Below are 72,089 nucleotides of genomic sequence, written 5' to 3' on the forward strand. Positions count from 1 at the left end.
ATCTTTTACCGATCAGGTGTATTAGGAAATAGTTGACTTCTACAATAACAAACACGTTACATGTCACACGTCACTACAGCAGAAGATTGGCCAACATCAGTCCATGCCACCCTGGTAAAAAAATAATATTTTATTTGCTCAACTATGTACAGTTCAAAGATCTGGAGCACAGAATTCACGCTCTATAAATGTATCGTATTCTGACAAACCCATCTGGAACACAAATATTTTGAGCCAGAGCACAAAATCTTCCTGACACTGTTAAGTGCTGTGGGTTCCCGGTATTGGAGATAAGCTCAAGGACTCCTGTTGCTGTGACTCAATCACCACAGGTTACAAAAGTTGACCCAATGACCCATTTGACAAATATTTGATAAGACTTTCCCCCCTTGTATTCCCACACTGGATAGACCAGACAGGATCAAATCCGTCTAATTCTGTCCCTCAGAAAGAAAACATTAATGAAATGTAACATTAATCTTCAAAAAGCAATGTTATTTAGCTGATAGTCTAAAAAGAGCAAACACGTGGATCATTTTGACCAGAAAAAGTTGTATTTATATAACACTATCTCTCAAAATTGTTGATCAGTTAATCAAATGTAGTCCTGTACAGTTAACTTTGTACCTAACCCGTGCTGTACCTGCCCTGGATTTGTTTCATAGGATGGTTGTAGAGGGAATGTTACTATGTACCTAGCCCGTCCACACCTATGCTGGGAGTATTTAATCGGGCTGGTAGAGGGAGCTTTACCCTGCAGCAACCTATATTTTTTAATCCTGTATATGTTAACCCTGGATATCGCCACTTTAAATTGTGATGCCTTTTCACAGTGATGACTTATCTACATTATAATAAAATGGGCTGAATTCTCCACTTTCTGCCTCCGTCAGCTAGAATTGTGATCGGGCAGAGAATAATGCGCAAATGAAAAATCACAGGCAGAATTCTCGGATCCTCGTGCTAAGTGTCGACGCCGTCGTAAACGGCGGAGGGTTTTATGACGGCGTCATCTGGCCCCTAGGATCAGCGATCCTGCATCGCAGAAGGGGCCAGCACGGCACTGAGCACTTCACGCAGCTCCAGCTGCCGATATGGCCGTCAGCGCGGGCGGCATGGGTCCACGCATGCGCACCATGGCCGGTGCGAGTTCACGCATGCACATGGGTTGCCTTCTCCGCGACGGCCCCCGGGCAACATGGCGGAGCCCTCCAGGGTTCAGGCACGGAGGAACATAGGCCCCCCTCCTGGATAAGCCTGCCCGCCGATCTGTAGGCCCCGATCGTGGGCCAGGCCACCGTGGAGCCCCTCCCCCCGGAGTTGGATCCCCCCTGCCCCACACCAGGACGCCACCTCGCAGCATGAATGACAAGGTGCCACTGAGTAGGACCACACGCGAACAGCGGCAGTGGGACTTAGCCTAACTTGGCGGACACTCGGCCCGTCGAGCATTCGGAAACGGCAGAGGGGAAGCTGCATTGAGCGATTGAGCGGCCACCGATCGGTGCCAGGCAGACTGCGCTGGTGCCATTGGCACCAATTCTCCAGTGGCCTGAGAATCGGCGGACCGGCGTTGGAGCGGCATCACATGTATCGCGCCCCCCCCCCCCCCCCCCCCCCAGTGATTCTCTGACTCGGCGAGAGGTTGAAGAATCCCGTCCCAAGATTTGTGTCCAGCACCGATTCTGATGCCATGCTCCAGCCCCCTGCTGGTGGTGTTAGCAAGGTTTGCACCCCCCACCAACGGGCCCATGCAATCGCGCCATTTCTATGGATTTGAATCTCATTAATGGGTCTGACATTTCATGCTCCACTCGTCCGTGATGCTCCACCCCTCTCAGGCGAAGGTCACGGGGGTGCAAATTGGTGCAAGTATTTACAAGCAGGGACTAGGCGGCACGACAGTTAATGGGGAGCCAGAGTCTGAAAGATCTCTCCAAAATTGTCTGGCTTGCTGGGGGGTGGCTGCCTGGGCCGAGGGGAGTAGCGGGGAACAACTTGGTGCCAAATCCCTGAACACAGGGTGTCCCCCTTGGGATAGAGATAGCCTGGCTCAGACCATCATTGCTGCTGTATGTTATTTTAACGCAACCCTTTGGTGCTACTTATAGGCTCCTAGCTGTTCACACTGCTGACTGCTCACTGTATTCCGCACAATCACGGGCCCACCTGGTGTTGGCACGCCTCAGTGCACGCATCAGAAGCACAGCCCCACTGCAGAGGAAGCAGGGGGTGAGCAGAGTTGACCCCTTCCAAAGGACACCTACACTGTGACCTTTGGAACTCTTCTTGGCATACTGCCCCTCCCAGGGCAGAGCCCTCACCATTGACAACCACCCGTCAGGATCACAGGCTGTCTCCTCCTGGTGAGGCTGGCAGCAGTGATTGCCTCTGTCACTTCCTCCCAGACTCTGTTCAGGAGGACGGTCTTGAGTCTGCAGCCCACCCTGGGGAAGAGGGTGTCCCACCTCTCCTCATTGGCATTGAGCAGTGGGTCCACTTCAGACTACCAAAATTGGGGGGAAAGGTCTTATCTTGTGGTGTTCTTTGTGGTTCTGATCCGAGGATGCTTGGTGTTGTGTTCATAAAGACCACAACTAGCTTTTATATTCAACAAAGTTAAAGATTTATTTAGACTCCTTAACTGGATTCAACACTTACTCTTATATAATAAACAGTTGATAATAAACAAACAATCTACCCTCATCTACTACTAATCTCTACATTAATACAATAACTATGATCTGCTCTCACTCACACTATCTTTCTTACAATCTGTCTTCTAGTCTTCTCAACACTCTCCCAGAAGGCTTAGAGTTGATGCTTTATATAGTTCTGAATCTAGCTCCCTCTAGTGGTTCATTTGGACATAACATTAATCCTTGTCAGACTCTTTAGCACTAATTCTGCAGAGGGTGGTTACACTGCCTGCTGGGAATTGCTTCTAATTCATGCTGGCCCATTTGCATGCCCTGAATCGCTTCCAAATCGCATCCGCAATGGGAACGCGAATCGCACACCATTCATAGAATCAGAGAATAGAATGATAGAATCTCTACAGTGCAGAAGGAGGCCATTTGGCCCATTGAATCTGCACTGACATTGGAAAGAATACCTTGCCTAGGCCCATGTCTCAACCCTATCCCTGTAACCCAGAAACCCCAACACTAAGGGGCAATTTAGCGCGGTCAATCCCTCAAAGCTGCACATCTTTGGACTGTGGGAGGAAACCGGAGCACCCGGAGGTTACAATTCCAACAGGAACACTCATGGCCTCGTCATGTCTGATTGGATGTCGGGACTACGCCATTGAATCTTGCAAGACTTCTGACGTTCGAAACATCTTGCCAGATCCAACAAATCTCGAGAGACATCGCAATCTGGATCGCACCCTCACTGGGCATGACCCAGATCAGCGTATTTAAATCAGCCATCGGCTCATTTAAACATACATTCACCGGATTCTCCTGGCACCCAGTATTATCGGCCATGACCCTGAGACCTCGCTAGGGCGCCATTTAATACTGATCCATACAGACATGGACCAGGCAAAATGGCACTTGAGGGTGGGGAGGTCACCCAGGTAATAGAGACCCCCACGTGGTCAGGGACAGGACAAGGTGGCACCCTGGCACTCCCCTGGCACCCAGATGCCTTAGCACTGCCACTGCTTGCACCCTAGCAGTGCTACCCAGACATCCTGGCAGTGCCACCCTGCCACTATCAGGGTGCCCGGGTGGAACTGTCAGGTTGGCAGGGGCACTGCCAGGATGTCAAGGTGGCACTTTCATGGCACTGCCAGGGTGTCAGGCCGGCAGTGTCAGGGTGCCTAGATGCCAGGTTGGTAAGGGATCGGGCTGGTGGGCCTTACCGGGTAGAGGGGAGTGAGGGGGTTCCTGGGGGCCACCTCAAGGTTGGGGGGGGGTTCAGAAAGAGGGCGGGGGGTACCTGAAAGGGGGGGAATGATCGGGGCTGCCAGACAAAATGGCGCCCTGACCTGCGATGAGTCAATCCCCTTGAATACAGCCTCTGTGCCGAGAAACTCCTCAAGGCCAGAACAAAAACGGCTAAGCGTCATTGAGGAGCGACATATTTCTCAGCACGTACAACGGAGAATTATCTTTGTGGGGCTTTTCAATGTGAGAACATTATGTAGAAATGCATTGATATGTAAGATGTATTGACCGGTGCTGGTGTTTGCTCAAAGTTTGATGTCTGCAAAGGCTTCACTATCTCCCCCTTCACTGAGCCAGGAAGGTCTAATCAGCAATCCCTCTATCACCTTTAATCTCCCATGTCTTTCCACCTCGAGCTACTTTATCTACTGTGTTGCTCTAAATGCCCCATCCGTCACACTTTTCCTCCACCCTGCATACTTAGTGTTGAAATTAAGACACATCACACTGTCTCCAATTCTAACTCATTGTACCCCATGTCATGAGAATGTTGCTTTAAGAAATGTTTGGTTGCTCATATTTACTGCAGTGATGTCAAAGTGTGGGTGGAGCTGGGCTGTCTGTCAGCTTTTTACTTTTGTTTTAGGCTGTTTGCTGCAGGGTGTGTTTTAGTTTTGTTTTCAGTGTTGGAGCTGAAGCCAGACAAAGCAGGTGTATTGTTGATCTCTCTGCCATCAAAAGACTATCTCTTGATCATTTGGTGATTCAGAATTATAAATGTTTTCAGTAGTGAATGTAAACCTGATGTGCTTCTGTTGAAGGTTTTGTTTTTAAATCGTATGGATGTTAAAAGGAAAGCTTCAAGGCGTACTTAGTGCTGTAGTCTTTGGGTGTTGTATTTGAATTGATGGTTGCTAAGATGTTCGCTGCATGTTTAAAAGATTAACTTGAGTTCATAGAATAAACATTGTTTTGCTTTAAAAAAATACTTTTCCATTTCTGCTGTACCACACCTGTAGAGTGGACCGTGTGCTCCCCATACCACAATCTATTAAAAGTTGTGGGTCAGGTGAACTCCATGATACACTTTGGGGTTCTCTAAACCCTGGCCCATAATACCCAGAAGATCAGACCTGGGAATTCCAACCACCCCCACCCCACCCCCCCCCACCCCCCCACCCCAAAAGCTAATCACCATTTCCTGACCTAACAGCACTCACTGCACCAAAAATTATCGAAGGTGCAACGAATTTCATTACACTCATGGCAGCTCTGTCTCACCTTCGTGGAATAGAATTTTGCAATCGTTACCAGCTTAGGTCTGATATGTGCCCTTTAGTAAATAGATGCAGCCTTGGAGGATAATACTCTGTGCTTGGTTCTTGTGGTTTGTGATGTTGTCTCAACCTGTTAGTTACATTATAGCCCAGAGACTCCTTCCTGTTTCCATGGTAATTAAGATAAGTGTCTCACCCAGCCCGTGCCACACTGAATAATAAAACCTGGAGCAGAGATTGCCAAATTCAATGGTAACATGTCAATAATCTCATCTGGACAGGGTGGTGCGGGATGGCTGTTGACACGGAGACAAACATCAAATCAGATTAGTGATCCAAAAGATAAAGCACGACACAAAAATACCAAATGGCTGAAGGCCTCAGACAGTTCTGTAGCCACACCCAATGGGTGCCATTCATCTCCAAAGAGGAACACTCTCGCTTTGTTTCAGAGCAAGGAGCAGAGAGGCCAAAAACAAATCCACTGAAATGTATTTCTACTGAAAATAATTATTTGAAATTATGTAAAAAAAATGTAAGGGGAACCAATATAGAGTGGACGAGGAGTGAATAAGCATTGAACAATGTTTGGGCAGCACGGTAGCACATGTGGATCGCACAGTGGCTTCACAGCGCCAGGGTCCCAGGTTCAATTCCCCGCTGGGTCGCTGTCTGTGCGGAGTCTGCATGTTCTCACCGTGTCTGCGTGGGTTTCCTCCGGGTGCGCCGGTTTCCTCCCACAGTCCAAAGACATGCAGGTTAGGTGGATTGGACATGCTAAATTGCCCTTAATGACCAAAAAGATAAGGAAGGGTTATTGGGTTACGGGGATAGGGTGGAAGTGAGGGTTTAAGTGGGTCGGCGCAGACTCGATGGGCCGAATGGCGTCCTTCTGCGCTGTATGTTCTATGTTCTAACAAGTGAAGCAGGAGCGAACAAAGACTAATCAAGGAATAGCTGCTCCAGCTCATAGAAATTTGCTATTTACCTCCCCAGCTCATTTTGTTTCTCTCTCACTGGCCAGGATTTCTCACTTGGCGGAGGTGTCATGGCGATGGAAGCTCACGGCATGTTCATTCATGCCCAATCCTGTATTCCCACTGTGATTAAGCGCCAGCAAGTCAATTAACACACAATTTGCACAAGTGTCAGCAATAAATTTAAGAAAGTGGCAACAGGGGGCGTCACTCACCAGGGAGTAGATTTAAAGGGCTCCTAGTAGTGAGCACCAGGGCGATGGAGGGGCTGCATTAGAAGGTCAGCATGCTGTGGAGGGGCTATCAGTATAAATCTATGGCAAACAAAGAGGCTGTTTGCCAATGTCAATCTTTCTGAGCTACTCACCATGACTTCCGACTATTTATCCAGCCACCCCACCCTTCCACTCCCTCTCACTAGTATTGATGGAGAAACAGCAATACCACCGCCTTATAGAACAATGGCAGAGACTGTGGTGAATTATAAATCTAGTGATTCACACTGTGTTCTATTATATGTATTGTGTCCTTGTGGGCTCTGTATACGAGCTGTTGCGCGGCTCTGCCCATAGGGGGAGATGAGGAGTTTGTACTGGGCTCCACCCTTGGCTCCGCCCATGGCTCCTCCCACTAACCAGAAGTATAAAGCTCTGCAGTCGTGAGCCTGCTGCCAGTTCATCTCGCCGCAGGCAGGCTCTGTTGTGAGATTATTAAAACCACTGTTCACTTCCAATCACGTGTCTTGTGAATTGATGGTCACATCAGAGACAAAATCTAAGGTGGCCCCATGATTTGTCACAGCTGTAGAGGGCCCACAATGTCGGTGAGACGTTAAGAACTGGTGGGAGAATGGCAAACTTGGCAGAGCTGGCAATAATGTAGGAAGACATTTTGGAGTCCATTCTGGCGTCTTTCAGCAAGGAACTGGTGACCCTCATGGAGAGCTTGAATGAGAAAAATATTCAGCAGGTATTGAGTAAACGTGCAGACATGCAAGGCACTTAATTGTAAAGTAGGCAGTTGTGAGATGGAAGGTACATGGACTCCCCATCAGGTCCTCTCCGCTCTCAGGAAAGCAGGGAGGTATAATTGGAGCTCAGATTGGCAGATGAGTATCAGCTGTTTGCACCTGGGGGATTCTCTCTGGGTGCTCCTGAAGGTGACAACATCATCTCCCCTGCATTGCCATTGGCACCAGGACTTCAGGATGCTGTGGCAGCAAAGGAGACTCCTGCCATTGGGCAGGAGGTCCTCACAGATCCTGAGTGCAGTTACGGAAAGAGGATTGGCTGACTAGCAGAAGGCAGAGAGTTGGAATAAAGGGGTCTGTTTCAGGATGGCAGCCAGTGACTAGTGGTGCCTCAGGGGTCTGTACTGGGACCACAACTTTTTACAATGTACATTAATGATTTGGAAGAAGGTACTGAAGACACTGTTGCTAAATTTGGAGACGATATAAAGATCTGGGGCGAGATTCTCCCGCAACTGGCCGGATCGGCCGATGCCAGCGCCAAGAGCGGTGTGAACCACTCCGGCATCGGACCGCCCGGAAGTTGCGGAATGCTTAAGCCGGCGCCGGAGGGGTTAGCGCCGCTCCAACCGGCGGCGAAGGGTCGGCGCGAGTTGACGCATGCGCAGACCGGCCGGCGTGCTCCTGCGCATGCGCAGGGGAGTTCATCCCTGCGCCGGCCATGGCAGCGCCCTACAGAGGCCAGCGCAAGGAAACAAGTGCCCCCACGGCACAGGCCCGCCCACAGATCGGTGGGCCCCGATCGCGGGCCAGGCCACGGTGGGGGCCTCCCGGAGCCGGATCCCCCCGTGCCCCCCGAGGACCTGCTTGACGGCCGACAAGCCAGGTCCCGCCGTGATGGGCCATGTCCATTTCACACCGGTAGAACTGGCCGAAATCAGGTGGGTGCTCGGCCCATCGGGGCCCGGAGAATTGCCGAGGGGCCGCTGCCAACGGCCCCCGACTGCATAAACCCTGCCTGCAAACCGGCGCTGGAGAATACAGCAGCCGGTGTCGGTGCCGCGGGGCGGGATTCGCGCTGCCCCCCGGGGATTCTCCCACCCAACGGGGGGTCGGAGAATCTCGCCCTTGTAGAGGGACAGGTAGTAATGAGGAGGCAAGGGGGCTGCAGAAGGACATGGACAAGCTAGGAGAGTGGGCAATGAGGTGGCAAATGAAATAGAATGTGGAAAAGTGTGAGGTTATGCACCTTGGAAGGAGGAATTTAGGCATAGACTATTATCTAAATGGGGAAATGCTTCGGAAAGCAGAGGCACAAAGGGACTTGAAAGTCCTTAGAACATTAAACATCGAACAGTACAGCACAGTACAGGCCTTTCAGCCCATGATGTTGTGCCGACCATTTATCCTAATCTAAGATCAACCTAACCTACACCCCTTCAATTAACTGCTGTCCATGTGCCTGTCTAAGAATAGCTTAAATGTCCTTAATGACTCTGACTCCACCACCTCAGCTGGCAGTGCATTCCCATCACTCTCTGTGTAAAGAACCTACATCTTCCCTATACCTCCTTCCAATCACCTGAAAATTATGTCCCCTCGTGACAGCCATTTCCACCCTGGGGAAAAGTCTCTGGCTATCCACTCTATTCATGCCTCTCATCACCTTGTACACCTCTATCAAATCACCTCTCTTCCTTCTTCGCTCCAGTGAGAAAAGCCCTAGCTCCCTCAACCTTTCTTCATAAGACATGCCCTCCAGTCCAGGCAGCATCCTGGTAAATCTCCTCTGCACCCTCTCCAAAGCATCCACATCCTTCCTATAATGAGGCGACCAGAACTGGACACAATATTCCAAGTGTGGTCTAACTAGAGTTTTATAAAGCTGCAGCAAAACCTCACGGCTCTTAAACTCAATCCCGTACCAGCCTCCCCGGACAGGCGCCGGAATGTGGAGACTAGGGGCTTTTCACAGTAACTTCATTGAAGCCTACTCGTGACAATAAGTGATTTTCATTTCATTTTTCATTTCATTCATGAAAGCCAATACACCATATGCCTTCTTAACAACCCTATCAACCTGGATGGCAACTTTGAGGGATCTATGTACGTGGACCCCAAGATCCCTCTGTTCCTCCACACTTCCAAGAACCATCTTTAACCCTGTATTCAGCATTCAAATTCGACCTTCCACGATGAATCACTTCACATTTATCAAGGTTGAACTCCATCTGCCACTTCTCAGTGCAGCTCTGCACCCTGTCAATATCCTGCTGTAACCTGCAACAACCCTCAACACTATCTACAACTCCACCAACCTTTGTGTCGTCGGCAAACTTACTAACCCACCCTTCCACTTCCTCATCCAAGTCATTTATAAAAACCACAAAGAGCAGAGGTCCCAGAACAGATCCTTGCAGGACACCACTGGTCACCGACCTCCAGGCAGAATACTTTCCATCCACTACCACTCGCTGTCTTCTTTCGGCCAGCCAATTCTGTTTTCAGACAGCCAAATTTCCCTGTATCCCATGCTCTCTAACTTTCTGAATGAGCCTACCATGGGGAACTTTATCAAATGCCTTACTGGAATCCATATACACCACATTCACTATCCGACCTTCATCAATGTGTCTCGTCACATCCTCAAAGAATTCAATGAGGCTTGTGAGGCATGACCTGCCCCTTACAAAGCCATGCTGACTATCTTTAATCAAACTATGTTTTTCTAAATAATCATAAGTCCTATCTCTCAGAATCCTTTCCAATATTTTGCTCACCACAGACGTAAGACTGATGGGTCTGTAATTCCCAGAGATTTCCCTATTCCCTTTCTTGAACACGGGAACAACATTCGCCTCCCTCCAATCATCCGATACTACTCCAGTGGAGAGTGAGGACACAAAGATCATCGGCAACGGCGCAGCAATCTCCTCCCTCGCTTCCCGTAGTAACCTTGGGTATATCCCGTCAGGCCCCGGGTACTTATTTATCCTGATGCTTTTCAAAATTTCCAGCACATCCTTCTTCTTAATATCAACCTGTTCGAATCTATTAACCTGGTTCATACTGTTCTTATGGGCAACAAGGTCCCTCTCTCTCGTGAATACTGAAGCAAAGTATTCATTTAGTGCCTCCCCCATCTCTTCAGACTCTAGGCACAAGTTCCCTCCACTATCCCTGATCGGCCCTACTCTCACTCTGATCACCCTCTAATTTCTCACATTAGTGTAGACTGCCTTGGGGTTTTTCCTAATCCTTCCCACCAGGGCTTTTTCATGCCCCCTTCTAGCTCTCCTGAGTCCATTTTTGAGTTCCTTCCTGGCTACCTGAAACTCTCTAGAGCAGAGTCAGATCCTTTTTCCTCAACCTTGCGTAAGCTTCCTTCTTCCTCGTGACTAGAAGCTCCACTTCTCTTGGCATCCAAGGCTCCTTCACCTTACCATTCCTTCCTCGTCTCAGTGGGACAAAACTATTCAGCAATCGCAGCAAGTGCTCCTTAAACAATCCCCACGTTACTGTTGTGCATTTCTGCAAGAACAATTGTTCCCACTTTATGCTCCTCAGCTCCTGTCTAATAACAGTATAATTTCCCCTCCCCCAATTAAATACCTTCCTATACTGTGTGTTCCTATCCCTCTCCATGACTATGGTAAAGGTCAAGGAGTTGTGGTCACTGTCACCAAAATGCTCTCCCACCGAGACATCTGATACCTGGCCTGGTTTGTTGCCGAGCACCAAGTCCAATATGGCCACCCCCCTAGGTATTTCTGAGGCTATATAAGGTTCTGGTCAGACCCCATTTGGAGTATTGTGAGCAGTTTTGTGCTCCGTATCTAAGGAAGGATGTGTTGGCCTTGGAAAGGGCAGAGGAGGTTCACAAGAATGATCCCTGGAATGAAGAACTTGTCGTATGAGGAACGTTTGAGGACTCTGGGTCTGTACTCATTAGAGTTTAGAAGGATGAGGGGGGATCTTATTGAAACTTAGAAGATACTGCGTGGCCTGGATAGAGTGGACGTGGAGAGGATGTTTCCACTTGTAGGAAAATCTAGAGCCAGAGGACCAGACTAAAGGGACGATCCTTTAAAACAGAGATGAGGAGGAATTTCTTCAGCCAGAGGGTGGTGAATCTGTGGAACTCGTTGCCGCAGAAGGCTGTGGAGGCCAAATCACTGAGTGTCTTTAAGACAGAGATAGATAGGTTCTTGATTAATAAGCGGATCGGGGTTATGGGGAGAAGGCAGGATATTGGGGATGAGAAAATATCAGCCATGATTGAATGGCGGAGCAGACTTGATGGGCCGAGTGGCCTAATTCTGCTCCTATGTCTTATGGTCTTACAGTCTTATGGTCTTATTCTGCGCTTCTTTATGAAACGATTGCCATCCATTACGGTTGAGTCATCTCTGTGAGGGATCTCACGGCTATTTGGCAGTGATAAGGGCAGTGAGGGATTGGTTGATTTCAGTGGGCACCAGAGACTCCTCACCAAGAAACTTTGTAATACGAACCTTTGGAATGTTGGCTGTCTTTTGTCATTCGAGATTGTTCTTCATAGGATCATTGGTCCTTATTGCTGGTGGAGATAGTCCTCCATTTTGTTATGTGAAAGACCTCTTTATCAGGCACTCACAAGTATTCCGGAAACCCTCTCTCTGCTGTCCCTCATGTGGTGTGGCATGCTGGTCTTAATACTGATGTTTCTCTTTGAGTCATCATCGGATGATTGCTGGTTTACAAGATCCTCATATCCCTCACTACCCCTGCAGTGCCCAGCTGTGGAGAGTGCTGCAGACTACCACAATGAGGGAAACGTGAGCCAGTGCAGATCAGACCAGGCGCCAGAATCTCGGGCGGGATTCTCCAATAATGGGGCTATGTCCCCAATGCCTGCGAGAAAACGGGCGCGAATCACTCCGGACTTTTTTCTAGAAAGTCCGGGGTGATTCTCCATTTTTAAGGGGGCTTGCAGGGCCCCAGAATGCTCCACTCAGCTCTGGCTGCCGATAAGGGGGCCCTGCCCTTCCAGCCGCGGGTCCGCGCATGCGCACGGCGGCCGCCTGCGGCGCCGGTCCCGGGCGGCATGGCGGACCCACACAATGGGCCGGTGCTGAAGAAGTAGGCCCCCCCCCTCCGGCTGTCGGGGAGCCTCTTTCAACGGCCCTCGACCGGCGCCGCGTTGACCAATGCCGATTCTCTGGCTGCCGGAGAATCGCGGGAAGGTGTCACGGGTCCGACGCCCCATTCTCCGCCCCCGCGCCGGGCGCATTTGCGGCGCTGAGGCTCGGAGAATCCCCGCCCTCATTTTCAGCAGACAAAAAGTCCACACAGTAGTGTCCCTGGTAGCTGTATTTAGTTATTTATTATAGGGATGTGGGTGACGCTGGCTGGGTGCATTTATTGTCCTTGAAAAAATGGCCGTCAGCCACCTTCTTGCACCATTGGCTCTGTGGTGTGGGCATGTCCACAGTGCTATTAGCAGGGGAGACAATAGCAGTTTGATACAACTGAGTGGCTTGCTCGGCCCTTTCAGAGGTCTGTTCAGAGTCAACCACGTTGCTGTGGGTCTTGAGTCACATATAGGCCAGACCAGGTTGGATAGCAGATTCCCTTCCCTACAGGACATGAGTGAACCAGATGAGGTTTTACAACAATTGTTTCAGAGTAGCTATAAATTTCACGTTCATTAATTGAATTTAAATACCATTAGCTGCCACTCGCCAACATTAAGGGCATTTAAATGGTCATTGGATAAACATATGGATGATAAGGGAATAGTGTAGATGGGCTTTAGAGTGGTTTCACAGGTCGGTGCAACATCGAGGGCTGAAGGGCCTGTAGTGCGCTGTAATGTTCTATGTTCTATGGTGGGATTTGGGCCCATGTCGCGAAGAAATCAGCCTGGGCCTCTGGATTACTAGTCCAGTAACATTAACACAACCTCCCCACTCGTGATTTATCTGTTTTCAGCCTCTGAACGCAGATTTATTACTAGCTTCATGAGCCATCGATTTCGCAGATAACACTTATCTCCAAAAATCCAATCATCCAGCTGCACTGGTGACGCAAAGAGCTTTGGCACGTGGAGTGCCTGAGGGTATAATCTCTGTGGCTAATCTAAGGGTACAACACACACAACTGCGGGATCCGCTGGCGGTGATAACAAATAATTTACACATTCATGGAATTAAACCCTATGGGTTTGCAAATGCCTCAAACTGGCCCTTGGGTGCCTGATGGACACCTATCACATGTATACAGTCAATTGCCCCTTGCACTTTGAGGAATTCAGTGATGGCCCCAAAGCCACTGGCTAACTTGGCATGGCTGTCCCATCACCACTGAATCCGATGCATTTCTCCATTCTGGTGGAGGGAGTGAATGTTTAAGGTGGAGGTTGCGGTATTCGTCAAGCAGGCTGCTTTGACCCGGATGGTGTCAAGCTTATCGAGTGTGGTTTGAACTCCAGCTATTCAGGCAAGTACAGAGCAATGTTCTCTTTAAGCTGCATGGATGCACAAACACACAAATATCAAGGGACTGCACAATCCAACAAAAATGTCACGCATAGCAAAGAGACAAAAATAGAGTTGTTGGAGATTGAGATTTGCTTGACAAATTGTGTAATGCAAATGTCGCCACTTATCAACCCAAGCCTAAATGTCTGGGTCAGAAACGGGAATTTAGAATCGGGAACAAAGAAATGGCTGGCCAACTAAATCATAATTTGGTTCTGCGTTCATAAAAGAGAACACAGATAACCAACCTGAAATGTTGGGAAACACAAGGTTTAGTGAGAGGGAGGAACTGAAGGAGATAAGAATTAGTAGGGAAATGCTGTTGGAGAAATTGATGGGATTGAAGGTCAATAAATCCCCAGGGCCTGATAATCTACATCCCAGAGTACTTAAGGAAGTGGTCCTAGAAATTGTACATGCGGACAGCACGGTGGCACAGTGGCTAGCACTGCAGACTCACGATGCCGAGGACCCGGGTTCGATCCCAACCCCAAGTCACTGTACATGTGGAGTTTACATATTCTCCCCGTGTTTGTGCGGGTCTCACCCCCACAACCCAAAAAGATGTGCAGCGTAGGTGGATTGGCCACGCTAAATTTCCCCTTAATTGGAAAAAAGATTTGGATACTCTAAATTTATAATAATAATCTTTATTAGTGTCACAAGTAGGCTTACATTAACACTGCAATGAAGTTACTGTGCAAATTCCCTAGTCGCCACAGTCTGGCGCCTGTTCGGGTACACAGAGGGAGAATTCAGAATGTCCATTTCATCTAACAGCACGTCTTTCGGGACTTGTGGGAGGAAACCAGAGGCAGGATTCTCCAACCGCTGACGCCAAAATTGCGTTTGCCGATCGGCCGGAGAATCCCTTTTGAAGCCGGAATCGGGGACGGCGATGTTTTTCCGATGCTTCATCCCCTCAAAAACGGCGTACTCGAGGAGTACGGCATCAGGCGCGTGTCCTCTCAACTTTCGGAGACCAAGGGCAGCACGGTGGCCTAGTGGTTAGCACAACCGCCTCACGGCGCTGAGGTCCCAGGTTCGATCCCGGCTCTGGGTCACTGTCCGTGTGGAGTTTGCACATTCTCCCCGTATCTGCGTGGGTTTCGCCCCCACAACCCAAAAATGTGCAGAGAAGGTGGATTGGCCACGCTAAATTGCCCCTTAATTGGAAAAAATAATTGGGTAATCTAAATTTTAAAAAAAACTTTCGGAGACCTCGCGTGGCGGCTGCAGACATTGTCCAGCGCAGCCACAGTCGGGGGGGTGGGGGGACCGTTCCACTGGTAGGGGGGCTTCAGTGGAGGTTGGGGGACTGGTGGGGGTTGGTCCGGGACTGGCGAGGGGGGGGTTACAGTGGGGCAGTTTTTGGCAGGCCAGGTCCGTACGGGGCCGGCGCCATGTTGTACAGCGTTGCCGCTGCAGGCTGCCGTCATGCGCAAGCGCAGCCACGGACCCGGCCATTCTGCATCCGTACCAGCCGGTTATGTGGTGCGGCTGCTAGCCCCCCACTGGTGGAGCATCGGTGCAGAGGCGCCGCCGACTTTTTGAAATGAAATGAAATGAAAATCACTTATTGTCACGAGTAGGCTTCAATGAAGTTACTGTGAAAAGCCCCTAGTCGCCACATTCCGGCGCCTGTTCGGGGAGGCTGGTACGGGAATTGAACCGTGCTGCTGGCCTGCCTTGGTCTGCTTTAAAAGCCAGCGATTTAGCCCAGTGTGCTTAACCAGCCCCTGACAGATCCTGCGGACATAGCCTCAGAATCGGAGAATCCAGCCCTGAAGCACCCAGAGGAAACCCACGCAGACTCCGCACAGACAGTGACACAAGCCGGCAATCGAACCCGGGACCCTGGCGCTGTGAAGCAACACTGTGAAACCACTGTGCTACCTTGTCGCCCATTTATAACAAATGTTTTGAAAAGTAAAAGAAAAAATAAATAGTGGATGCATTGGTGATCATCTTCAAGATTCTATAGACTTTGGAACAGTTCCTCCGTGGGGCAGCACGGTAGCATTGTGGATAGCACAATCGCTTCACAGCTCCAGGGTCCCAGGTTCGATTCCGGCTTGGGTCACTGTCTGTGCGGAGTCTGCACATCCTCCCCATGTGTGCGTGGGTTTCCCCCGGGTGCTCCGGTTTCCTCCCACAGTCACAAAGATGTGCAGGTTAGGTGGATTGGCCATGATAAATTGCCCTTAGTGTCCAAAATTGCCCTTAATGTTGGGTGGGGTTACTGGGTTATGGGGATAGGGTGGAGGTGTTGACCTTGGGTAGGGTGCTCTTTCCAAGAGTCGGTGCAGACTCGATGGGCCGAATGGCCTCCTTCTGCACTGTAAATTCTATGATCTATTGGAGGGTAGCTAATTTAACCCCACCATCTCAAAAGGGAGGTAGAGAGAAAACTGGGAATTATAGACCAGCCAGCCTTACGTCAGTAGTGAGGAAAATACAAGAGTCTATTGTAAATGATTTAATAGCAGAGCACTTGGAAAACAATGGCAGGATCAGCCAGAGTCAGCATGGATTTACGAAAGGGAAATCATGCTTGACAAATCAACTGGAATTCTTCGATGATGATATTAATATGGTTGATGGGGCAGTGAGTGGATGTGGTATATTTGGACTCTCAGCACACTATAATGATGTTGGACACTTTTCGTACCCCTCTCTTTCCTTCAGCAACCACGACCCCATTTCCCGATTTTTGAAACCACAAGTGATTGTAGATAATTCCTCCCCACGGAGGCGCAGCATCGCGGAAGCCCCGGAGAATACCGGGTCAGGTTCGCTAATGATATGTGGAAGGCATTGAGGCACAAGAGCTTGGAATTCTGCCGGACACCTGCCATCCGCCACCATTCTGGCCTCATGACTGATTCTCCACCCAATCACCTTTCCCGATGTTGGCACAGAGAATCCCATCCTGTATCAGTTGTTCCCAGGCCTACGTACACAGAAATCCTGAAATTGTGTAGCTCCTTCGCCGCTGAGTGTTAGAGTGACATAGCAGATCTTCCATTCCGAATTGAGTCCCCATTTCCCTCACCATAGTTTCCAGACCAAACTGACAGACCCGCCCCTCAGCACCATTCCCTATCCCAGACTGACTGCTCCTCTCCCTCAGCCCCATTCCCCATCCCAGACTGACTGCTCCTCTCCCTCAGCCCCATTCCCTATCCCATGCTGACTGCCCTGTCACTCAGCCCCATTCCCTAACCCAGACTGACTGCTCCGCTCCCTCATCCCCATTCCCCATCCCAGGCTGACTGCTCCGCTCCCTCAGCCCCATTCCCCATCCCAGACTGACTGCTCCCCTCCCTCAGCCCCATTCCAGACTGACTGCTCCGCTCCCTCATCGCCATTCCCTATCCCAGAATGACTGCTCCTCTCCCTCAGCCCCATTCCAGAATGACTGCTCCTCTCCCTCAGCCCCATTCCCCATCCCAGACTGACTGCCCGTCCCTCAGCACCATTCCCCATCCCAGGCTGAATGCTCCTCTCCCTCAGCCCCATTCCCTATCCCAGACTGTCTGCTCTGCTCCCTCAGCCCCATTCCCTATTCCAGACTGACTGCTCCGCTCCCTCAGCCCCATTCCCTATCCCAGACTGACTGCTCCCTTCCCTCAGCCTCATTCCCCATCCCAGACTGACTACCCTCTCCCTCAGCCCCATTCCCTATCCCAGACTGACTGCTCCCCTCCCTCAGCCCCATTCCCCATCCCAGACTGACTGCCCTCCTCCCTCAGCCCCATTCCCTATCCCAGACTGACTGCTCCGCTCCCTCAGCCCCATTCCCCATCCCAGACTGACTGCCCGTCCCTCAGCCCCATTCCATATCCCAGACTGACTGCCCTCCTCCCTCAGCACCATTCCCCATCCCAGACTGACTGCTCCGCTCATTCAGCCCCATTCCCTAACCCAGACTGACTGCTCCACTCCCTCAGCCCCATTCCCCATCCCAGACTGACTGCCCTCCTCCCTCAGCCCCATTCCCTATCCCAGACTGACTGCCCTGCCCCTCAGCACCATTGCCTATCCCAGACTGACTGCTCCCCTCCCTCAGCCCCATTCCCCATCCCAGACTGACTGCTCCCCTCCCTCAGCCCCATTCCCCATCCCAGACTGACTGCCCTCCTCCCTCAGCCCCATTCCCTATCCCAGACTGACTGCCTTGCCCTTCAGCCCCATTCCCTATTCCAGACTGACTGTTCCGCTCCCTCAGCCCCATTCCCTATCCCAGACTGACTGCTCCACTCCCTCAGCATCATTCCCATTCCCAGACTGACTGCTCCACTCCCTCAGCCCCATTCCCCATCCCAGACTGACTGCCCTGCCCCTCAGCAACATTCCCTATCCCAGACTGACAGCTCCGCTCCCTCAGCCCCATTCCCTATCCCAGACTGACTGCTCCGCTCCCTCAGCCCCATTCCCTATCCCAGACTGACTGCTCCGCTCCCTCAGCCCCATTCCCTATCCCAGACTGACTGCTCCGCTCCCTCAGCCCCATTCCCCATCCCAGACTGACTGCCCGTCCCTCAGCCCCAATCCCTATTCCAGACTGACTGCTCCGCTCCCTCAGCCCCATTCCCTATCCCAGACTGACTGCTCCGCTCCCTCAGCCTCATTCCCCATCCCAGACTGACTGCCCTCCTCCCTCAGCCCCATTCCCTATCCCAGACTGACTGCTCCGCTCGCTCAGCCCCATTCCCTATCCCAGACTGACTACCCTCTCCCTCAGCCCCATTCCCCATCCCAGACTGACTGTTCCGCTCCCTCAGCCCCATTCCCCATCCCAGACTGACTGCTCCCCTCCCTCACCCCCATTCCCCATCCCAGACTGACTGCCCGTCCCTCAGCCCCATTCCATATCCCAGACTGACTGCCCTGCCCCTCAGCACCATTCCCTATCCCAGACTGACAGCTCCGCTCCCTCAGCCCCATTCCCTATCCCAGACTGACTGCTCCGCTCCCTCAGTCCCATTCCCGAGCCCAGACTGACTGCTCCGCTCCCTCAGCCCCATTCCCCATCCCAGACTGACTGCTCCGCTCCCACAGCCCCATTCCCTATCCCAAACTGACTGCCCTGCCCCTCAGCCCCATTCCCGATCCCACACTGACTGCCCTCCTCCCTCAGCCCCATTCCCTATCCCAGACTGACTGCCCTCCTCCCTCAGCCCCATTCCCTATCCCAGACTGACTGCTCCCCTCCCTCAGCCCCATTCCCCATCCCAGACTGACTGCCCTGTCCCTCAACCCCACTTCCCATCCTAGACTGACTGCTCCCCTCCCTCAGCCCCATTCCCTATCCCAGACTGACTGCCCTCCTCCCTCAGCCCCATTCCCTATCCCTGACTGACTGCTCCGCTCCCTCAGACCCATTCCCTATCCCAGACTGACTGCCCTCCTCCCTCAGCCCCATTCCCTATCCCAGACTGACTGCTCCGCTCCCTCAGCCCCATTCCCTATCCCAGACTGACTGCTCCGCTCCCTCAGCCCCATTCCCCATCCCAGACTGACTGCCCTGCCCCTCAGCCCCATTCCCTATCCCAGACTGCCTGCTCCTCTCCCTCAGCCCCATTCCCCATCCCAGACTGACTGCTCCTCTCCCTCAGACCCATTCCCTATCCCAGACTGACTGCTCCGCTCCCTCAGCCCCATTCCCTATCCCAGACTGACTGCCCTGTCCCTCAACCCCATTTCCCATCCTAGACTGACTGCTCCCCTCCCTCAGCCCCATTCCCTATCCCAGACTGACTGCCCCGCTCGCTCAGCCCCATTCCCTATCCCAGACTGACTGCTCGTCCCTCAGCCTCATTCTCCATCCCAGACTGACTGCTCCTCTCCCTCAGCTCCATTCCCTATCCCAGACTGACTGCTCCGCTCCCTCAGCCCCATTCCCTATCCCAGACTGACTGCTACGCTCCCACAGCCCCATTCCCTATCCCAGACTGACTACCCTCTTCCCTCAGCCCCATTCCCTATCCCAGACTGACTGCTCCGCTCCCTCAGCCCCATTCCCTATCCCAGACTGTCTGCTCTGCTCCCACAGCCCCATTCCCCATCCCAGACTGACTGCTCCCCTCCCTCAGCCCCATTCTCCATCCCACACTGACTGCCCTCCTCCCTCAGCCCCATTCCCTATCCCAGACTGACTACCCTCCTCCCTCAGCCCCATTCCCTATCCCAGACTGACTGCTCCCCTCCCTCAGCCCCATTCCCCATCCCAGATTGACTGCTCCGCTCCCTCAGCCCCATTCCCCATCCCAGACTGACTGCCCTCCTCCCTCAGCCCCATTCCCCATCCCAGACTGACTGCTCCGCTCCCTCAGCCCCATTCCCTATCCCAGACTGACAGCCCTCCTCCCTCAGCCCCATTCCCTATCCCAGACTGACTGCCCTCCTCCCTCAGCCCCATTCCCCATCCCAGACTGACTGCCCTCCTCCCTCAGCCCCATTCCCCATCCCAGACTGACTGCTCCGCTCCCTCAGCCCCATTCCCTATCCCAGACTGACAGCCCTCCTCCCTCAGCCCCATTCCCTATCCCAGACTGACTGCTCCCCTCCCTCAGCCCCATTCCCTATCCCAGACTGACTGCCCTCCTCCCTCAACCCCATTCCCTATCCCAGACTGACTGCCCTCCTCCCTCAGCCCCATTCCCCATCCCAGACTGACTGCCCTCCTCCCTCAGCCCCATTCCCCATCCCAGACTGACTGCTCCGCTCCCTCAGCCCCATTCCCCATCCCAGATTGACTGCTCCGCTCCCTCAGCCCCATTCCCCATCCCAGACTGACTGCCCTCCTCCCTCAGCCCCATTCCCCATCCCAGACTGACTGCTCCGCTCCCTCAGCCCCATTCCCTATCGCAGACTGACTGCCCTCCTCCCTCAGCCCCATTCCCTATCCCAGACTGACTGCTCCGCTCGCTCAGCCCCATTCCCTATCCCAGACTGACTGCTCGTCCCTCAGCACCATTCCCCATCCCAGAATGACTGCTCCTCTCCCTCAGCTCCATTCCCTATCCCAGACTGACTGCTCCTCTCCCTCAGCCCCATTCCCCATCCCAGACTGACTGCCCTGCCCCTCAGCCCCATTCCCTATCCCAGACTGTCTGCTCTGCTCCCACAGCCCCATTCCCCATCCCAGACTGACTGCCCTCTGACCACAGCCCCATTCCCCATTTCAGACTGACTGCTCCGCTCCCACAGCCCCATTCCCCATCCCAGACTGACTGCTCTGCTCCCACAGCCCCATTCCCCATCCCAGACTGACTGCCCTCTGACCACAGCCCCATTCCCCATCCCAGACTGACTGCTCCGCTCCCACAGCCCCATTCCCCATCCCAGATTGACTGCTCCGCTCCCTCAGCCCCATTCCCTATCCCAGACTGACTGCTCCTCTCCCTCAGCCCCATTCCCTATCCCAGACTGACTGCCCTGCCCCTCAGCACCTTTCCCCATCCCAGACTGACTGCGCCTCTCCCTCAGCCCCATTCCCCATCCCAGACTGACTGCTCCGCTCCCACAGCCCCATTCCCTATCCCAAACTGACTGCCCTGCCCCTCAGCCCCATCCCAAACTGACTGCTCCGCTCCCTCAGCCCCATTCCCTATCCCAGACTGACTGCCCTGCCCCTCAGGCCTATTCCCCATCCCAGACTGACTGCTCCGCTCCCTCAGCCCCATTCCCTATCCCAGACTAACTGCTCCGCTCCCTCAGCCCCATTCCCCATCCCAGACTGACTGCTCCGCTCCCTCAGCCCCATTCCCTATCCCAGACTGACTGCTCCGCTCCCTCAGCCCCATTCCCTATCCCAGACTGACTGCTCCGCTCCCTCAGCCCCATTCCCTATCCCAGACTAACTGCTCCGCTCCCTCAGCCCCATTCCCCATCCCAGACTGACTGCTCCCCTCCCTCAGCCCCATTCCCTATCCCAGACTGACTGCCCTGTCCCTCAGCCCCATTCCCCATCCCAGACTGACTGCTCCGCTCCCACAGCCCCATTCCCTATCCCAGACTGACTGCCCTGTCCCTCAGCCCCAATCCCTATCCCAGACTGACTGCTCCGCTTCCTCAGACCCATTCCCCTTCCCAGACTGTCAGCTCCTCCCCTCGGCATCATTCCCTGTCCAGACTGACTGCCCCACGTTCTCAGTACTGTTCCCCAGTCAAGATGTCTGCCCCCTCCCTGCACCATTCCCTGATCCTTACTTTCTTCTCCCCTTCCTTTGGTCACATCTCAATCAAGTGTTTTGGAGACGTGCCCCAGTATTTGTGACGTAAGCTGAGGCTGAGAAGCTGTCATTCGATATCTGACTCACTCACTATGTGGGAGGACAAGTCATGCAGGAAACAATGCTGCACAGAGCCAAAATTATGGGTTTGAGAACAGGAGTCGGTTTGAGAAACTGTTCAGAAATATTCAGGTTCAGTTTCATCTTGAATAAACAACTGATTTCCATTAACCAGTTGAGAACTGCAACATTCAGATCTGCAGTAAATCCCTGCGCACAGAAATCAAGCTCAGGGCTCTTTATCTTGAATGGAAATTGCCGAGGCGAGTGTGAGACTTCTCCTGTGGAACTGCCAATCTCAGGACCCTAGTGATTAAAAATATGTAAATACAATCAGTGTCGCAGTGCATAAAATTAAGTGAGTTTGAGTTGAATCACTTATGTTGATTCAACTGTGCCTCGGCGGAATGTTCTATTGCCTCTGAATTGGAACAATGTAGATTTCATGTAAGTCGGAACGGTAGCACAGTGGTTAGCACTGTGGCTTCACAGGGCCAGGGTCCCAGGTGCGATTCCCGCTTGGGTCACTGTCTGTGCGGAGTCTGCATGCTCTTGCTGTGTCTGTGTGAGTTTCCTCCGGGTCCTCCGGTTTCCTCCCACAAGTCCCGAAAGACGTGCTGTTCGGTAATTTGGAAATTCTGAATTCTCCCTCTGTGTACCCGAACAGGTGCCGGAATGCGGCGACTAGGGGCTTTTCACAGTAACTTCATTGCAGTGTTAATGTAAACCTACTTGTGACAATAAAGATTGGTATTATTTTAATTATTATTAAGTCTCACTCCAAAGACTTGAGTGCAAAGTCTAGACTGACACTCACTGACACTCTTCATGCAGGACTGAGCAAGTGCCACATTGGTGGAAATGCAATCTTTTGGGGTTAGAGAGCACACCTGCCCTCCGAGGTGAATGGTACAATTAGATGAAAGGCATGGGAGGTCTGAATTAAAATAAACTAGTCATTCAGCTCATTGCTATGCACAAATTGCATGCTTCCTGCACAATAACAGTGACTGCACTTAAAAGGTCATTCATTGGTATGAAATACTTATCCTCAGGAGGTGGGAAGGTGCTTGGGAAACTTTGAGCCAGCACTAGCAATGTGCAGGATTGGCAGCGCGAGCAGAAAACCCAGAGATAATCGTTTCCCGATTTTCCTTGCCTCTTGCCAATGACGTCATGAGGATCACACCCACAAAGCGCGCGAACCCCATTTCAATGCATTTAGATTTAATTTACGGGTCCCCACCACATGATCCCCCCTAACTAAATATTCATACGTTAGCGACGTGAAGTTGGATCGGCGAGGTTTGCAACAGGTTTGGCCAAACAAGAATCAGTCGAGGGGATTCTGTCAACCTGGCAGTGTGCCAACCTGTGCCAGGACAGTACCAAGGGCAGTGCCAGGGGAAGGCCCTTGTGGAAGCCCCATGAGGAGAAATGTTCATTTATATGTGGTGAAGGGGGGAGAGCGGGTGCTGGGGTTGGGCATGGAGGGGGGTGGTGGTGCCGACGATGATTGTCAGGGTGGTTTTGGGTGGGATGCCAGCAATGATTGGCAAGGTGGAGTCAGGGGGAGAGCCCCCAATATCTCCGTGGTAGGGTTTTGGGGGGCTGAGTCCATCAGGATTTATGCCAGAGTGAGGGCATAAACTATGCCCATTCATTTTTTTTTCTTTAAAGAGGCTCAATATCTGGAGAGAAAAGTGCAACTGGAGAGGTAGACGTCCGTTTTCAGTCTGAGCCTGACACTTTGCCAAATTCTGATAAATTCTGCCCGCTGTATCTAAATGTTAGTTATTCTTAATCACCCTCTCCATGCACTCAGTATATTTTGTACTTTGCGCCCATAAAAGGTTTACCTTTTGAGACAAACCTTAACAGTTCATTGGCTACGTGGTTCGCCTAGTGTAGCACCTAGAAATGTAGGTTCCAGCTACTGTGCCGCCCTACATGAAATCTACATTGTTCCAATTCAGAGGCAATAGAACATTCCGCCGAGGTACAGTTGACTCAACATAAGTGATTCAACTCAAACTCACTTAATTTTATGCACTGGGACACTGATTGTATTTACATATTTTTAATCACTAGGGTCCTGAGATTGGCAGTTCCTCCTGTTCTCAAACCCAGAATCTTGGCTCTGTTGAGTAATGTAGTCTCCGCAAGCAGGCCCAATGGGCACCACCAACTGGTCTCAGTGCTTTGCCCGGAGGTGAGAGAATTACTATTGGGTTTCCGCTGCTGATTAACTGTGCAGTGGAAAGGGAATGTGTTTGTGTGTGCATGCATGTCAGTGAGGACAGGGTCAGGTTTAACTGTGATGTTTTCTGCACTCAAATAGTTCTGCCTGCTCATGGAAAGAAAGAACTTGCATTTATACGGCACCTTTCACAATGTCTCAAAGTGTTACATAGTCAATTAACTACTTTTGAAGCCTAGTGTCCACTGTATTGTAAGAAAAGCAGCAGAAAATTGTGCACAGCACGATCCCACAAAGAGCACTAAGATGAGTGACTGGTTTATTTTAGCTGAATTCTATTACTTCTTCGAATAGTGCCTTGGGATTTTCTGTGTCTACCTAGAGGGCAGATAGGGCATCGGCTTCACACCTCATCTGAACGAAGGCACTTCCTCAATGCAGCACTTTTGTGCCAGCTCTAGAAGTTTAAGTCTGTGGATCTAGATTTTAACAGTAAGTCCCCATTAACAGAAATGAGAAAACAATCAGGAGATCTGTTTTAGCGATTGTGGTATAGATATTAGGGAGCAGCATTAAGGATCATTGCAGCACTGTGTTGTCAGAGGAAATATTGTTATTTGTGTTCATTGAAAGACATTCATGTTTTAAAAAAACTAATTGAGTACTTCCAAACACAGGTACTAACTTAAGCAGAACTATAGCATAAAGGAGCTGTCACGAACATGCCTGATGCAATCTTGCTCGCTATCTTGAAACTACTGTTGCCACCTTGCAAAGCCTGCCTCTCGCCTCCTCTCCCTCTCCTCCCCAGCCTCCCTGCCCTTCATAGCCTCTGCTCCAAATACCTCACCTATCCTCACCTCCTCCTCTTCTCCTCCCTCCCCTTCAGCTCCCTTCCCTTTGTCTTTCCATGCCTTCCCTCACTACCCCATAGGCTCTCCCCTCCCCACATACTTATCAGATGGAAATGGTTTTGGACCCTTGTTGTGTCGGGTAAATCAGATGATTTGGCACCTCCGAAAATCAGTACCTTGTCAGGAGGAGTGGTTTCGTGGACCCCAAAGGGTTAACTCAGATCAACTTACACACACTTGTCAAGTCCTTGGTGATATTGTGGCACTGATTAGAAACAGGAGAAGTGCCAGCAAAAGTGCAAACCTTATCATAGCGTGGAGCAATAATTATTCTCCCTCAGGGCGGACTTTGAAATTTATGACTGACGATCACGGTTAAAGAACTGCACAATATCCTGATGACAGCTGGGAGGATCTGGCTCTGACACGTGCCAGGTCTGCATTCCATAGCCTTCGCTCAGCCAGAGCACTGTATGATTTGTGGCAGGGAAATAGATTCAGTATAACTCAGGGGCGTGGCATCAAGTCAGGAAACATGACAGTTGAAAACAAAAAAGCCACAATATGCTGGAGTTATATAACATGCCTTCAGCTTCAGGAAGAGTAGAAACAAGGGTTATGATTCTGGTGGAGAGAAATGAATTGGAAAGTTACTCAGATTCAGAATAATTGGGCTCATAATGTATAAACTGCACGGACCAGGGGTTCATTCGGTGCCCAAGTGATTTCTGAGAGTCTGGGTGTAAGATCTTGTAGCAAGGATCATGTGGGGAGTTGGAGGCTGAGAGAGTGAATCATGAGACCACAGAGTACCAACCCACTAAATCTGCTGTTTCACAAGAATCTTCTGGATCCCTGGTACAGGCCCTGCCTCATTTAATTGTCTAGTGACTGCCTAACAAAGGCCCCAGCAAGCAACTGTTGCAAAGTTTGTAGGTGCAGCATATCAAAACATCGACTTTCACGAAGGATGAAGTCAGGCACAGAACACCTCTCAACTTCACACACCCTTAGCACAAAGTCTCACTCTATACAGATGACCGGCTCCTCTAAGTCTCGAACCCCTTGGCCAGCATGGGAAAGGTAATGGAACTCCTGCGGGAGTTCGGAGCCTTCTCGGGATACAAACTTAACCTGAGCAAGAGCAAAATCTTTCCAGTGAGCCCCCGGGAGAGAGGAGCAGAGCTGGAACACTGCCATTCAAACTGGCCCAAACCAAATTCAGGTACGGCACAGTGGCACAGTGGTTAGCACTGCTGCCTCAGAGCGCCAAAGACCCAGGTTCAATTCCAGCCTCAGGTGACTGTCTGTCCAGGTTAGGTGGTGCTACAGGGATAAGGCGTGGGAGTGGGCTTAGGTAGGGTACTCTTTCAGAGGGTTGGTGCAGACTTGATGGGCTGAATGGCCACCTTCTGCACTGTGGGGATTATTTTTTTTCAATAAATTTAGATTACCCAATTCTTTTTTTTTCAAATTAAGGGGCAATTTAGCATGGCCAATTCACCTACTCTGCATATCTTTGGGTTGTGGGTGTGAGACCCACACAGACACGGGGAGAATGTGCAAACAGACAGTGACCCGGGACCGGGATTGAACCCAAGGGCCTCAGAAGACATGTGACCAAGTTTGAGGTGGTGTCTGAACTGGTTCCAGGTCCTTAGCATGGCCACCCCCACCGGGCTCCTCAAGTACTTGACTGGGGGAAATGGGAGTGGGGCAGTGGCCAGTGCTCGGATGGATGTTCCAATACAGGAGGTCTCCTCCATCCACACCCATTCTGCCTCTGCCTCCCCCAGCCACCCCCACAGCCTTTCTGCATTTGCTGTTCAGTGGTAGAATAGGGGGTTCGGCAGTGCCAGGACCCCCCCTGCTCCTTCCTCCTTGTAGGACCTGGGGCTCTTTCCAGCCCACACAAACACTATGATTAACTTATCTACCTTGGTGAAGAAGACTTTGGGGGTAAAGATCAGGAGGGATCGAAATAGGAAGAGGAATCTTGGCAGCATGTTAATTTTTATTGTCTGCACTCTTCCCGCCAGGGAGAGTGGGAGCAAGTGTCACCACCACAAGTCTCGCTTTACCTCCTCCACTAGGCTCGGCAGGTCCAACTTAGTCGTAGGCGAAAATAGACACCACCTACAAAAGGTGGAGAAAGGATGAAGAGGTGCTGAGAGTAAGGGATCTGTACATAAACGGTAGAATAGAGACCCTGGGGAACTAACAGAGGAGCTCCAGCTCTCGAAAGGGTACAAACTCCGATAATTAAAACTGCGGGACTTCCTCCACAAGGAGACGGCAAAGTTTCCCCAGCGACCCGGACACACCCTACTGGACAGACTGTTTTTTTTAGAATATATTCTATTACAAACATGTATCAAATACAGCAAATAAACACCCCGGGAATCATACTTCCCAACTATACAGTCTGTACAGATTTTTTCACCCCCCACCACCCGCAACGAACAGCCCCTCAGACACGGTCACAAACATCCCCCACCTTTCCTCAAACTCCCCTGCTGAGCATCTTAACTCATACTTTATCTTCTCTAAACACAGGAAGTTGTACAGGTCACCCAACCATGCCGCTACCCCCGGTAGTGATGCCAAATGCTACTCCAGTAAAATTCGCCGCCGTGCAATCAGAGAGGCGAAGGCCATGACACGGTCTTCCTCCTCTCCATGAGCTCCAAATATCGCCACCAAAGGCTCCGGGTCCACTCCCTCATGCACTATCCTGGCTAAGACCGTGAACACTCCCGCCCAGAATCTTCCCAATTTTTTGCAACTCCAAAACATTTGTGCTTTGCTGACCTCAGCCCACATCTCTCACACTCATCTGCCATCCCACTCATTCTCGCCCGAGTCATATGCATCCTGTGCACCACCTTAAACTGTATCAGGCTCATCCTTGCACAAGAGGAGGCCCCGTTTACCCTTCACAGTGCCTCACTGCATACTCCCCAATTGATCTTCCCTCCCAACTCCGCTTCCCATTTCTCCTTGATCTTCAGCACCCACTCGCCTCCCTGCTCCCCCAGCCACTTGTACATACCCCCAATTCTTCCCTCCCCTTCCACATCCAGAAGCAGCAGTCACTCCAGCTGGACAGGCTGTTAGCCAACGGATGAGTTAGGGAACAGTAAATGTGCTGACTTATATGGACAAATGTTAGAAGAAGTAAGGGTCCCGCTGGACCAGATACAAGAAGGGTGGGAGGAGGAACTGGGCACGGAGATCGGGGGGGGGGGGGACACTTTAGATTGAGACACTGCACAGAGTGAACTCCACCTCCTCACGCCCAGGGCTGAACTTAACGCAGCTAAAGGTGGTGCACAGAATGCTCCTGAACAGGACGGATGTGAGCGGGCTATTCCTGGAGGTGGAGTATAAATGGGAACGGTGCCAAGGAGATCTGACCAACCGCTCCCATATTTTCTGGTCCTGCCCCAAGATCGTTGGGTTCTGGTCCACCTTTTTCAAGACCACGTCCAAGGTTGTGGGGTTGAGGGTGGAGACATGCCCCTAAGTGGCAGCCTTTAGGGTGTCAGAGCAGCCAGAACTCTTCATGGTGAGAGGGGCGGATGCCCTGGCCTTCGCCTCCCAGATTGCCCGGCAGAGACTTCTCTTTGGATGGAAGTTGGCAGAGTTATCCAAGGCCACGGACTGGCTGACCAGCCTAGAGGAATTCCTGAAACTGGAGAAAATAGAATTTGCCATCGGGGGGTCGGAGGAATGCTTCCACTACACTTTGAATCATAGAATTTACAGTGCACAAGGAGGCCATTCGGCCCATTGAGTCTGCACTGGCCGCTGGAAAAAGCATCCTAATTAAGCCCACACCTCCGCCCTATCCCCTAACTCAGTAACCCACCTAGCCTTTTTGGACACTAAGGGCAATTTATCATGGCCAATCCACCTAACCTGCACATCTTTGGACTGTTGGAGGAAACCAGAGACCTGGAGGAAACCCACGCAGACACGGGGAGAATGTGCAGACTCCGCACAGACAGTGATCCAAGCCGGGAATGAACCTGGGACCCTGGAGCTGTGAAGAAACAGTGCTAACCACTGTGCTACCTTGCCGCACATGAAGGCCATTCACCAACCTCCTCAAGGACCTGCTTGTGACCAGCAATTGGGGGGTGGGGGGAGCAGGAGTGGAGGAGGAGAGGGCGAACTAGAGGAGGTGACAGGGAAGGGGAGGGAAGGTATCACCCAGAATATGGAAAGCGATAATTATACACAACAAAGAGGAAGTGGAGGCCCACAAGACGCACGCCCCAAAAGAACGGCGATTTCTGCAGACAAGGCCTCATCACCCTCGTTGGGCCTCGCCCTAGTGTACTACACGCAGGGACTGTCCACTTTCTCACAGGTCACATGGGGTTGGGGTTTCTTGCCTTTTCTAAACCATGAAGCTACATACTGATCACAATCTGTTCACGTAGACCACACCGGCAAAATGTATAACACAAATGTATAGTTTCACTGCATAGTGTCCTGGACGAGTTCAAAGATGTAGAATAATTATTTCTGTTACCTTTTTTTCTTTTTCTTTTCTGGTCTATGATTTTTCTATTATTAATTTTTTTTAGGTTTATCTTGGCAAATACAATTGTATAGTCAGAGTATGTGTTCGATAAGTTTGTTTGCTATAAATGAAAATCTTTCAATAAACACAATATATTTCTAAAAACTTTACCACCTTTGTAAATAATGACCCATTTCCTGAGGATCCTTATAAATAATCACACATTTCCCAAGAACTCCCATAATGGCTCTTCCTGATGTAAAGAATGACACACTTCCCAAGGACTTCCTATCAATAAAGGTACATCAGCAACATTGAAATCAATGAGAGCTAGGAAGAAAACGCTCCACTGGTTGAAGCTATTTATAGAATTATTTTCTATAGAATACCCACAATGCAGAAGGAGTCCATTCGGCCCATCGTGTTTTCGCCAAACCTCCAAAACACCACCGTACCCAGACACACTCCCCTGTCCTATCCCCGTACCCCCACCTAATCTGCACATCTTTGGGCACTGAGGGGCAATTTAGCATGGCCAATCCACTTAACCTGCACATCTTTGAACTGTGGGAGGAAACCGGAGAACCCGTAGGAAACCCACGCAGACACGCGGAGAATGTACAAACTGCATACAGCCACCCAAGGTCAAATCGGGTCCCTGGCGCTGTGAGGCAACAGTGCTAATCACTATGCCGCTCATAGCTGAGGCTATTCATCTGAACTGCAGCAGAAATTCCACAGGATAGTGTCCTAGGCCCAACCAACTTTGTCTGCTTTATCAATCAACTTCCCTCCATCATAAGGTCAGATTTGGGGATGTTTGCTGATGACTGCAGTGATCTGCATCATTCAATACTCCTCAGATACTGAAGTAGTCCATGTTCACATGTTGCAAGATCTGGACAAAGTGACATGGAAGATTTACATCACACAAGTACCTTTCAATGTCCATCTCCAACTGGAGGGAATCTAACCATCTCCCCTTGACATTCAATGACATTATCTTCCCTGAAACCACCGCCATCAACATCCTGGGTTTGCCATTGACCAGAAAATGAACTGGACCAGCTTTATAAAAACTGCGGCTACAAGATCAGGTCAGAGGCTGTGAAATCTGCAGTGAGTAACTCACCTCCTGATCCCCAAAGCCTGTCCACCATCTACAAGGCTCAAGTCAGAAGTCTGATGAAATACTCTCCACTTGCCTGGATGAGTGCGGCTCCAACAACACTCTCGGAAGGTCAATGCCATCAGGACAAAGCAGCCCGCTTTATTAGCACATCTTCCACCACCTTACACATTCACTCCCTCCATCACCAACACATAGTGGCAGCAGTATGTACGGAACTGCAGCCACTTGCCAAGGCCCCTTCAACAGTATCTTACAAACTTGCGAATACTAAAAAGGAAAAGGTAACAGACGCATGTCTGAAAGATCCACTCCAAGCCACGTACAGTCCTGACGAGGAACTATAAAGCCTTTCCTTCACTGTCACTGGGTCAAAATCCTGGATCTGCCATCCTACTTTACACTATGAACGTATCTACATCACATGGATGGCAGTGGTTCAAGAAAGTGGTCAGCGCCACCTTCTTAAGGGCAATTAGGGATCGACAACAAATGCTGACCTGGATGCGCAGGAGGTCCAGCAAACCATGCCCATATGTTTTGGGCATGCCCGAAGCTGGGAGGGTTTTGACAAGGTTTTGCTAAGGCTATGTTCACGATACTTAAAACACGGGTGGTGCCGAGTCCAGAGGTGGCGATCTTTGGTGTCGGAAGAGCCGGGAGTCCAGGGAGCGAGAGAGACTGACGTTTTGGCCTTTGCCTCTCTGGTAGCCCGGAGACGGATGCTGTTAATGTGGAGGGACTCGAAGCCCCTAAAATTGGAGACCTGGGTTAGTGACATGGCTGGGTTTCTCAGTCTCGAGAAAATAAAGTTCGCCCGAAGAGGGTCAATGTTAGGGTTCTCCTGGAGGTGGCAGCCATTAGTTGACTTTATCGGAGAAAGTTAAAATGTCAGCAGAGGCAGAAATCTGGGGGGGTGGGGGTTAGGCTATTGTTTCATTATTGGGGATGAGAAGGACGTGATAGGGATGGAAATGTTTTATATACCATGTTTATGTTGCTGTTATTGTTATTAGTATAAAAACTACATATACCCCAATAAAATGTTTTTTTTTTAAAAAGACAAATGCTGGCCTTTCCAGCAATACTCAAATCACATGAAAGAATGATTTTTAAAAACCTGCCGAGGATCCTTATAAATAAAAGCACACTTGCCGAGAACCCCTCTAAGTAAACACTGCCCTGTGTCTGTGCCAGTTAACGGAGCGTGGGCGACATGGCAATAAACTGATCCGCGGCTCTCTCAACCTAAAATTGAATAGATGATACAAGGTTGGCTTTGATCCAAAACCTTGAGCCCACATTGGATTTTACATGCACCAATAGCTACTCCTCTGCTCATCTTGTCTCCGCATAGCCTGTACTTGGCATTGCCGAACTTGGATCGTTCCTGGCAGGCGCATTGTGAAATGATTTACTGCATAGGTGAATGTTGCATTTTCTTTCAGCTTATTATTTTTACATGTCATCTTTGCTTGGCCTTTTCTGTGTTTTTCCAAATTTCTCCCCTCCTTTCCTGAAGGCGCTGACTCCTCCTGGGGCACAATTCCATGCTAGCTGCCCTCCAGTACATCACCAAATGCCCACTCTACATGTTAAAACCCAGAAAGTAAAATATCCGTAAGTTATTCATCTGTGAAGGATATCGTAGGCAGGTCTGGTCCACACTTTCCTACAGGTGCCACTGGATACAAGCGGAATTCAGGGAGTTAGGAGTTAAACTAAAAAGTAGGACCTCAAAGGTAGTAATCTCAGGATTGCTACCAGTGCCACGAGCTAGTCAGAGTAGGAATGTCAGGATAGATAGGATGAATGCGTGGCTCGAGAGATGGTGCAAGAGGGAGGGATTCAAATTCCTGGGGCATTGGGACCGGTTCTGGGGGAGGTGGGACCAGTACAAATCGGACGGTCTGCACTTGGGCAGGACTGGAACCAATGTCCTGGGGGGGTGTTTTCTAGAGCTGTTGGGGAGGGTTTAAACTAATGTGGCAGGGGGATGGGAACCAATGCTGGAAGTTGGAAGGTAGTAAAACAGGGACAGAAACAAAAGGAAGTAAGGGGAAAAGTGCAAGGCAGAGAAGACATAGTCAGAAATCCATAAGGGCGACAGTACAAGGTACAGTGACTGAGGGGAGCACAGTGAATAGGCCCAGTAATAACAAAAGGAATAAAACTGGAGATGTTAAGATTCAAAACAGAGGTAAAAAAACCAACATAAGTGTACTTTACCTGAATGCTCGTAGTATTCGGAATAAAGTAAATGAGTTGGTGGCACAAATCATCGTAAATGACTATGATTTAGTGGCCATTACTGAAACATGGTTAAAGGATGGTCACGACTGGGAGTTAAATATCCGAGGGTATCAACTATTCGGAAGGACAGAGTGGATGGTAAGGGAGGTGGTGTTGCTCTGTTATTTAAGGATGACATCCGGGCAATAGTAAGGGATGACATCGGTGCTATGGAGGATAAGGTTGAATCCATTTGGGTGGAAATCAGGAATAGTAAGGCGAAAAAGTCACTGATAGGAGTAGTCTATCGGCCACCAAATAGTAACGAGATGGTGGGGCAGGCAATAAACAAAGAAATAACTGATGCATGTAGAAATGGTACAGCAGTTATCATGGGGGATTTTAATCTACATGTCGATTGGTTTAACCAGGTCGGTCAAGGCAACCGTGAGGAGGAGTTTATAGAATGTATCCGCGATAGTTTCCTAGAACAGTATGTAATGGAACCTACGAGGGAACAAGCGGTCCTAGATCTTGTCCTGTGTAATGAGACAGGATTGATTCATGATCTCATAGTTAGGGATCCTCTCGGAAAGAGCGATCACAATATGGTGGAATTTAAAATACAGATGGAGGGTGAGAAAGTAAAATCAAATACTAGTGTTTTGTGTTTAAACAAAGGAGATTACAAGGGGATGAGAGAAGAACTAGCTAAGGTAGACTGGGAGCTAAGACTTTATGGTGGAACAGTTGAGGAACAGTGGAGAACCTTCTAAGCGATTTTTCACAGTGCTCAGCAAAGGTTTATACCAACAAAAAGGAAGGACGGAAGAAAGAGGGAAAATCGACCGTGGATATCTAAGGAAATAAGGGAGAGTATCAAATTGAAGGAAAAATCATATAAAGTGGCAAAGATTGCTGGGAGATTAGAGGACTGGGAAATCTTTAGGGGGCAACAGAAAGCTACTAAAAAAGCTATAAAGAAGAGTAAGATAGAGTATGAGAGTAAACTTGCTCAGAATATAAAAACAGACAGTAAAAGTTTTTACAAATATATAAGACAAAAAAGAGTGGCTAAGGTAAATATTGGTCCTTTAGAGGATGAGAAGGGAGTTTTAATAATGGGAAATGAGGAAATGGCTGAGGAACTGAACAGGTTTTTTGGGTCGGTCTTCACAGTGGAAGACACAAATAACATGCCAGCGACTGATAGAAATGAGGCTATGACAGGTGAGGACCTTGAGAGGATTGTTATCACTAAGGAGGGAGTGATGGGCAAGCTAATGGGGCTAAAGGTAGACAAGTCTCCTGGCCCTGATGGAATGCACCCCAGAGTGCTAAAAGAGATGGCTAGGGAAATTGCAGATGCACTAGTGATAATTTACCGAAATTCACTAGACTCTGGGGTGGTCCCGGTGGGTTGGAAATTAGCAAACGTGACGCCACTGTTTAAAAAAGGAGGTAGGCAGAAAGCAGGAAATTATAGGCCAGTGAGTTTAACTTCGGTAATAGGGAAGATGCTGGAATCTATCATCAAGGAAGAAATTGCGAGGCATCTGGATAGAAATTGTCCCATTGGGCAGACGCAGCATGGGTTCGTAAAAGGCAGGTCGTGCCTAACTAATTTAGTGGAATTTTGGAGGACATTACCAGTGCAGTAGATAACGGAGAGCCGATGGATGTGGTATATCTGGATTTCCAGAAAGCCTTTGACAAGGTGCCACACAAAAGGTTGCTGCATAAGATAAAGATGCATGGCATTAAGGGTAAAGTAGTAGCATGGATAGAGGATTGGTTAATTAATAGAAAGCAAAGAGTTGGGATAAATGGGTGTTTCTCTGGTTGGCAATCAGTAGCTAGTAGTGTCCCTCAGGGATCCGTGTTGGGCCCACAATTGTTCACAATTTACATTGATGATTTGGAGTTGGGGACCAAGGGCAATGTGTCCAAGTTTGCAGATGACACTAAGATGAGTGGTAAAGCGAAAAGTGCAGAGGATACTGGAAGTCTGCAGAGGGATTTGGATAGGTTAAGTGAATGGGCTCGGGTCTGGCAGATGGAATACAATGTTGACAAATGTGAGGTTATCCATTTTGGTAGGAATAACAGCAAGCGGGATTATTATTTAAACGATAAAATATTAAAGCATGCCGCTGTTCAGAGAGACTTGGGTGTGCTAGTGCATGAGTCACAGAAGGTTGGTTTACAAGTGCAACAGGTGATTAAGAAGGCAAATGGAATTTTGTCCTTCATTGCTAGAGGGTTGGAGTTTAAGACTAGGGAGGTTATGTTGCAATTGTATAAGGTGTTAGTGCGGCCACACCTGGAGTATTGTGTTCAGTTTTGGTCTCCTTACTTGAGAAAGGACGTACTGGCGCTGGAGGGTGTGCAGAGGAGATTCACTAGGTTAATCCCAGAGCTGAAGGGGTTGGATTATGAGGAGAGGTTGAGTAGACTGGGACTGTACTCGTTGGAATTTAGAAGGATGAGGGGGGATCTTATAGAAACATTTAAAATTATGAAGGGAATAGATAGGATAGATGCGGGCAGGTTGTTTCCACTGGCGGGTGACAGCAGAACTAGGGGGCATAGCCTCAAATAAGGGGAAGTAGATTTAGGACTGAGTTTAGGAGGAACTTCTTCACCCAAAGGGTTGTGAATCTATGGAATTCCTTGCCCAGTGAAGCAGTTGAGGCTCCTTCATTACATGTTTTTAAGGTAAAGATAGATAGTTTTTTGAAGAATAAAGGGATTAAGGGTTATGGTGTTCGGGCCGGAAAGTGGAGCTGAGTCCACAAAAGATCAGCCATGATCTAATTGAATGGCGGAGCAGGCTCGAGGGGCCAGATGGCCTACTCCTGCTCCTAGTTCTTATGATCACAATGTGAATCCTACCATCTTTTGAAGGAGACGTTAAACTAAGGCCATGGGTGGGATTCTCCGTTTGCTGACGCCAAAATCGTGAATCATGATTGGGCGGAGAATAGTTCCCATCGCCAAATTCGTAGCGGGCGCTGATTTGATGCCAAGTTGGAATTCATCATTACCTCGACAGTGGTGTTAATGCGTACCTGAACGCCCGTACAGTAAACACCATTTGCATATCATTAGCGGGCCCAAATCAGTATTCTCTGTGGCCTCCACAATTCCCCATCTCCGATGAGCTGAGTTACCGAGTCCCCATTGGTGGGCATTTTCTGGGGCAACCGGGCCCTGGATGGGCCTGACTGCTGCTCGGGTGTCCCAGGTGACATGGTCCCACCCTGTTCCACCCACTGCCCATCAGATGCACCAGGGACAGATTGCGGGGAGGGGGGGAGGTGTCCGAGGTGGTGCGGCATTCTGTCACCTCCCCTGCGGGAGTCACCGGCACGGACTCCATCATCTCCTCATCCCTTGGGGTGCCCGATGGCCTCAGGCTACTCCATGGGGTAGGGTTGCGAGGGGACCTATCCCCTGAGGCTCCCCGTTACCTGCGCTGCCAGTCCTGCAGGCCTGCTCTGGTCATGATCAGAGTTTGCACGCTCGCAGCATGGAGCACACAGGGAGTGGATCATCGCCATGTGGGACTGCGCTACATCACTGATTGACTGTGCCACCACCTTCTGTGTCTGTGCCACGTCAGCCAGTGACTGCACCATCTCCCTCTGGGACTGGGTCACCTCCCTCTGCATCTGCGCCTTGCCAGCCAACGCCTGGACAATGCCACCGATGATCCCAGTCATGGCCTGCTGTGACTGGGACACGATCAGGAGCACTACTGTAATGTCCAGGTGGCTCTGGCACATGGTCGCCTATGACATCTCAACCCTGTCCTGGGCCTCAGCCAGCGCCTACACAGAATGCCGCAGACTTTAGACATACTGATGCATAGCCAAAACCATCGCCCCCAATGCCTCGACCCGGACGCCACCTGTGCGGTGTTGGCCTGGGGGGGGGCACACATTGTTGGCACCACCTCCTGCTGCTGCATGTGGTTCGACTCCTCCTGCAGTTACTGGATGCTCGCTGACAACCCCTCATGTAGTCCCTGGCTGTGCGACTGCATCTCCACTATAGATGGGACTGTCCGTTCCAGAAACCCGAGACCCATCTGGACGGCAGCTAGTTTCTGGGGTCGGCCAGCCCTCCGACCGTCAGCCATCTCAGGAGTTACAAACTCCACCTGCTGTACCAGAGCAACTGTGTGGTGAGCACCAGATAGTGTCCCTGGAGCCTCTGCACTAAAGTGCCCAACCAAAGTGAGTGTCTCTGGGATGGTGAAGGGTGTTGGAGATAGCTGCCATCCTCCGACCCAAGCTCCGGGATCTCCTGAGTCTCAGGCGGAGGGCTGGTGTCCGAACTGCTATCCCCGTCATGGGGGGGGCTCCGGCTGTGGCAGGGCTGGGGTTGGGAGACGCCAGATGGACCCGCCCCACACACAGCAGGTCCTACAAGACACAAGACAAAACGCATGATTAGACCACAGGTCGGGGGTGGGGGGAGTGGGGGTGGATGTGTGGGTGGGGTAGGGGGTGATGGTGTGGGGGTGGTGTAGGGTGAGGGTTGTGTCGGGGTGGGGGTGATGTAGGGTGAGGGTGGTATGGGGGTGAGTTTGGTGTTTGGGGGGGGGGGGGGGTTGACACACATGTCATGGGGAACCCCAACTAAGCATTGTCTCACTTCCTCGCCCGAGCTCCATCTTGGTGACCTCCCTTTCCTCTGGGCCGCTGACCACGTCCAGGGCCCTCTGCTCTGCCATGGTGAGGGGCCGCAAGTCAGGCGGTTCCCCTCCTGTCTTCTCCCGCTCCGGCAGTTGTGGGTGGCTTCTCCTGGGGTGGGGGGAACAGAAAATGACGGTGTTAGACAGTCCGGCTTATGCAGCCCATGGGGCAGGCATTTGGTGGCCTCAGTGGCCAGGGCACCCGGCCATGGCGGCCGGTATGGGTGCCGGCATGTGGGGCAGGGTGGGGTTTCAGCCGCACACCAGGTTGTGGGGGGGAGGGTGGAGTTATGGGTGTGTGGGACGTGGGTTAATGCCAGGGGCACAGTGTTGCCTACTCACCCTGAGGAGGTTTCTTTCTGCACTCCTGGCCGATCCGGACTGCGTTGCCCATGAGGCTGACTGTCTTGGCCACCTGCGCCCAAGCACGGCAGCGGCTGGCAGCTGGCGACATCCCCTCGTGTCTTGCTACCATCTTATTGACTGTGATGGTGTGTGTGGGGAGTGCAGCTGCAGCTTGTCAGCCTCCTAAATGTAATTGCGAAACCGGGAATCCGACACTGTTTCGCATTGGAATCGATTGTGCTCCACACGGCGCCGGTGCTAGCCCCTTAACATTAGTGGAATTGGTCCATGTGTAGCGCCAGTTTTGCTGTCGCGACAGCCCACGCATTCTGCGTTGGCATCAACACTTAGTCTCAGAAACGGAGAATCCCATCGCTTGTCTATTCATGCAGATGTAAAAGGTCCCATGGCATTATGTCGAAGAAGAGCAAGGGAGTTATTCCCTGGTATTTATCCCTCAATTAACATTGTTAGAAGAGATTATCTGGTGATTAACACATTACTGCCTGTGCGAGCTTGCTGTGCACAGATTGGCTGCCTCCTTTCCTGCAATACAACAGTGATTGTATTTTACATGTACTTAATTGGCTGTAAAACACTTTCAGATACGCTGAGGTCATTAAAGGCACTCTCTAAATGGAAGTATTTTCTATTTTCCCTGCTCAGGGGTACAGAGGTAACATTAATGCCTTACCCAGCCATTCCTGTGTTCATCTTCAAATGATTGAGGATGTCCCCCAGAATTGACTTCATTCTAATCAAAGCTCATTCAGGGAATCAACAGGTTCTGGGGCCAGTACTTACCAGCCATTTGTAGTAGCTGGTGCAGCAGATGTAAGTGATAATCATCAATTATATGAGCCCAACAGGCAGCCATGCTTCCGGTTCATTTGTGTTTAATTCATTCACAGGATGTGGGTATCACTGGCTAGATCAGCATTTATTGTCCATCCCTAATTGCCCTTGAGTGGATGCTGGTGAATTGCTTTCTTGAATCACGCAGTCCAGGTGGTGTAAGTACCGATCGAACTTGGGGTAACAACTACTTCATACTGATTGTCCAGCCCACACCCTGATGCAGCATTGCCGCTGGCTGGGAGAATAGGAATGGGGAATGTCTTCTCCCTGACAGCTGTTCAACTGGGACAGTCCACCTCAGATATACAATCTTGAGGGTGGCAAGGTGCCGCAGTGGGTTAGCACTGCTGCCTATGGTGCTGAGGACTCGGGTACGATCCCGGTTCTGGGTTACTGTCCGTGAGGAGTTTGCACATTCTCCCCGTGTTTGCGTGGGTTTCACCCCCACAACCCAAAAGGATGTGCAGGCTAGGTGGATTGGCCACGCTAAAGTGACCTTTAATTGGAAAAAAGAATTAGGTACTCTAAATTTATTAAAAATGAAAAAAAAACATATAAAATCTTGCAAATGCTTATAAAACTACATTCTACCGAAATACATCTAAATATAAATATAAATACACTCATATAGGGGCAGCATGTGGTGCTGTGGTTAGCACTGGGACTACGGCGCTGAGGACCTGGGTTCGATCCCGGCTCTGGGTCACTGTCCATGCGGAGCTTGCACATTCTCCCCGTGTCTGCATGGGTTTCATTCCCACAACCCAAGATGTGCTGATTTGGTGGATTGGCCACGCCAAATTGCCCCTTAATTGGGAAAAAAAAATAATTGAGTACTCTGAATTTAAAATAGATAAATTAATAAATACACTCAGATAGAGGGCAATTCAACAGAGAAAAAGCTATGTCCGGTTTTGGGCACGTTTAGCGTGGTGTTTCTCAGCGGCTGCAGCTCCGAGGTAAAACCCCGCCATTCAACGTCACTTTGCCGTTTATTTTGGCCTCTGGGGTTTCTCTCCTCCAAGGCCGCAATTGAGTCATTTCCTGCTGGTGAGCCCAGGAGGAAATGCTCCTCGCAGATGTGGCCGCCATTTTGGAACGCTGACGCAATCCACCCCCCCCCCCCCACCATTTCTGACTCCCCCTCCACCCCGCTAACCCTGGGGCGAGACCCCCGGGAATATCCCATCATCTCCTCTGCACCTGGTAAGCCCCCCCTGGTCCCATCCTGGTGCCTGTGTGCCAGAGGGAGTAGCATGGGCTACCCTGCCACGTCCCCAACCACCCAGGGGGTTCTAATGGCCCCGGCTGCCATTATGACTGGTCCATGTTTGTGAAAACCAATATTAAACGGCGCCCTGGCGAGGTCTCACCGGCACGGCCGTTAGGTCCCGGGCACCAGGAGAATCTGCAGACGCTGTCTGTTGACCCTGGGTCTCGCGAAACCTGATGGATCATTGAAATATACAGATCTGGATCATACACAGTGAGGGCGAGATCCAGGTCGTGACGTCACGTGAGATTTCATTAACCCTCGTGAGGCGTTTTGAGCATCGCAAATCCCGCGAGAGGGCTCGTCCCGACATCAAGCCGGGCATGATAAGGCCACTGAAACGCACCCAGAATGTCCATAAGGTTCTTCCAATCCTGATTACTACAATGGAAGGTCAGTGCTGGAGAGACTATGTGAAATTGGAGAATCCCTGATGATATTTTACCCCACTATATAAAAGTACACTTTGTAAACATCTAAATAGTGTACAAATACAGTAATTTTTGTAAATACTGTATTCAATATACTGTTAATAGTCAACATTTTATATATTATATAAAAATATTCAATAAATCACCAAATATTGCCATGGAACCGGGAATAATTATGCAATTAAAGCTAGACAGCAAATTTTATGCTATTAACATTTGAGTGTTCACTTAGTCTTAAAGCCAACTAAAGTACAAGAGGGAGAATCTGAACCAACAAGGGCCCAACAACCAGTTGCCCACGTGCCCCAGAAATAGATTAATTTATGATGTGGAGATGCTGGCGTTGGACTGGGGTGGGCACAGTAAAAATCTTACAACACCAGGTTAAAGTCAGGGAAGGAAGGAGCAGTGCTCCGAAAGCTAGTGATTCGAAACAAACCTGTTGGACTTCAACCTGGTGCAGATTAATTTAGACATCTGGGGCAGCGATCTAAAACTGATGTGAAGCTTCTTGAATAGACAAATTAATACCTGGGCCGGATTCTCCGGCACTACTTGTATAAACAACACTACATATGAATATTGTGGATAACATTTTGTTTCACATTTCTGTTGTGGTGATTGTTTGCTTTCTATAGAATCCCTGATTCTGGAGCTTTTGCATTGTCACATTTTCGGCCTCACTCGTTCCCATCCGTGTGTGCGTGGGTTTCCTCCGGGTGCTCCGGTTTCCTCCCACAGTCCAAAGATGTGCGGGTTAGGTGGATTGGCCATGATAAATTGCCCTTAGTGTCCTAAAAAATAAGGTTAATGGGGGGGTTGTTGGGTTACTGGTATAGGGTGGATATGTGGGTTTGAGTAGGGTGATCATTGCTCGGCACAACATCGAGGGCCGAAGGGCCTGTTCGGTGCTGTACTGTTCTATGTTCTATGTTCAAATAGGATCAAAGAATGGTGAACTCATCGCTGCTTGAGAACGTGCAAGAAGTCACTGTCTCTTTGTGTTTAACATAAAACAAATCATCTCCTTGGTATATTTCAACTGGAGTGAAAACCCAGTTTCAGTTCCAGCTTGTATCTAATGATGACTCCATGTATACACAGCCAAATTGAGTCATTGTGTAATTGATGAAATGTGGTCCCAAGGCTCCACCTTGTGCTTATATTCATCCATTACAGGTTTTTATTCAATAATAATCTTTATTATTGTCACAAGTAGGCTTACAATAGGGGGCAGCACGGTGGAGCAGTGGGTTAGCCCTGCAGCCTCACGGCGCCGAGGTCCCAGGTTTGATCCCGCTCTGGGTCACTGTCCGTGCAGAGTTTGCACATTCTCCTCATGTCTGCGTAGATCTCACCCCCACAACACAAAGATGTGCTGGTTAGGTGGATTGGCCACGCTAAATTGCCCCTTAATTGAGAAAAAAAAGCCCCATCGCCCTCTGGCGTTAGCACTGATAGGTCCCAGCACAATAGAGCCCATGTCCCACAGCAGTGCAGGTCTTGCACAGGTCTCCACGGCTGCCGCTACCTCGCTGTGTTGATCTTGTTTTTTTTAATAAATTTAGAATATCCAATTCATTTTTTCCAATTAAGGGGCAATTTAGCGTGGCCAGTCCACCTACCTTGCTCATCTTTGGGTTGTGGGGGTGAAACCCACGCAGACACGGGGAGAATGTGCAAACTCCTCACAGACAGTGACCCAGGGCCGGGATTCGAACCCGGGTCCTCAGCGCCGTAGGCAGCAATGCTAACCACTGTGCCACCGTGCCGCCCCGTGTTGATCTTGTTGTGTTGCAGTGACGGTAGTCACCTCAGACATAAAGCAGATGGACTCCTCCATGCAGCCTTTCAATCTGAGGAGTGTACCAGACATCCCTTGCTGATTTTCCTAAGTTTGCCTTTGGAGCTCCAGCAACTGAGGCATGACCGAGTCCAGAGGCACATCATCTGACTGTGACTCAGCAGCAATCCTCCATGTTCCGGCACCCTGGGAAGTCCCTGCCTACTCTATCTCTGAGAGAGATTGTGACCCTGAGGCTAGAACTAGGTGTGACTCTGTGCTGGTGGAGGATGTGGGTGCTTCGATATTGGGGTCCATAAATCACTCCTCTGTGCTGGTGTCCAGGCTGGAGTCAAAGTCCTGTCTGGTGGACTCCCTCCTGGGCTGCTTCCCAGAAGTGCCTGCAAAAGAAAGGAGGTCATTAGTGCATGGCAGGGGCCTTTCGCAACAGGAGGCATGACTCAGAGCTTTGTTGCCTGATGTATGATGCAGTGATGGATCCTCACTTGGTTTATCATCACTGACATCACCGTCAGCACAGGAGTGGTCGATGTTCTCCCTGGCCTATCGGATGGTTCTGTCCTCAAGGTCTGTGTGAGGACATTGAGTTCTGGCATCCCTCCACCCATCTGAGATCGCCCCTTTTGTGTGTGCCAGCTTCTCCTGCATGAAAACAGATGGAGAGAATGTAAGCAGAACATGTGCCAGGTGAATGAGAAGGATGCCTGGCATGTGTGGACGGTGAGTGGGACCAGTGAAGTGATGAAGATACAGCCTGCAAGGGGGATGAAGATGTGTGTGGGAGAGTGAGTGACGTCCTTTGAGCTGGCAGTGAGTGAGATCCCTGTGGCTGTGTAATGGGTGTGTGAGTGATGAGAAGAGTGACTTAGCCAGAATGGAGGAGATCATTCATCCTCTTACAGCACTGGGTGGCTGTCTTTTTCTGCAGGCACTTGGTACTCTCGACTGCTGCCACCGCCCCCCATACTGGATTGGGGCCCTTGTGGCACGGGTACAGCACATCACATCGGACCTCCACTGCATCAAACAGTCTCTCCAGGGAGGCATCCGAAAACTTGGGGGTGGATTTCTTGGCAGTCGTCACTTCCCAACGACCTATGAAGTGTGACTGGTGCGCATTGGGGAGCTTTAAATGTGGCACCACTATGATTGCACCGCTGTGGTGATGGCAGGGCGGGCGAATCAGAGGCTGCCCTGCCAGCGATGCCGTGTGGAAAATCTTTGACACTATGTGTCGCACTATATGTGGGAATAGCAGCCTTTGCTATCAGCGGGCTCAATGGCGCTTCCCCTGCCCACCATCGGCCTTTGCCAATTTCTGGGAAAATCTGGCCCTGCAGCATGGGGCCCAGGATTGTGCAATGCTAGTGCCAGTTTAAGCCAGGGTCCAGCTCTTAAAGGTGAGGTGCATTTGGTCTTGACTGGAACTGTCTATCGAAGATGGAGCAGAAAGAGTGGAAATGGAGCAACAGGCTAAGGAGCATGCTCCAACATTCTTTGATGCAGAACGGAAAGGTTTGGTCCAGGAAGGAGCCAGGAGAAGTGAAACGTTATCTTCCCTCAGGTGGCCAGAATACCCTTGATACAGACACTAAGGAGGCATTGGAAACAGGTAGCTATTACAGTCAATGCCAGCAGTCCAGTCCTGGATTCAGTGCAGGAAGAAATTTAATGAGCTCTCATGAATGGTCAAGGTCAGTGAACGCATCTTCACATGATATACTCTTAAAAATGAACAATTATATACAGTGCTCCACTCATGGTATCCCCTTCACTCACCTATCGTCAGTATCTATCTAGCACAATAGATCCCACATTCATAGCTTCACCTCACCCTTACACAGTTAGCATTGCTGTAAAGTGGCCATAATTAAACTCATAGCCAGTGGTGGGGCTGGAAACGTAGAGGATAACAGGATGTTCCTCCTGTTAGGATACCGGACAAGACCCCAATTTTTGTTAGGATCCCGGACGAGAAATCCAAGCAGTTTTTTAATTTGTAGAGCTGTAAGAAAAAGATACTTCACCCCAGGATTGACAACATTGACCAGTAGGTGCCTTTTATGTGAGAACAAACTTTAATTTAAACACATAATTTAACCACATTAACATCAAAGAAATAGCTTTACAATTAATAGTTTAAAAGTTCTTAAATAAAAGGAAACACTTTGACTTATGCCCTACACCTTCAGTATATATATTCCAATCAAGAAATCCAGTATAGTTAAAATGCCACTTGCAAATAAAGTTAACAAATCAGGTTTACTTTCTGTTCTCTGTGTGGCGACCTTTTGGAGAGACACCCTTTCAAGAGCAGACACAAGACAAGTTGCACTCAAAACCTCATGGCAAAACTGCCAAAACTACAAACAGACCTGGCTCCTCCCATTATTTACGTCATCTGTATCCCAAGCATAACGCATCCTCCCACTAAGATGTCCCACGACCTGCTAGGCTAGGACTAAGCACGATCCCTCATAATTTATCTACACCCCAGGTCCAAATATAAACACTATTCTATTAGCCATCTATATATAAACAAGTAAATAGTTACAATCAACCATTACATCACTTCTATAACTCCTTAATTACTGCTTTAGCAGACATACTGCCTGTGTATTTCAAGCCAGGGTTTTAATTACTTTACTGAAACAAATATGAAATATAAGAGATAACATTTTCATCACACTACCTAACCCACCTTCTCCTTCACCCCACATTCACTTCGGAGTTACAAGTAGCAGATGGTGATAACATGCATTGGTTGCTTTCCTGCCATCTCCTAACCACAGCTATGTCTTTACCATAAGACGTAGGAACAGAATTAGGACATTTGGCCCATCGAGAAGCTCTACCACTCGATCATGGCTGCCGTGTTCCTCAGTCACATTCTCCTAGCTTCTTCCCATAACCTCTGATCCCCTTATTAATCAAGAAATCCCCTTATTAATCAAGATCGCCAGGTTAGTGCTGTTACCTACGGGCTACAGACCAAAAGCTGGAAGGTGGAATTAGACAGAATAGTTCTTTCTTAGCACTTAAGAACTAGGAGCAGAAGTCGCAATTTAGCCTCTCGAGCCTGCTCCACCGTTCAATACTGATCTGATCATGGCCTCAACTCCACCCTTCAACCCATTACTCATTAAAAATTTGCTAACTCCTCCTTCAATTTAGTACTGTCCCATCGCACTCTGGGGTTGCGAATTCCACAGATTCACTCTCTTTGAAAATGAACCAGGAATGGGTGTGGAGAGAGCAACAGCAGGAGGTATTCACACAGGTAAAGAAATAGTTGACTTCTTCCAGTGTTCAGGGGCATTATGATCCCGCCATACAACCACTTGCCACATGTGACGTGTAGCCATATAGTATTGGCTCCATTTTATCACATTGTATGGAAGATGGTGGGGGAGGCCAATCACCTCCCAGATACTGGCCAAGACTGAGCACAATTATGCACAAATTGAGAAAGGAGGTCTAGCAGTTGTCTTTGGTGTGAAAATGTTCCACCAATATGTGTATGGTCGACGTTTCACACTCATCATGGACACAAGCCACTGCTCAGTCTGTTCAAAGAAGACAGAAGACAAGGTCATTCTGCCCATCGCCTCTGCCAGGAGCCAACATTGCCCGTCCTGCTGGCCGCCTACGAATTCTCATTTGAGCATCGTACCGGCACACAGACAGTAAATGCGAACATATTAAGTCGATTGCCTTTGCCGAAGTGACATCCTTCTCCTCCCAGTGCGGACGAGGTGATACTCATCTTTATGGACTCGTTACCCGTTACAGCTTCCCAAGTCCATGAATTGACATAGACAGACGTGACCCACTTGACGGTACGACACTTCATTCTTTATGAGGGTCAGCATAGGCAGCTACCTGGTGAATTGCAGACATTCTCAGCAAAATGTCGGAATTCAGTGTAGAAGACGGCATCCTGTTGACGGTATGTTATCAAGTGCAGGCACAAGTTGAATCATGCGACAGCACCATGTTCACATTCAATGGCCAGTTCTATGTCAAGTTACTTGGGAGAGGAAAGTAACGATGAACTAAAATTTGATACCCAAAGAGGGTAATACACTACTTCAAGGGGATCAAGACACCTGAATGAGTGACGTTGTAGATGCAGATTCTGATATGGAAACTCAAGCACAGAGGTCTCTGATGGGGGCAAGTAGCACAGCAGCCTCAGACAGCGCATCCACCACAACGTTCCAATCAGAAGCAGCTTTCGCCATTCGGATATTTGGGGTCAGATCCAGCACCGCAAGAGTGTGAAGAGAGTCCAATGCCCTCCGAAAGGTAAAGTTGCCATACTCCTAGATGACCATAGGCTGCTTTCCACTTTGAGGGGGAGAGCTAACTGGTGGTGGTTTAACCTGAGGATCGCACACCTCAGGCGAGGGGCAAGGTTGAGAAGACTTCATGAATAACCTCAGGTATGGGAATTGAACTCACATTGATCGTCTTGCAGTGCATCTTTAACCAGCTATCTAGCCAAGTGAGCTAAACTGGCCCCTACCAGTTGTCAGAGAAGTCTTCAGAGTTGGGGGGGTGGGGGAGGAATTTTATAATCCGCATGAGAGTGAATGCAATCATCAACCCCGTGAGTCTTGCCAAATGCAAGCTCGCCCGCGAAGGAGGCAGGGAGTTGAGATTGATCAAGTTGAGTTCTGTATAAAGTCAGCCAAGAACGGAACCAACAGTCAGACCCGGCTGGGATCTGATGTATATTAAATTTCTTTAAGTTACAATAAACTAGGGAGTTCCGGTGACAGCGGGCAGGAGGCAGCCACACACTGGAGGGCTCCCGCTCGGGAATAGAAATTTTGGAGTTTTAACGCCCGGTCCCGGGGGCAACAGAGGCTGAAAAGGCTGTAAGAAGGCACAGGGAGGAGTTTGGGAGAAAAACAGCGTTAAAAACGGGGTTAACGAAAGTCCGCCGGTGAGTGGAATGGTCAGTGCAGGAACTGTAAGGAAAGCGGAGGCTGGAGCACCAGGGGAGGCTGGAGCACCAGGGGAGGCCGCATCGCTCACAGCAGAAGAAATGACCACGGTGATGGCTGTGGAACTGAAAAACAGTTCACAGAGCACATGGAAGCGATGAAGAAGGAGATGGGGGCAGTATTGAAAGTGCTGGTGGAGGAGGCGATTGCCCCGGTGAGGGCGGCGGTATCAAGCACAGCGGCGGAGGTGCGGGAGCAAGGCGAGACACTGAAGGAAGTGGAAGAGACATTATCGCAGCACAATGATCAACTTACTTCGATGGGGAAGGAGATGCAGAAGGTGATAGAGACCAACAAGGGTCTGCGAGCCAAAATTGAAGACCTGGAAAACAGATCCAGGCGGCAGAATCTGAGGATTGTGGGTCTGCCCGAAGGGGTGGAAGGCCTGTGGCCGACTGAGTATTTTGCCACGATGTTGGCAAAGCTATTGGGGGAGGGGGACGATCCCTCCCGATATGAACTGGACCGGGTTCATCGGTCGTGGAGGCCTGTACCAAAGGCGAGAGAGCCGCCAAGAGTAGTAACTCTGTGTTTCCGTAGGTATAGTGTGAAGGAGAAAGTCCTGGGCTGGGCAAAGCAGAAGCGGGAGATGCAGTGGGCTGGAGCTGGTATACACATATTCCAGGACTTTACGGTGGAGCTGGCGAGGAGGCGGGCTGCCTTCAGCCGGGTGAAGAAGACACTGTACATCAGCAAGGTGCAGTGCGGCATAGTATACCCAGCTAAGTTGAGGGTGACCTACAAATCCAAGAACTTTTATCTCAGGATGGCGGAAGCAGCGGAGGAGTTTGCGAAGGCAGAAGGACTGTGGTTGAATTGAGAAATGGTCGTGTACCGATGTAGCCTCATGTAACTTTATCTTTTTCGCTGCGTGTTGGTGTATGTACTAAATGAGTCAACGCTGTATATATTTGGACAAGGGAAGAGATGGGACTTTCATTTGGAATGATGGTTCTTTGGGGCTTGGGTGTGTATGCGGGGGTTGTGTGCAAAGGGGGTTTCTTGGTTTTCCTGGGACTGGGGAAGGGGGAAGGAGACCCGGGCGGGGGCCTCCACATTGGCCGGTTTAAGCTAGCCAGTGAACGTGACTGAGGTGGGGGGAGGGGCTGCAGCCATCGGAGCCTGGTAGAACATGTTCCGGTGAGTCTAGCCGGGGTGAAAAGTTGGGGGAAGGTACCGAGGTTGGGGGAGGAGTTTACAAGAGGAAGTGTAGGGGAGGAGTCTGGGAGGGGGAGTTGGGGGGGGGGTTGTCTACAATTCATGTATGTCAATCACGGTACTCTTTCGGGGATTGTATGGCATTGAATATTAGAGGGGGGGGGGGTTTGGGGGTGGACCGTATATGTCAATGGTGACCATAGGTGAATCCTGATTCCTTTTCCTTTTTTTGTTTTTTTTCCCCACCTTGGGAGGTTTCGTTTTATTTGATGCTTATATTGTCAGGTGGGCTCTTGTATGGGGGGGGGGGGGGGGGGGAGGATGGGATTGTTGTTGTTGGTAGGGGGATTGACATTGTATTCGTTACCGTTTACTGTTTGTTGGTGGGGTGTAACTTCTGAAGAAAATGTGAAAATGGAGAATAAAAACATTAAAAACAAAAAAGTTACAATAAACCAAAATTGCTTTTTACTAAACTCGGTTTGGACTCCTAGTGGTCTACAAAACAATGTCACATTTTTAATTAAATCCTTCAATTAGCAGGTGGCAACTTCATGCTGAAACAGGGCATTGCTATTGACTGAACCTCAGTTCAAAGGTCCAATGGTCACCAATTTGAAATTGGATCAGATTTCCCCACTTAATGAACAATAACTAAAGCTAAAGGCTAAGAGCTAAAATGACTACAGTACAAGGTAAAATCAATAACAACGCAACATTTGTTGTGGTGGTGTGTTACAGTTCATTCAGAAAGTTCAAATTGCTGTGGCATATGTCACATGCACATTGTCGTCTGGAGCTATGGACAGTGATGTTAGAGGCCCTTTTATAAAACCATGGAGGAGTCCGTACCGAGTAAAGAAACGTTTATTTACAATAGTTGTATCATCACATGGTAGATCGCAACTGTGTCTGCCTCGCCAGTGCCTAACTGGTCGGCTTTATATATCATCCAACTCTGCATTGTTTAAAGGCATCCTGCCCCCTAAACAGGGGAGCTCATATTCTGCAAGGCTCTGTAATTGTTCCCACCCTGTAAGATACATGCAGGTTATAACATCCAAGGTTTAAAGAATCCTATGATGCCTGTGGGAAAGGAGGGTGCCAGACTCTCTTTGTAATTGGTTGGACGTTGCATACCCAAGGAGCCGGATCGGGTGGTGTGAATCTGGAAGGCGAACGTCATTTCCGCATTGAAAGTCACCGAGAATCAGAGATTCCCGATGCTTGAGTTTCCATCTTTGAATCGGTGTCCCCGATCTCACTGATCTCGGCGTCTTGACCCCAGTTATGGGCTGCTTCAGCATCAGAGGCGGCTGGATGAGGATGTTGTGTTCACGGCAAAGCTGTCGAAGAAGTGGTCACCTGGACTGAATAATTTTTTTAAATTTAGAGTACCCAATTTTTTTTTCCAATTAAGGGGCAGTTTAGCGTGGCCAATCCACACACCATGCACATCTTTGGGTTGTGGGGGCGAAACCCACGCATACACGGGGAGAATGTGCAAACTCCACACGGGCAGTGACCCAGGGCCGAGATCGAACCCGGATCCTCAGCGCCGTAGGCAGTAGTGCTAACCACTGGGCCACCAGGCCGCCTCACCTGGACCGAATATGATCAAGGTGCTTTCGCATTATCCGACCTTGGACTTGTACCTGATAGGAAACCGCCCATGTCTGGCGGAGGATAGTCCCAGAGACCCAATGGGCACCATCTGCAAAGTTTTGAATATACACTGAATCAGCTGGTGCAAAACGTTGAGATGGTCGACGTCTTGCAGCTCCTGGTTGTGGTACATTTTTGTATCTATGTCCGGGAAAATCTTGCTAAGGCGGGTTCGAAGGCTATGACCCATCAGCATTTCAGCCAGGGCCACCCCGGTCACAGGGTGCGGAGTAAGTCCTGCAGCAAAATAAGAAACTAGCCAGCCTACTGTCCATCGAATCTGAAGACTGCTTCTTGATGTCACTTTTGAACAATTGTACCGCCCCCTCTACTGAACCATTAGATGCCAGGAGGTACTTGAGGGTATGATTGTGCAGTACCCCATTCGCCTTCATAAACCCCCAGAACCCCTCAGTTGTGAAAGGGGTTCCATGACTTATAACGAGCATTCCAGGGATGCTGTGAGTGCAAACAACAATCGTAACTTTTCGATGGTCACCTGGGAGGTGGCGCCGCCATCTTGTGGACCTCCAACCATTTTGAATGGGCGTCAATTAAGAGGAGAAATGTACCAGTAAAGTCGGTATGCAATAGTGTCCACGCCCATCCTGGTCATTCCCAAGGGCAAAGGGAGGCATCTGGTGGGAGCTTCTGGTGCTCCTGACAGATGGAACATTGCTGGGAAATCTTCTCAATTTCCACATTCAGGCCCGGCCACCAGACGTAGCTGCATGCAAACATCTTCATTTTGGACACCCTGGATATCCATTGTGGAGGTCCCTTTAATATCAACTCCTGGCCTTTGTCTGCTGGTGGCTATGGTCTGATTGGTCGTACACAAGATGGTTCCTGCTTGAAGGTGTTGGTTTTGGTCTTTTCTGCCCATCTAATGAGTGATTTTTGTGGATAAAGTGTGAGGAGATTGGAGGGTGATTGTTTCTCCCCTGGATTGGAATGACGATGGGATATCAAACCCGGCTAAAGTCGGTGAAAGTCTTGGCTCAGGAGTTCGAGGACATTTCTGGCACAGCCTCAGTGGGAAAGATGGCGGAGGGGGAAAGGTCGGCAGCAGCTCCCACACTGCCTGTGCAGCAGTTGATGAGCTTTATCAAAGAGGAATTTCAGCAGCAATGAAAGGAGTTTCAGAGCGACTGGTTCAGTGCGATTGCGGGGCTATAGCACCTCTTCACGGGACCCGAGATCAGGTAGAGAAGCACTTGGAGGCACAAGGGGCGAGGATCCAAGAGGTGAAAAGGGTGGTGTCGGACCAGAGTGACCGGATTCTGTCGTGGGCATCTCTCCTGGGTGAGGCCAGTAAGGTGCTGTGTGCGAGGGTGGATGACCAGGAGAATCGGTCTAGGCGGCAGAATCTGCCTATTATGGGCCTGCCGGAGGGAATGGAGGGAACGAGTAGCACGGGCTATGTCACAAAGATGTTTGAGATGCTGGTGGAGGAGAGGTTCTTCGGCAAAGCCCCGGAGGTGCATCCTGCCCAGTGGTCCTTGAGGCAGAGGCCGAGGGCTGTGGAGCCGCCTCGGGCGGTTATTGTGCATATGCACAAATTCCAGGACAAAGAAAAGATTCTGAAATGGGCCAGGGAGATTCGGGACTGCAGCTGGGAAGGGAATCGTATCCGGATTTAACAGGACCTTGTTGTTGACCTGGCCAAGAAATGGATGGGTTTCAATAAGACCAAGACAGCACTCGTCCGGAGAAATACTTGGTTTGGGGTGCTGTACCTTGCCAAACTTTGGGTTACTTTCAAGGGCAGGAGCATTATTTCTTGATATCTGAGGAGGCTGTCTTGTTATGCTCTTGGCGTAGCATAAGCGGCTTCCTTGATGTGCACGCTGACAAAGGAAGGTTCAGATGTGGAGATAACTTCAACACGTTTATTGAACTATTTACAATTCTCTTACTTAGGTTCGCCTCCACTGTTAATCCTTCTATAGCTACTCAGACTGACGAACCAGTCTGCTACAATCCAGGTGGTGGGTGTGATATTGAATCAACCCTGTGTCTCTATTCACTGAGTGTCTCCACTGGCAAGAGGAGGATCATGTGTGCTGTGTCCTTTATATATGGCTTGGTGTAATGCCCCCCTGTGGTAGTGTCGCCTCTGTGTGTATCATGAATGCCCATTGGTCGTGTCCTATCTAACTGACCTATTGGTTGAGTGTCTGTGTGTCATGTCTCTGGTGCTCCCTCTAGTGTCTAGCTCGTCTACATGTATTTACAGTGATGCATATCACCACAGAGGCAAATGGCTTTGTTAAGGAGCATGGATTGGGGAGGGCTAAAGAGGGGACGTTTCTACCTTTTGTAAGGTTTATGAGTTGTTATGTTTGTGTTTGCACTGGTTCTTGATTGTAATTGATATTTTTGCATATGTGGGCTTTTTCCAGTTATTTTATTATGGGTGCTTTTGTGTGATTTGTTCTGTATATGGGGCATGGGGGTTGCAGTCGGTTGTTTGGTTTGCACAATGGAGGAACCTGGGGATGGGTCGAAGATGGGGTGCAAGCAGAATGGAGGAATGGGTAGGTCGGAGGGTTTAGATGGGGCTCTTTGTCTGGTCCTTCGGATGGGAGTCGCCATGCTAACAGGATATGCAAGTGAATGGAAGCAGTGTGGGGGTGGGGGCGAGAGTGGGTAGCCTGGCAGGGGTGGGGGGGGGGGGCCAAGATGGTAACAAAGTTGGCTTGTTGGTTGAGTTTAGGTGAGGAAGATGGGGTGGCCATTTTGTATGTTTCCAGGTTAGCAAGGGGATGGATATTCGGATGGGGTTTGGGTTAGGGGATGATGGTAGACCTTCATAAAGGTGGGGGGGGGGGGGGGGAGCAGAAACCCCTGGTGAGGATTGTAACATGGAATGTACATAGGTTAAGTGGTCCGATTAAACAGTCCCGGTGTTTTCATACCTAAAGAGTGTCAGGGAAGATGTGATTTTCCTGAAGGAAACGCATCTCAGGGTGAAGGTTCAGATGCGGCGAAGAAAGGGTTGGGTGGGGCAAACGTTCCGCTCGAGGTTTGATTTAAAGTCGAGGGGAGTTGCAATCCTGTTCAGTAAAAAGACAGTGTTTGTGGTGACCAGGTAGGCACGGGACCCGGGGAGGTAGGTTTGTGGGGTACTAGAGAGGGTACCAGTGGTGTTAGTGAATGTGTACGTGCCCAACTGGGATAATGTGGACTTTATGAAGAGGCTGTAGGTGTCCATCCTGGATTTGGATTCTCACCAGTTGATCATGGGGAGGGAATGGCGTGTTGGAGCCTAGAGTGGATAGATCTAGTCCCAAATCAATGGCTAGGTCGGGAATGGCGAAGGAGTTGGGTATGTTTCTGATTGGGTGAGCTGGGGGTGTGGTGGACACATGGAGGTTTAAGCACCCAGGAGAGAAGGAATATACCTTCTTCTCATGTAGTCAAGGGGCTGGTTTAGCACCGTGGGCTAAATCGCTGGCTTGTAATACAAAACAATGCCAGCAGCGCGGGTTCAATTCCCGTACAAGCCTCCCCGAAGAGGCGCCGGAATGTGGCGACTAGGGGCTTTTCACAGTAACTTCATTGAAGCCTACTTGTGATAATAAGCGATTATTATTATATTGGGTATACTCCCATATCCCGTAGGGTGGCATGGTGGCACAGTGATTAGCATTGCTGCCTCACAATGCCAGGGACCCAGGTTCAATTCTGGCTCCGGTGGCTGTCTGTGTGGAGGTTGCACGTTCTGCCCGTGTCTCTGTGGGTTTCCTCCGGGTGATCCGGTTTCCTCCCACAGGTTAGGTGGACGCTAAATTGTCCCTTCGTCTTCAAAGATTAGGTGGGGTTATGGGGAATGGGCCAAGGTAAGGGTGCTCTTTCAGAGGATCGGTGCAGACTCGATGGGCTAAATAAGGTCCTTCTGCACTGTTGGTATTCTATGATCCTATTCTACGTATCGATTTTTTTGTGGTGGGTAAGGTGGTTCTGTTGGGGGTTGTGGGGCAGAGTATGCAGCAATTGTGATTTTCGACCTTGTGCCACATTATTTAGATGGATGTGAGGTTGAGGATAGGGCGGGCACAGAGACCGGGGTGGAGGTTGGATTCGGCGCTTTTGACAGATAAAAGATTTTGTGACATGGTGGCATTGGCGATTAAGAGCTACATGGAGTTGGGGGGGCACAGTGGTGCAGTGGTGGTTAGCACTGCTGCCTCACGGTGCTGAGGACCTGGGTTCAAACCTGGCCCCGGGTCACTGTCCGTGTGGAGTTTGCACATTCTCCCCCGTGTTTGCGTGGGCTTCACCCCCCACAACCCAAAGATGTGCAGTTAGGTGGATTGGCCACTCTAAATTGCCCCTTCATTGGAAAGAAAAATAAATTGGGTACTCTAAATTAGTTTTTTTTTAAACGGGGAGTCTCTGCAGCCATCTTCTGGGAGGCATTGAAGGCAGTGGTTCAGGAGGGGAGGGTTATTTCATATAATGCCGTTGAGATGGAGTCGAGAGGGAGGAGAGACAGAGGTTGTTGGACGTTATTGTGGAGGTGGATCGCAGGTACTTGTTGGACCTGACTAGGGAATCGCTGGCAGAAAGAAAGAAATTGATGGGCAGTTTTGACTGTTTCACAGCGGGGAAGGTGGTGGCCATCTCTGCCGGGTAAAGGGGAATACAGTACGAATATGGAGATGAATATGGAGAATATGAATATGAATATGGAGAGAAGGCCAGTCGCCTGCTAGCCCATCATCTGAGATAGGCAGCAGCGAGGGAAATTGTGCAGTTGAGGGCGGTGGTGTGTGTGTGGGGGGGTTGGGTGGGGGGTGGGGGGGGGGGGGGGCGGAGAAAATAAATGAGGAGTTTGAGACCTTTTACCAAGGCCTGTATAGGGCCGACCCTGGGTTGGAGGAGGCAGACATGGGACGGTTCTTGGGTGGGTTGGTGTTCCTGGAGGTGGAAGAGGGGAAGTGGTAGGTGTCGGAGGAGCCAATGGAGCTGCAGGAGGTAATGGAATGCATGGGATGATGCAGTTGGGGAAGGCGCCAGGACTGGATGGGTTTCTGGTGGGATTTTATAAGCAGCTTCCAGCGAAGTTATCTCCTCGCCTTTTGAGCATGTTGAATGAGTCATTGGGGAGTTGCCGGCTGTGCTGGCACAGCCGTCTATTTCGTTGATCCCAAAAAGGGACAAGGATCCGACAGAGTGTGGGTCTTACAGGTTCATCTTGTTATTGAATTATGGATGTGAAAGTGTTGGCCAAGCTGTTAGCGAGGCGATTGAAGGGGTGTGTGCCGGATGTAGTCTCAGAGGACCAGATGGGGTTCGTGAAGGAGCGGCAGTTGTCTAGTAATATAAGGAGATTATTGAATGTGGTTATGGCCCCTTCTTGGGGGAGAGTTCCGGAGGTGATCGTATCAATGGACGTGGAGAAGGCCTTTGACCGGGTGGAGTGGTGGTACTTGTTCAAGATCATTGGGAGGTTTGTGTTTGGGCAGAAGTTTGTTGCTTTGGTACAGCTATTATACGTGTTGCCCATCGAAGAGTGTGAGGATGAATGAGACAAATTTGGGGTATTTTAGGCTGTATGGGGGGACAAGGCAGGATGTCTGTTGTCACTATTGTTATTTGCGTTGGCGATTGAGCCTTTGGCAATTGAGCTCTGAGCTTTGAATGCGTGGCAGGGGATTGTGAGGGGGGTAGAGAGAATAAGACCTCTTTATGTGGCAATGATTTATTGTTGTGTGGTGAATGTAACGTAGTAATTCACACTGTATTTATCAATACCATTGTAAGTGCAATAGCGTTATCCGACCACTAGGGGGAGTAGCTCTGGGAATGCTCAGGAGTTTGTACAGGGCTCCACCCTTGGCTCCGCCCATGACTCCTCCCCCTTGACTGCTGTATAAATAACCGTGTCCAGAGCCAGCCTGCAGTTCATTGAGAGTTCAACGGGTAACAGGCTGGCTCTGTAGATTAAAACCACTGTTCATATCTTAAAGCATGTGTCTCGTAAATTGATGGTTCCATCAATTTAATCTACTTAAGAACAGTCAGGATCGATCATGGAATCAGCCCTCAAGCCTGGACGCCTGGAACTCGACCCACAGGATGCAGAGGCAAAAGAAATCTTCTCCCACTGGCTGCGGTGCTTTAAGGCCTACCTGGTAGAAGCGAGCACAGCCGAAACAACAGAGGAACAGAAGTTAAGTTTACTGCACGCGAGGGTGGGCCACAGAATCTCTACGCAACTAAACTCGGCCGGTTCATATACTGCAGCGCTAGCGATACTCGATAAGATGTATGTAAGGCCCATTAACGAAGTTTACGCACGCCATGTGTTCACGACTTGCCGCCAGCGACCTACAGAATCACTCGCCGAATTTTTAAGAGAGCTCAATAATCTATCTAATGACTGTAACTATCAAGCGGTTACCGCGGCTGAACATAGAGAACTTGCTGTACGCGATGTTTTTGTAGCGGGCCTCAGGTCTAATTATGTGCTCCAACGACTGCTGGAAAAGGGGGCCCAAGACTTAGAAACAACTGCGGAAATTGCTACCACGATGGAGGTCTCCTTCCGCAGCCTCACCTCGTTCCCCGCGGACCCCGCGACCCAATCATGGGCCCCCGACCAGCGACTCCCCCAGGCCTGTGCCACGCGGCCGCCCAGCCACCATGCTGCCCCAGCCAGCCACTATGCTGCTCCAGCCAGCCACTATGCTGCTCCAGCCAGGCACTATGCTGCTCCAGCCAGCCACTATGCTGCTCCAGCCAACAATGCTGCTCCAGCCAGCCACTATGCTGCTCCAGCCTGCCACTATGCTGCTCCAGCCAGCCACTATGCTGCTCCAGCCAACAATGCTGCTCCAGCCTGCCACTATGCTGCTCCAGCCAGCCACTATGCTGCTCCAGCCAGCCACTATGCTGCTCCAGCCAACAATGCTGCTCCAGCCTGCCACTATGCTGCTCCAGCCAGCCACTATGCTGCTCCAGCCAGCCACCATGCTGCCCCAGCCAGCCACCATGCTGCCCCAGCCAGCCACTATGCTGCTCCAGCCAGCCACTATGCTGCCCCAGCCACTATGCTGCCCCAGCCAGCCACCATGCTGCCCCAGCCACTACGCTGCTCCAGCCAGCCACTATGCTGCTCCAGCCAGCCACTATGCTGCTCCAGCCAACAATGCTGCCCCAGCCAGCCACCATGCTGCCCCAGCCAGCCACTATGCTGCTCCAGCCAGCCACTATGCTGCTCCAGCCAACAATGCTGCTCCAGCCTGCCACTATGCTGCTCCAGCCAGCCACTATGCTGCTCCAGCCAGCCACCATGCTGCCCCAGCCAGCCACCATGCTGCCCCAGCCACTATGCTGCTCCAGCCAACAATGCTGCTCCAGCCAGCCACTATGCTGCTCCAGCCAGCCACTATGCTGCTCCAGCCAGCCACTATGCTGCTCCAGCCAGCCACTATGCTGCCCCAGCCAGCCACCATGCTGCTCCAGCCAGCCACCTGCTGCCCCAGCCTGCCACTATGCTGCTCCAGCCAGCCACTATGCTGCTCCAGCCAGCCACTATGCTGCTCCAGCCAGCCACCATGCTGCCCCAGCCAGCCATCAAGCTGCCCCAGCCAGCCACTATGCTGCTCCAGCCAGCCACCATGCTGCCCCAGCCAGCCACTATGCTGCTCCAGCCAACAATGCTGCTCCAGCCTGCCACTATGCTGCTCCAGCCAGCCACCATGCTGCTCCAGCCAGCCACTATGCTGCCCCAGCCAGCCACTATGCTGCCCCAGCCAGCCACCATGCTGCCCCAGCCACTATGCTGCTCCAGCCAGCCACCATGCTGCCCCAGCCAGCCACTATGCTGCCCCAGCCAGCCACTATGCTGCTCCAGCCAGCCACTATGCTGCTCCAGCCAACAATGCTGCTCCAGCCAGCCACCATGCTGCCCCAGCCAGCCACCATACTGCCCCAGCCAGCCACTATGCTGCTCCAGCCAGCCACTATGCTGCCCCAGCCAGCCACCATGCTGCCCCAGCCAGCCACTATGCTGCCCCAGCCACCCACCATGCTGCTCCAGCCAGCCACCATGCTGCTCCAGCCAGCCACCATGCTGCTCCAGCCAGCCACTATGCTGCTCCAGCCAGCCACTATGCTGCTCCAGCCTGCCACTATGCTGCCCCAGCCAGCCACTATGCTGCCCCAGCCAGCCACCATGCTGCCCCAGCCAGCCACTATGCTGCTCCAGCCTGCCACCATGCTGCCCCAGCCAGCCACCATGCTGCCCCAGCCACTATGCTGCCCCAGGCAGCCACTATGCTGCCCCAGCCAGCCACCATGCTGCCCCAGCCAGCCACTATGCTGCCCCAGCCAGCCACTATGCTGCTCCAGCCAGCCACCATGCTGCCCCAGCCAGCCACCATGCTGCCCCAGCCAGCCACCATGCTGCTCCAGCCAGCCACTATGCTGCCCCAGCCAGCCACCATGCTGCCCCAGCCAGCCACCATGCTGCCCCAGCCAGCCACCATGCTGCCCCAGCCAGCCACTATGCTGCTCCAGCCTGCCACTATGCTGCCCCAGCCAGCCACCATGCTGCCCCAGCCAGCCACCATGCTGCTCCAGCCTGCCACTATGCTGCTCCAGCCAGCCACTATGCTGCCCCAGCCAGCCACCATGCTGCCCCAGCCAGCCACCATGCTGCTCCAGCCAGCCACTATGCTGCCCCAGCCAGCCACTATGCTGCTCCAGCCAGCCACCATGCTGCTCCAGCCTGCCACTATGCTGCTCCAGCCAGCCACTATGCTGCTCCAGCCAGCCACTATGCTGCCCCAGCCAGCCACCATGCTGCCCCAGCCAGCCACTATGCTGCCCCAGCCAGCCACTATGCTGCTCCAGCCAGCCACCATGCTGCTCCAGCCTGCCACTATGCTGCTCCAGCCAGCCACCATGCTGCCCCAGCCAGCCACTATGCTGCTCCAGCCTGCCACTATGCTGCTCCAGCCTGCCACTATGCTGCTCCAGCCAGCCACTATGCTGCTCCAGCCAGCCACCATGCTGCCCCAGCCAGCCACTATGCTGCTCCAGCCTGCCATTTCTGCAGCCAGAATCAGCACCCGCGGCAGAACTGCCAGGCCCGCAACGCGACCTGCAGCAGCTGCGGGCAGAAAGGCCACTACGCGAGAGTGTGCCTCGCAAAAAGGGCCCCAGCTTCCAACTCCCCAGCGGCACAAAGTAATCGCTCCCCACACCCGCAGGCCCGCGGGGCCCGAAACGCTGCGGCCTATGCTCCGCCCCCGCCCCCTCCCGCCACGTGCGATCCATGGGGGCCGCCATCTTGGCAAACCTCCACCACGTGGCCGGCCACGTGCGACTCATGGGGGCCACCATCTTGGCAAACCTCCACCACGTGGCCGACCACGTGCGACTCATGGGGGCCACCATCTTGGACGCCATCTTCCTTGCCGCCCACCACGTGTGATCCACGGGCCCGACCTGCATCTCCACGCTTGGACAACTATCGGAAGAGTACGACCTCCCCGGGCGCTCGTCACGCGGCCCGCAACTCGGCGCAGTCACCCTGGATCAATCACGCCCGAAGCATCTGCGAAATTCGATGGCAGAGGTCCAAATCAACGGTTACAACACGCCATGCTTTTCTGACTCCGGGAGCACTGCGAGCTTCATACACCCAGACCTGGTAAGACGCTGTTCGCTCCCCGTTTTCCCCGTGCGGCAAACTATCTCGCTCGCTTCAGGCTCCCATTCTGTACAGATCCAGGGGCGCACCGCCGCGACACTCACAATCCGAGGCACTAGCTACTCAAAATTTCACCTCTACATTTTGCCCGATCTCTGCACCCCACTCTTATTAGGCCTAGATTTTCAGTGTAACCTTAAGAGCCTCACCCTCAGCTTCGGAGGGCCCCTGCCCCCACTCACTATCTGCAGCCTCGCTACGCTGAGAATCTCCCCCCCCTCCTCTCTTCGCCAATCTCACAAAGGACTGTAAACCCGTAGCCACTCGTAGCAGGCGATACAGCCTGCAGGATAGGGTATTTATCAGATCAGAGGTCCGAAGGCTTCTCAGTGAGGGGATTATAGAGGTCAGCAATAGTCCCTGGAGAGCTCAGGTGGTGGTCGTTAAGACCGGGGAAAAGCTCCGCATGGTTGTCGACTGTAGTCAGACCATAAATAGATTTATGCTCCTCGACGCGTATCCCCTCCCCAGGATTGCAGACATGGTAAATCAGATCGCCCAGTATCGGCTCTTTTCCACGGTGGATCTGAAGTCTGCATATCACCAGTTCCCAATCCGCCCGGAGGACCGCCACTGCACGGCATTCGAGGCCGATGGCCGCCTCTTCCATTTCCTCCGGGTCCCCTTCAGCGTCACTAATGGGGTCTCGGTGTTCCAACGAGCAATGGACCGAATGGTGGACCAATACGGGCTGCGGGCCACGTTTCCGTACTTGGACAATGTCAACATCTGCAGCCATGACCAGCAGGACCATGACGCCAACCTCCATCGTTTTTTCCAGACGGCACAGAAATTAAACATCATCTACAACAAAGAGAATTGCATTTTCCGCACAAACAGACTGGCCATCCTCGGCTACGTAGTGGAAAACGGAGTCCTGGGCCCAGACCCGGACCGTATGCGCCCCCTCTTAGAACTCCCCCTCCCCCATTGCCCCAAGGCCCTCAAACGGTGCTTGGGCTTCTTCTTCTACTACGCCCAGTGAGTCCCTCAATATGCGGACAAAGCCCGCCCACTCTTTAAGGCCACACGATTTCCCCTTTCAGCTGAGGCACACCAGGCCTTCAACTGCATCAAGGAGGACATCGCCAAAGCGGCTATGCGGGCGGTGGATGAATCCACTCCATTCCAGGTTGAGAGCGACGCCTCAGAGGTAGCTTTAGCAGCCACTTTAAATCAAGCAGGGAGGCCCGTTGCATTTTTCTCCCGTACCCTCTCCGCTTCAGAACTCCGACACTCCTCAGTCGAGAAAGAAGCACAAGCCATTGTGGAGGCTATTCGTTACTGGAGGCACTACCTCGCAGGTAGGAGGTTCACCCTCATCACCGACCAAAGATCGGTCGCCTTTATGTTTGATAACTCGCAAAGGGGCAAAATAAAAAATGATAAAATTCTTCGGTGGAGGATCGAACTCTCCACCTATAATTACGAGATTAAGTATCGACCCGGGAAGCTCAACGAGCCTCTGGATGCCCTATCCCGCGGGACATGCGCCAGCGCGCAGATTGACAGACTGAAAGTCATCCACAACGACCTCTGCCACCCGGGGGTCACCCGGCTCACCCAATACATCAGAGCCCGAAACCTGCCTTTCTCCAACGAGGAGGTAAAAGCGGTCACCAGGGACTGCCCGATCTGTGCGGAGTGCAAACCGCACTTCTATAGACCAGACAGGGCCCACCTGGTCAAGGCTTCTAGGCCCTTTGAACGCCTCGTGATTGATTTCAAAGGGCCACTCCCCTCAACTAACAAGAACGTTTACTTTCTAAACGTCATAGATGAGTTCTCCCGTTTCCCATTTACTATCCTGTGCCCTGATATGACCTCCCACACAGTCATTAGGGCCCTGCACAGCATCTTCACCCTATTCGGTTTCCCCAGCTACGTGCACAGCGACTGGGGTTCATCCTTCATGAGCGACGAGCTGCGTCAGTACCTGCTCGACAAGGGCATCGCCTCGAGCAGGACTACCAGTTACAACCCCAGGGGGAACGGGCAGTTGGAGAGGGAGAACGCGACGGTCTGGAAGACCGTCCTACTGACCCTCCGGTCCAGAAACCTCCAAGTCTCCCAGTGGCAGGAAGTCCTCCCAGACGTGCTCCACGCTATTATGCACAGCGACCAATCAGACCCCTCACGAGAGGCTCTTCATTTATCCAGGGGCACTACCACGGGGGACTCACTTCCGGCATGGCTGAGGACACCGGGCCCGGTGCTCCTGAGGAAACACGTCAGGGCACACAAAACCGACCCCCTTGTTGAGAAGGTGCGCCTGCTCCACTCCAACCCCCAGTACGCCTTCGTCGAGTTCCCTGACGGCCACCAGGACACAGTATCCCTCCGGGATCTGGCACTCTATCCCCACAGAAGGACCCCTCACCCTACACCCCATGCTGCCGCCCCCTCGCGCTCCCGAGCCCACAAGCTCGCTCCACCAGTTCCGTGCACCAGTGCCGGCCAGCTCCCAGCGCCCCCAGTCCCCGGTCGAACCAGAAGAGTATGAAGCTCGGACACAACCCTCCCTGGAGTCCGCCATTGTACCACAGCACACAACACCCATCCAGCCACCGCAAGAGGCTGCAACCCCGGTGCTCCGCAGATCACAGCGGACAGTTCAACCACCGGACAGACTTACTTTGTAGACCACCACCCCCGCCGGACTTGATTTTTTTGCAGGGGGTGAATGTGGTGAATGTAACGTAGTAATTCACACTGTATTTACCAATACCATTGTAAGCGCAGTAGCGTTATCCGACCACTAGGGGGAGTAGCTCTGGGAATGCTCAGGAGTTTGTAGAGGGCTCCACCCTTGGCTCCGCCCACGACTCCTCCCCCTTGAATGCTGTATAAATAACCGTGTCCAGAGCCAGCCTGCAGTTCATCGAGAGTTCAATGGGTAACAGGCTGGCTCTGTAGTAAGTAGATTAAACCACTGTTCATATCTTAAAGCAAGTGTCTTGTGAATTGATGGTTCCATCATGTTGTATGTGATAAATCCATTGGAAAGTATGGGGAGAATTATGGACATGTTGGGGAAATTTGTGGCAATTTCCAGGTATAAATTGAATGTTGGGAAAAGTGAGATCTTCCCGGTGAATGTCCAGGGGAGAAATGGGAATTTGGGGGCCTTGCTGTTCCAGGTGGCTAGGTTTCGGTATCTAAGGATTCAGGTGGTGCAGGATTGGACAACTGTGTACAAGTGGAATCTGTACAAGTTAGAGGGTTAGAGGGGATCTGAAAAAATGGGAGGCTCTGCATCAGACGCTGGCGGGGAGGGTACAGGCAGTGAAGGTGAATGTGCTGCTGAGCTTTTTGTTTATTTTTCAATCCTTTCCAATTTTCCATCCCAAGCCGTTTTTCTGGAGGGTGGATAAACTGACTTTGGAGTTTATTTGGGCAAGCAGTAAGACCTTGCTGTAAAGGAGGAGGTGGGAGGGGGGCTGGCCTTTCTAAACCTGTTACATTACTATTGGACAGTGAATGCTGAGAAGGTGAGACATTGGTGGGGGGAAGGGGAGTGGGGATAGATTGGGTTCGACAAGAGGAGGACTCTTGTAGGGGACAAGTCTGAGGGCCCTGACCAGTTGAGAAGGCAGTTTAAACTATGATGTATGTCAGTATTGACCCCAATATGTGGGAACCATAGGTTATACTGGGGGGATGGATGGGATGTATGGGAGGTGGCGGGGGGAAGGGATAGAGCAGGGAAGAGATCTGTTTGTAGAGGACATGTTTGCAGGGTTGGAGGAAGTGCGAGAGAATTTTGAGTAACCGAGGGGGAGTGAGCTTAGATACTGGCAGGATTTGCCCTCGTTTCCTCACTTGCCAGAGTATAAGTTGCTCTTGTTGTCCCCGGACAAGTGGGGGGAAGGGTAAATCTGGGATATCTACTGGTGGTTGGGGGTGAAGGGGCCGGAGCTAGTGGAAGAGATTAAACGGAAATGGGAGGCAGAATTGTGGTGAGGAGTTTGGAGTGAAATAATGCATTGGATCAACTCAACCTCCTCTTGTGCGAGGATTCAAATGGCGTATGATTAGGCCACAAGTGGAACCTTACACAGTTTAAGGTGGTACATAGGGTTCACATGACTCACACCCAGATGAGTGGGTTTTTCCCGGGAGGAGAGAATGTGTGCGAGAGTGTAGGAGGGGGCCGGAGAACCATGCTCATATGTTCTGGGAATGTGCAAAGTTCGAGAGCTTGTTGGGTTTGTGGGGTTAAGATGATGCCATGCCCTCTAGTGGCGGTTTTGGGGTGTCGGGAGGGAAAGGGGCCGATGTCGTGGCCCCTCTCAGATCACTGATGGATATTTTTTTTAATACTTTTTAAAAATAAATTTAGAGCACCCAATTCATTTTTTCCAATTAAGGGGCAATTTAGTGTGGCCAATTCACCTACCCTGCACATCATTGGGTTGTGGGGGCGAATCCCACGCAGACACGGGGAGAATGTGCAAACTCCACACAGGCAGTGACCCAGAGCCGGGATCGAACCTGGGACCTCGGCGCCGTGAGGCTGCAGGGCTAACCCACTGCGCCACCATGCTGTCCTCACTGATGGATATTATTGAATTGGAGGGCGGCAGTGCCACAGGGGGTTGCAGCATGGTTGGGGGATTTGCATGAATTTTTTAGGCAGGAGAACATTAAGTTCACCCTCAGTGGATCGGAGGAGGGGTTTAATGTGCAGTACAGGCCGTTTCTATCTGTTTGAGGAATTGTTTGTCACGGGGGAGGGAAGGGGGTTCGAGGGCGGGCAGGAGCTGGGGATTAAAAGGGGGGAAATGAACAAAGTGTATGTACCATGTACCAAGTAAGGGTTTGGTAAGGCAGCAAGGTGTCGCAGTGGTTAGCACTGTGCCTCACGGCGCTCTGGTCCAAGGTTCGATCCCGTCTCTGGGTTACGGTCCATGTGGAGTTTTCACGTTCTCCCCGTGTTTGCGTGAGTTTCGCCCCCACAACCCAATGATGTGCAGGGTAGATGGATTGGCCACGCTAAATTGCCCCTTAATTGGAAAATAAGAATTGGGTACTCTGAATTTATTTTTATAAAGTAAGGGTTTGGTAGTGAGTCAGTAACCCGGAAGACTCACGGTAGCATGGTGGTTAGCATCAATGCTTCACAGCTCCAGGGTCCCAGGTTCGATTCCCGGCTGGGTCACTGTCTGTGTGGAGTCTGCACGTCCTCCCCGTTTGTGCGTGGGTTTCCTCCGGGTGCTCCGGTTTCCTCCCACAGTCCAAAGATGTGCGGGTTAGGTGGATTGGCCATGCTAAATTGCCCGTAGTGTAAGGTTAATGGGGGGGATTGTTGGATTACGGGTTACGTGGGTTTAAGTAGGGTGATCATTGCTCGGCACAACATCGAGGGCTGAAGGGCCTGTTCTGTGCTGTACTGTTCTATGTCCTAAGACGATAACTGTCTCTTGACCTGCAGAAAAGCCATCTCCTGTGGTTTCCTCCATACCCACTCTTGATTCCTCTTCCAAAGAAGGTGTAAGGGGACGAATGCGGTCACAAGATTCCATAATGAACTTGCCGTAATAAATAACAAGTCCTAAAAATGAACGAAGCTCCGAAGCATCCGTCAAGGTGCACCTGTGAGATGATGTGCACCTTGTCTGTGACAGGGTGTAAGCCTTTGCGGTCCACCTGGTAACCGAGGTACACCACCTCCCCAGCATTGAGAACACATTTTGCCCACCGCAAACAGACACCAGACTCAGAGAAATGCTTCAGCAGTGCCTCAAGGTTCTCCAGGTTCTCTTGCTCAGTCGCTCCCATGACCAGCACATCATCTTCTATATAGACCACCACGCGCAGCAACCCCCGCAGGATGTTCTCCATTATTCACAGAAATATAGCACAGGCAGAGGATACCCTGAAAGGAAACCGGGTGCACTCGTAAAGGCCTCTATGTGTATTTATTGCAACATATTTTCAGGAAGCCGCGTCCAACTCAAATTGTAAATATGCGCGGCTCATATTGAGTTTAGTAACCAAAAATCCACCCGCCAACTTTGCTTAAAGATCCTCAAAAAGAGTCATGGATTGGATTTGTTTATTGTCACGTGTACCGAGGTACAGTGAAAAGTATTTTTCTGCGAGCAGCTCAACAGATCATTAAGTACATGGGAAGAAAAGGGAATAAAAGAAAATACATAATAGGGCAACACAAGGTATACAATGTAACTACATTGGGCCGAGTAGTTGCCATACCAGGCTGTGATGCAGCCCGATAGGATGCTTTCTATGGTGCATCTGTAAAAGTTGGTAAGGGTTAAAGTGGACATGCCAAATTTCCTTAGTTTCCTGAGGAAGTATAGGCGCTGTTGTGCTTTCTTGGTGGTAGCATCGATGTGGGTGGACCAGGACAGATTTTTGGAGATGTGCACCCCTAGGAATTTGAAACTGCTAACCATCTCCACCTCGGCCCCGTTGATGCTGACAGGGGTGTGTACAGTACTTTGCTTCCTAAAGTCAATGACCAGCTCTTTTTGCTGTCATTGAGGGAGAGATTGTTGTCGCTGCACCACTCCACTAGGTTCTCTATCTCCCTCCTGCATTCTGACTCGTCATTCTTCGTGATCCGGCCCATTATGGTCGTATCGTCAGCAAACTTGTAGATGGAGTTGGAACCAAATTTTGCCACGCAGTCACATGTGTACGGGAGTAGAGTAGGGGGCTAAGTACGCAGCCTTGCGGGGGGCCGGTATTGAGGACTGTTGTGGAGGAGGTGTTGTTGTTCATTCTTACTGATTGTGGTCTGTTGGTCAGAAAATCGAGGATCCAGTTGCTGAGTGGGGAGCCAAGTCCTAAGTTTTGGAGCTTTGATATGAAGCTTTGTTGAAGGTGGAGGCTGTAGTCAATAAATAGGAGTCTGATGTAGGAGTCCTTGTTGTCGAGGTGCTCTAGGGATGAGTGTAGCGCCAGGGAAATGGCGTCTGATGTGGACCGGTTGCGGTGGTTTGCGAATTGCAGTGGATCACAGAATTCTGGGAAAATGGAGGTGATGGGCTTCATGATCAACCTCTCTAAGCACTTTATTACAACTGAAGTCAGGGCCACCGGACAGCAGTCATTGAGGTATGTTGCCTAGTTCGTCTTTGGCACTGGTATGATGGTGGTCTTCTTGAAGCAGGTGGGGACCTCGGAGTGGAGTAGGGACAGGTTAAAGATGTCCCAGCATAGGGTAGCGATCCAACCTTGATACTGTATTCATGGTGATAACCGGACAGTCCTGTCTGGTTTTAATACCTGCACCACTGGAACTGCCCAATCCGCAAAGCCCAATGATACCCAGATTTTCTAGTTGACTGACTTCAGTTTCTACTTTTCCAACAACGCTTCAGGGACTGGGCGAGCCGGGAAATACTGAGGTTGGGCTCCCTAGTTGACATGAATGTGAGCTACAGCCCCTTTGATCTTCCCAAGTCCGGGTTGAAATGCTACAGGGTACTTGCCCAACACGTCACTTAAGCCCCCGGACTCCATCTGGAGGATGTGTTGCCAATTTAGTGTAAATGGCTCAACTAATCATGGCCAGCAAGCTGGGGCCTTGCCTTCTGACCATAATAAGCAGGAGGTTCACCTACTGGTGACCATAAACAACCAGAGTCATAGCGGTACCTGCAATGTCCAAGGGATCACCCGTTTAGGTGGCCAACCGAGCCTTGGTATCGGTCACGTCCAAGTCCTGTATGTCCTGCCTAATGCGGTCAAATATCTTCTGTCCCACCACGGCCAGCAAATGCCTGTTTACCAGTACCGTGATCCTTATGGGGGTTACCCAGAGCGCTGCCACGTAATTTAACTGCATGCAGTCATCTTCGGCATTTTCTTCCAAGTGGAAGGTACAGGCTTGACTGGAGGGATTTATACAGAGAGTTCTAGAAAAGATGGGGAATGGATTTGGGAGATGCCAACATATTCAAGGCTTGTGGAGCAGGAAAGGAGATTGGACATTAGGTTGTTTTGCAAGGACAGTAGGGTCAAAAGTTGTTTTTTGAGGAGAAGGGTGATGACAGCAGATTTCAAGCAGAGAAAGAACTGTCAACAATGTCCGTTAACATGGGGAACAGGAGGAGGAATTGGGTGATCAGCAGGTTAGCGGGAATAGAATTGATGGACCATGAGCTGGGTCTCATGGGTAAAATAAGTTCAGGGAGGGTATGAGAGGTGAAATAAGAGAGAACAGATATAGAGGCAAGTTCAGATCTAGGAGAGGCATTGTTGGAAGTTTGGCCAGCTGGGTCCTAGGAAGGGAGGGACACAGCTGCTTGGATCTTGGGGACAAACAAGTCCATGATCTCCTCGCACTTACTGTTGGAGGTTAGGGTGGAAGGGACGGGGAGAAGGATTTTAGAAGGTGGTTTGCGATACAGAAAATAAACCAGCGGTTATCTTTGCATTCCACAATGATCCTGGAACAGTGAGCAGTTTTAACAGATGGGAGCAGAGTCCAATAATATTTTAAATGCTCCATCCGAGTTTGGCAATGGATATTAAACAAGTTGTCCACATATCCTTTCAAGTCTACATCCTTGAATTAAGAGAGCGGAAATGAAAGCCAGATTGGAGAACAGAGTGAGAGCAATTAATGGTTTTAAAGGCAGCCAAAGTGGAAACAAGTGTTTGGTTTAGAAAATTCATAGCTACACAAATGTTGTCACAAACAGAGGGCCAAAGGCTTAGCAGTTGGGATTTTGAAGTGTGGTTGTCAGTGAAATGGAGGACAGATTTTTTTCCAGACGCAGATACAGACTGGCACAGGGTGTGGGGTATAAAACAGAGATGTGGTGGTGAGTGATACAAAGATCTGTCATTCATATGATCGAGCAAGAACAAGTGAGATGGCATGACCAAGAATAGAGGCTGGGGATTTTTTTTTCACTTTTTAAAGATGTTTTTTTTTAAATTTAGAGTACCCAAATATTTTTTCCAATGAAGGGAATTTAGAGTGGCCAATCCACCTACCCTGCACATCTTTGGGTTGTGAGGGTGAACCCAGCTCACTACAGGCTTTCATATTTTTTTGGGCGACACTGTAGCACAGTGGTTAGCACTGTTGCTTCACAGCGCCAGGGTCCCAGGTTCGATTCCCAACTTGGGTCACTGTCTGTGCGGAGTCTGCACGTTCTCCCTGTGTCTGCGTGGGTTTCCTCCGGGTGCTCCAGTTTCCTCCCACAAGTCCCGAAAGATGTGCTGTTCGGTGAATTGGACATTCTGAATTCTCCCTCTGTGTACCTGATCAGGTGCCGGAATGTGGCGACTAGGGGCTTTTCACAGTGTCTTCATTGCAGTGTTAATGTAAGCCTACTTGTGACAATAAAGATTATTATTATTAAACCCACGGGGAGAATGTGCAAACTCCACACGGACAGGGACCTGGGTCCTCAGCACCGTAAGGAGCAGTACTAACCACTGCACCACCATGCCGTCCTGAGGCTGGGGAATTTACATGGAGGAAGAGATTTAGAAAGGAAAGACAAACTCAGATACACGCAGCATAACTACACAGAAAACAGACCGACATAGACAATACGCACACAACACAGATACACACAACACATACACACAACATAGATATACAAAAAACAGACACAGAAAATACAGACACAGCACAGATACATACACAAAACAGACCCACACAGACAATACACACAACACATACACTCACAGCTCTGAAGAAGACACAAAATATTAAATTTCTTTCCTCCCTATAGATGCTGCCCAGTGGCACCGTGGTTAGCACTGCTGCCTCACCGCTTCAGGGACTGGGTTCGATTCCCACCTTGGGTAACTGTCTGTGCGGAGTTTGCACTTTCTCCCTGTGTCTCCGTGGGTTTCCTCCGGCTGCTCCGGTTTCCTCCCACAGTCCAAAGATGTGCAGGTTATGTGAATTGGACATGCTAAATTGCCCCTTAGGGTAGGTTACAGGGTGGGGCATAGGGCCCGGGTGGGTGTCTTTCAAAGGTTCGGTGCAGACTCGATGGGTCGAATGGCCTCTTTCTATACTGTGTCTTCTATGCTGCCAGACCTGCTGAATCTTTGCAGCATTTTATGTTTTTATTTTGGATTTCCAGCATCCACAGTATTTTTAACATAAATTTAGAGTACCCAATTCATTTTTTCCAATTGAGGAACAATTTAGCGTGGCCAATCCACCTACCCTGCACATCTTTGGGTTGTGGGGGTGAAACCCACGCAGACACAGGGAGAATGCAAACTCCCACACGGACAGTGACCTGGGGCCGGGATAACAGTATTTTGTTCTTATTACAGACACACACAGCATCAGATCTAAGCTCTGCAGTCTTGCCACATCCAGCAGTGAATGGTGGTGGACAATTAAATAACTCACTGAAAGAAGAGTCTCCACAAATCTCCCCATCCTGAATGATGGAGGAATCCAGCACGTATGTGCAAAAAACAAGGCTCAGGCATTCGCAACAATCTTCAGCCAGAAGTGATGAGTGAATGATCTCAGTCTCCTCTGGTGGTCCCCAGCATCGCAGCTGTCAGTCTTCAGCCAATACGATTAGTTCCACGTGATATCAAGAAACGGCTGAAGGCACTCGACACAGCAAAGGCTATGGGTCCTGATTATATTCCAGCAATAGTACTGAAGACTTGTGCTCCTGAACTTGCCACCCCCCCAGCCAAGCAGTTCCAGTACAGCTACAACACAGGCATCTATCCGGCAATGTGGCAAATTGCCCAGGTATGTTCTGTACGCAAGAAACAGGACAAATCCAACCCAGCCAATTACCACCCTACTCTCCATCATTAGCAAAGTGATGGAAGGAGTCATCAACAGTGCTATCAAGCGGCACTTACTCAGCAATAACCTGCTCATAGACGCTCAGTTTGGGTTCCGCCAGGGTCACTCTGCTCCTGACCTCTTTCCAGCCTTGGTTCAAACATGGACAAAAGAGCTGAATGCCAGAGGTGAGAGTGACTGCCCTTGACATCAAGGCAGCATTTGACCGAGTGTGGCATCAAGGGTAAAGAAAGGCTAAATCATTTTAGGGCAGCACGGTAGCATTGTGGATAGCACAATCGCTTCACAGCTCCAGGGTCCCAGGTTCGATTCCGGCTTGGGTCACTGTCTGTGCGGAGTCTGCACATCCTCCCCGTGTGCGCGTGGGTTTCCTCCGGGTGCTCCGGTTTCCTCCCACAGTCCAAAGATGTGCAGGTTAGGTGGATTGGCCATGATAAATTGCCCTTAGTGTCCAAAATTGCCCTTAGTGTTGGGTGGGGTTACTGGGTTATTGGGATAGGGGGAGGTGTTGACCTTGGGTAGGGTGCTCTTTCCAAGAGCCGGTGCAGACTCGATGGGCCGAATGTCCTCCTTCTGCACTGTAAATTCTATGATAAGGAGCCCTAGCTAAACTGGAGACAATGAGAATCGGGGGAAAACTCTCTGCTGGTTAGTCATACCTGGCACAAAGGAAGATGGTTGTGGTGGTTGGAGGTCGTTCATCTCAACTTCAGGACATCACTGCGGGATTTCCTCAGGGTAGTGTCCTAGGGCCAATCATCTTCAGCTGCTTCATCAATGACCTCCCTTCTATCATAAGAACATAAGAACATAAGAACTAGGAGCAGGAGTAGGCCATCTGGCCCCTCGAGCCTGCGCCGCCATTCAATTAGATCATGGCTGATCTTTTGTGGACTCAGCTCCACTTTCCGGCCTGAACACCATAACCCTTAATCCCTTTATTCTTCAAAAAACTATCTATCTTTACCTTAAAAACATGTAATGAAGGAGCCTCAACTGCTTCACTGGGCAAGGAATTCCATAGATTCACAACCCTTTGGGTGAAGAAGTTCCTCCTAAACTCAGTTCTAAATCTACTTCCCCTTATTTTGAGGCTATGCCCCCTAGTTCTGCTTTCACCCGCCAGTGGAAACAACCTGCCCGCATCTATCCTATCTATTCCCTTCATAATTTTAAATGTTTCTATAAGATCCCCCCTCATCCTTCTAAATTCCAACGAATACAGTCCCAGTCTACTCAACCTCTCCTCATAATCCAACCCCTTCAGCTCTGGGATTAACCTAGTGAATCTCCTCTGCATAAGGTCAGAAGTGGGGATGTTTGCACAATGCTCAGCACCATTCGCGACTCCTCAGATAATGCAGCAAGACCTGGACAATATCCAGGCTTGGGCTGACAACTGGCAAGTTACATTTGCGCCACACAAGTGCCAGTCAATGACCAT

The sequence above is a fragment of the Scyliorhinus canicula genome, chromosome 16, assembly GCF_902713615.1.
Source record: "Scyliorhinus canicula chromosome 16, sScyCan1.1, whole genome shotgun sequence".
Classification (NCBI taxonomy): Eukaryota; Metazoa; Chordata; class Chondrichthyes; order Carcharhiniformes; family Scyliorhinidae; genus Scyliorhinus; species Scyliorhinus canicula.